We start from the raw sequence: 59,052 nt of genomic DNA, 5'->3' as shown, positions 1-59,052 counted from the left end.
TATACACGGTGTCCATTTTTCGAGTGCCACTATGGGGATCTCGCTTACCTTAAGAGATAGAAAGTTGGTTAAATGGGGGCAAAGTTGCGAATTTCCTTGCTGAATAACCATCTGAAAAGAAATTTAAAATATCATCAATAGTTCTGAAAATATCACAAAAAAACGAAACTTTCTGATTTTCGTTTTTAATTTTTTCATGATAAACTAGTCGTACTAGACATTTCTAATTAACACATTATTCGAACACTTCAATGGAGATTTCGAATCTGACATCTCGGTTTAAATAACTTTTAAGATGACAGAGAAACACGTGGCAACTTTAGTTTTTCTTATGGGCGCCATTTTTAATTTTGAGATTTTAAGATTACGTCTTTTTTTCTCTTTACGACGATATATCACACATGGTGGTTCAGTATCACATTTTTCCTAAAATACAATTTTTAATTTTTTGGGAAGAGTGCTTTGGAAAAACAAAACGTTCTTTTATTGTGAACAAAAGTTTGACAGTTTGATGCATATGTCCGGTTGCAGAGTTGGCATCAGGGAACTAGATGTGTTGAGAAAATTCGATTTTCATATGAACAGAATTGAACCTTCGTTTTGCAAGAAAATTATAATTCAAATTAGAACAAAATGCATAAGAATAAATAATATTTTAACAATAAAACTAGCACAAACGTAAATGACACTGCTTGAAATAAGTCAACATTTTGTTCACAACAAAAGAACGTTTTGTTTTTGCATAGCACTCTTCGCAGAAAATGAAAATTGTATTTTTAGAAAAAATGTGATACTGAACCACCATGTGTGATATATCGTTGTAAAGAGAAAAAAAGACCTAATCTCAAAATGTCAAAATCCAAAACGGCGCCCATAAAAAAAACTAAAGTTGCCACGTGTTTCTCTGTTAACCTGAAAGTTATTAAAAACGGGATGCCATATTCGAAATCTCCATTAAAAAGTGTCTGAATAATGTGTTAATTAGAAATGTCTAGTACAATTAGTTTACCATGAAAAAGTTAAAAATGAAAATCAGAAATTTTTGATTTTTTGCCATATTTTCAAAACTATTGAAGATATTATAAATTTATTTTTAGATTATTATTCAGCACGAAAATTCGCAACTTTGCCCTCATTTAACCAAGTTTCTATCTCTTAAGATAAGCAAGATCCCCATAGTGGCACTCGAAAAATGGACACCGTGTATAGACTACCCTATATATTTTTGAGTTTTTGAAAAGAGCGAAAATTTCCACAAGTATCACTTATATTTATATTAAATATTATTTGCAATACTGCATTTTATACATTAAAATGTTTTTAATGTGGGCATCTAGGTTTCCGTAGCGAACAAAAAATGGCGGGATGTTACCCAGTTACCCTTGAAAAATCGTTCCGTAATCTCGTCATCCTCCAGGACTTCTCGGCGCCTCAAGCTTTCACACGCATTCAAGCAGTCAGGGCCGCATTCAGGAAACACTTGCCCGTACATAATCGAAAAAATGTATACAAAATTCGTTGACGGGCTTCCGTTACAGGCATCCTATAAATTAGTGTACACTGAAGATGTTGAGACTTTTGGAAAAATATTTGCAAAATCGTAAAGAGCATTCCCAATCTCTTATCCAAAGAAGTATCACCCTTCGTGATAGTCTGGTGGTTCTCGAGAAAAAAATTAACAAAGTAATGTAGTGTTATAGACTTTTTCTTCTAAAAGAAACAGTATTGACTTTTGGTTTATTTTAAAAACATTTTTGGTTTGGTTCCCTATATCATGCGATTTTTTTTGTACAACTCAAATGTTACACCCTTGTATGTAGTACAAACTTGAAGGTTAGATTTCATTGGGTATTTTGTCAATGTATTGTTAAAGATTTCATTGACGTAATCAATGAAACCGTGCTGATGTTCCATGTGTAGGTACCAGGTTCGCCGGAATAGGCGATACAACTTATAAGATTTCAAGATTTTTCAAGATTGTTTTGAAGGTGCCCATGAAGATTTTTAGTGAAATTTTTTCGAAGAAGGTGTCAAAACATCTACACTTCTCAGAATACAAATCAGTTTTTAGGAAACTTTCGTAAAAAAAAATTCAAAGGATTAAGGACCTATTCGATTTCGAGAAAAATTTCTAAAAAGGTCTTCAAGATTATTTTATAATTATTGAAGATGTTTAACTTCGAAGTGCCTAATGAACATTACTTGGTAAATGGCATTGTACTGCTACCGATACCTACTTCTTTAAAAACAAAATTTTATTAGAGTTCACAGTTACAAGGTTTCGAAATATCTATTTTATATGATTAATAGGTGGGATAACATAAATTAGTCGCATTGCTGAAAATAATCAGCGGATATTATGTACGTATGGCAACAACGTTTCATTATTTTCAATTGCAAAATCTGCCGTGAAAAATTTGATTATGAGTCGAGTTATTATAGTAGGAAATAGGACGTGATGAATCGGAATGAAATGCAAGATCACTCGACTTTTATTTACCTAAACAAAAAAATCCGTCAGTCAGGTTGCAACAACATCGCGGTACTAACAGTCATCGCAGTCAATGGATAATTACACTTGTTCGTCATTACGGATTAATTTCCGGAAGTAATGATTGAAGAATCATTGACCCGTTATCTATTGGGTTAAATAGAAAAATAACTGCTTTATTACACAAAATTGGGACACGCTGTATACATATTTTTGCCTGTAGGTAGATGTGCACAAAAATTGAGTACAACGTGATGTAAATTATACTATTAAAGCTATAAATTACGCTATAATCCCTATCCCAGTGTACGTATATAGTAATTCGCTAATTAGTAACATTGATTACAATCAGTTTGAGACCTAGTTATCTATGTAAAGGCAAAATCGACGTCATAACAACGTCTCAAAAATGGCTCTAATGATTATTTATGACTTTCTCACGACTGCAACGGTCTATAATAAAGCAAACATTTTCATTCATCTCGGCCCGTTTTCGTTACCCAATGATCATTATCGTTAATAATCATTTTTTAGATAGGTACCCAGAACAAAAAGTTATTATACTAATTATGGGTTTACAACACGGTTACGCCTTTGTATTTAATTATAGGCATGTTAAATGAAACTGAAACACAAATTAATTTGTTAATGGGAAATAAATACCGCTAATAAATAAACACACACGCCACAGGCACCAAAATCTCATCACTATGGGGACCATAAATTTCCATTTTATTATTAGTAGGTAACCGTTGCCATATTTAAATAAAAAGAATGGGAATGCGCGTTAGAATTTTATTTAGAGAAAACGCCAAAACGAACGAATTAATAACAATCCAAACAAGTAAAGTATAGGGACCGTCGTTCTCTACCATTTTACAGGTAATAATTTATGCCTTCGGACATATAAAAAAAGACAAAGATGGGACCGGCCTGTAGTTAGAGGGCCATAGCTCATAGTGTACGCGGCCCATCTGTAAACATAATGGTTACTCTGTCAAGATGGCAATTAAACCACCTCGCATGATAGGTCAGAGGGCATCGAAGGTAATCTTGATATCTATACACAGTTCTTAAAGTTAAAGAAAGAAACCGAACGTTTTTTTTCTTTTTATTATTATACCTATTACACACACGCACGTTTCATTTTTATTTGCAGGCCACCATCGATAAACCTGCAAATATACCGGTCGTCCTCTCGTTTTCTACAATCCTTTATCAGACGAGAACGGGAGGTTTCCAATCAGAAATTCAGTTACCGTTAGGTATGGTTGTTAATGCAGTCTTTAAAAATCAAAATTGGCTTTATGTACAAACACCGCATACCGAAGAAGGATACGTTAATTACGCCGCCTGTTTGCCATTAGGTAGGTATGGTATTAAGATGTTACTTTAGATAACGCACAACGAAACGTTTCAGGCATTATCCCTCCGCCGACGGACTCTCCCGTGCCGTGTTGGGAGAACAGCACCGACGTCTTCCCTAAGCCATCGGGGAATATGACAGACACCGAAAAATTGAGTTCGCGCTCCGAATGCAGTTTGAGTAGGTGTCACAGCAGAAGGTCTCGAACGGCTTACAGTTCTTGTGGGGAAAAGAGTGTCGATAGATTGTATTTGCAAGCGGCGGCGTGTGCAAAAATCAAAGGAACTAAACAAACTCTTTTAGTAGTGTACTGTGATTACCAGGGGAAAGGAGAGAACGCGATCAGTGTCACCAAAGGAGATGTGGTCGTGCTTGTTAGTAGTCATCTTAAAGGATGGTTCTGGATACGAAATAAACATGGCCATGAAGGGTTTATACCATCAGCCGTTGCTGGACATGGATATTTGTGAAATAATGTATTATAGTAGTCATTACAATTATTTATTATTAATGTCTTTTATTGCAACCCAGATAAAATTTAGTTTGATGATACCTGCTCGTAACAGTTTATGCCGACGGCTAGCTCATGATTATTATCCTTGACTGCAATTACCTTCTAGGAACGTAGACTTTATTCTGTTGACCTGAGAACTTATCTACTTGTCGCGCTCCTTCCCTAACTATTTGATTTCAGATAAGAAAATCGAGATTTTAAATAATTACGTATATTAAATAAAAACCAAAAATCCGCTTTCATTTACATAATATAAATTTTACTTTAAATCCCGTACAAATCGTACGTTTCCTAGCTAAGTTGCCATTTTTCAATCCAACTTCACTCATCTTTAAAACAACGATAATACCTACTTAATTGCTGCTCAGTTGGTATACATAATTCGCAATCTTAAAAATATGGATACTCCAAGCCCATTAGTCATTAATTAATATTAATAATCAACTGCAAAGTTCTAATCCCTTCAAGATGGACTCGCACAGAAAATAGATAGCTACTGATACAGGGTCACTGATAAATCTGGAAACGGTCGATTATCGTGGGAAAATACACAAGATATCGAAATAAGCTTATAGGATGCATCATAAAGGCGTGGCACAGCAAAATTGCATCTTCTTGAATGGAATACCCTGTATATTATTTGATATTTCAATACTACTCTTCAGTTTGTAAGAAGCGTAATGTACCTAAATTCAATACTTCTCGAGTTTTAAAAATAAACGCCATTATTTTAAAATTTATTGGATGATGACCAATAATTAATAATTCGAAACACGCATAAAAACATCACAATCCGTTCTTTTCAGAACCACTGTTTTCAAAAGAAATTCGTGATGTCATTAATTAATGCTCTTCATTTAATTAATTTTAAAACAATAGCGTTCATTTTCAAGACCCAATGATTCGGAAATGATTGAATCTACGTGCATTATCATTATGCTTCTTACAAATTTTGCTTTGCGAATAATATACAGGGTGTTCCATTTGCCACGCAATTTTTTGCACCACGTCGACACGACCGAGATCGTGTCTTTGTGCATATTTCTTATTTCTTGTTACATTCATCGCAATGTTTGTAAAAACTACGCCGATTGAACATCCGGCTCTGTTCTACCAATAGAATTCATTTCCTTTTAGCCATGTGATTATATTTCCAGTGAAACAGTTTGCCATACACCTACAGGTTTTCACCTGTCAAGTCCGCCTGTCGCAGGTGACCTGCCAAGTCCACCTGTCAAAACACCTCTTAATCCACACCTACAGGTTCATCTCGGTGGAGCGGTTATGTCCTCACTTTTTCCGTCCCTCTGCCCGTCATTCCGCGTTATAACTCACTCTCTAGACCTCGTAACCGACTTCGGGTTTTCGCTATATGAAAGAGCTTATGCATTCCAGATGTGGAACTATCAAAAATTAACTTTGGCATCCATCACGTTGTTGCCTAAATCGGTCAATTTCGTTTGGAAAATGACTAAACTCTATTCCTTGATGCCAAAAAAGTGTTTCATAACAATTTTTGGTGTCCAAAACATGTCAAAATTGTTATTTATGCATCAATTTTTTTGGGAAAAAGATCAGAGTCGATTGCTCGATGCCCAAAAAGTAAACAATGTGTATTTTTTGCCACGAAAATATTTTGACCCGAAGGACGTCAAAATCGGGTGCCCACAAGTCGGAGGGTGGGGTGCCAGTAGGTGCACCTGCGACCTGTCGGCTTTCAGGGCGAACGCAATTCATCTTATGGCGCGACAATCTGGCGCTTCTAAGCTTTCACACGCAAATGCATAGTCAGGACCGTAATTATGTAACGTCCATGTGGGTTAGATGATGTATATGGAAAATGCCGTTAATTTGTACTTGAAGCCTGTATCATTTTTTATGTAGGTAATTGTTTAATTTGCGGTTATGTTTCCATGGTCATCACTCATCTGTTTATGTAGAAATTAACAAATTACTCGATCGTTTGTATGAACACGTCGAATCCCTGAGTTACAACTAACCATATAGAAAACCACATTACAACATCCAGCTGGGGTATGATCTCGCAACAACCTCTTGTATAGGCTGTGATGCTACGAACGAGAGGGCAGATAACCATCCTATGGGTCGGATTCTACTAAAAATAATTTTAGGTTTTCATTCTATGTGCGCTATGAGTAACCTTTGGCTGGTTTGGTATTAACTTGTTTAAATGAATATATTTTACAAGTAGATGTAATTTTTCATGTAGTTTTTCACAAAGGGTTTTATTAAACCAAAGATGAATCACCTATTTGTACACCTACTACTAACACTTTCACCGTGAATGAGGAGGTAGCGTGGAAATAACTGTAACCACATTGGTTACGACACCTAATACCGGTACTGTTCTCGAATCTCAACTATATGCTGGGAAATCCCGCACGAGGGCCCAAATTGCTACCTGTTGCACGGCTGGAACTCTGCTAACACAAAAACCATCTTCAATGTCAAAGCCCGTAAAGTGGATGTACAATGTTATGGTTTTCATAACAAATGGATCTCACTGGAGTGGTTTTTTCAAGTTCATTTTGCTTCTCTAAGCAGGTAACAGAGGTTCAATAATTGTTGTTTTGGTGTGTCCGAACAGCACAGTTCCCAGTAAGGATGGGAACTGGCCCTTAAAAACACCAAAAATTAAACTTAAACGCTTTCTTAAAAATAATCAGGTACACTTTAAAAAACAATAAATATTTACAAAGTACTGATACGGAAGTAAACGTTTTAGCTCTCAATACACAACCACTAATTTAATTAGACGGAGCATACGAAGTAGACAGAGAGTTGACATAACTTGTCGATGATGTCGACTTAAACACCTAAACACAATTACTATTAATTTCTACACATTACCAGTAACACATACCTGTACAGAACTGCCAATGTAATTCCTCTGAAAGTTGTAATTCTTATTCTTCGCAGGATCTGGATAAAGACCGGGCAATGGCATACTCCCCTACAAAAATTTACTACACTCTCAAAAAGGCAAAAAGCCCACTACCTTATTGATCTCCGGAAATATTGCGCTAAGATTGAAACTCGTTAGCGACGAACCAGCATTAGCGGTGACACCAGCCGGGACGTCGAAATTCTGCGTACTACTCCTAGTCACGGGAACGGGTGGTAACGGCAGTAACTCGGACGACTGCTTCCCATACAAGGGATTTTTGCATGGATAAAGTTGGCTGGGTGTTGGCGGCGGAAGGAAGTTGGAATGCGTGTGAAAATCGTCAGGCAAAATGGGAGAATTTATGGTATTTGGCATCGAGAGAAATCCGAAATCGACAATACCGGGCAAATTTGATTCATTCGGCTGTTTGCTTTTCGATTTTTTTATGAAATTATTCGTGGTACTTGCACAATCCGCGTTAACCTGACCGATTTCCGCGCGATTTGCGACCGATGCCTGTTTAACTGGATCATTTCTGTTACAATGCTTGCTATCGATTTTTTCATCGGAAATCATCGAGGGAAAGTTTTGGAATTCGGGCATCAAGCTTGACGGCTGTAAGTAACTGGATGTTATTGTTGGGCCGCTTGAGACGTACGAGTTATTTTGCACTGATGTGTTGAAGCTTTGATAGTTCGTATTGGATTGCATAAAGTTGTTATCTTGCGGTATTTCAACTGGTGGGAAGTATGGTACGATATTATCAGATAAAAATGTTGGAATAGGCAGTGCTTTATTTGTCGTTGGATAGGGTGCTTGTTGTCGGTACCTTTGCTTGGGTAGTGACGTATCGGTGTGATCTTGATGACCAATTAATGCCTCGGCGGAATAACTACTTTGAGGGTTCTTATGAGGGTGACGGTTTGGTTTTGTACAATCATTCATCCAGGAGTGTTCGATATTTGACATTCCATAATTAACAGTTCCTTGTTTTCGACGGGCTTTGCCGTTTTTTTTGCGAATTACTCTTTACATTTCTATTGCCGCTATTACGGCGGGTAGTGGTTCGAGACGAGCTAGCTTCAGTCTTATTCTCGACTAGTTGACTAACAGACAAAAAGTTACTTTGGTTATCATAGGTGACCGAATTAACTTTCGACCTTCTAGTGCTCTCCTTCGTCTTAGGTTGCTCACCCTTCTGCTCGTTGAACTGCGTCTGCGCAGTACCCAAGGCGAGATCGCCGACCAATGTAGGTAGCGTGGATGAAACAAACGTATGGGGCGTCTCCAAGAATTGAGGTAATTTAGTTGGCGACCATGGAAATTGGTTTTCCTCAAACTCGTTGCGCTGTGACGAATTTGTCGGTAGAATTGGAAGACTACTGTCAAAAGCTTTGCGATTGTCTCCAATGGAATTTTGAAACTCGGTGCTCGGATACATGGACGAGGTCGTATTAAAATAAGTTGTGTGCGTCGAGCTAGACGTATAGAAAGTGTTCGGATTATAATCAATGGGAGGCACTAAGTAATCACCGCTAGGTGGTTGTGATCGAAAATCGGGTGTTGTCATCCAATTGATGGGTGGTTTCGGATTAGTTTTGGTCGATTTTGTATTCGGCTTGGGCTGCGTCTTATTTTGATGATAGTAAGGCATGTGGCGCTTCCTGCTGTCACTGCTATTATAGCTTATCTCCGAATAATTTGTGGCATTATAAGCATTATTGGGCTTAGACGATTTGGGAGGGTAGTATACATTTTGATTAAAATTGGTCTCGTTGTGATGACCGTAACCGTAATTACTATTCGTATACAATGGATCTGAGTATGATTTTGAGAAACTTGGGTACGAGTTCGGTTTCGAAAAATCGGAAAACGGGTTGAAAGCATTGCACTGTGCTATACTAACCGGATTATACTGCATATCGGCAGGCTTACGTTGTGTACTCGTGCAATTATTTGTTGGTACACTATTCTGCAAGTAGCTGCTAGTGACTAACGGCGGCGGGAGAGACGGTTTTGAATATGAGACCGCAGGAGTTTGTTGTGTGAACGAATTTGAGACTACCGACATAGTCGGTTTCGAAACAATCGCCGGCTCAGTGGAATATACAGGTAGACTTGTAGACGTAGTACTCGCAACCTTAGCTGTACTCGAAACGTCGGTAACTTTCGCGCAAGCTGACGAGATTTTGGCACTATCGACAACGGATCCATTATCAAAGGAAGGATAAAAATTATTGGCGGAGAAAAACGAAAAGTTATCCAAGTTGAGAAGGTTAGGCGTTAAACTCTCCGCATTTACACTTTGAGTGGTCTTTGTAGTTTCCATGGTACCAATCTGCAACAAGGTCGGAGTGCCATGTCTACTATCTGAATTTTCCTCCTCAATTACTTCGGTGACCTTTACTCCCGTTAAAGAAGACACTAGAGGAAATGCCAAAAGAAACGCGGCGGTCGGTGAAGTTGACTCCGGGTTTTGACCACCTATGGGTACTTGTAATGTAGAAAATATGTCATTGGATAGCTCGGAATGATTCAAATTAACAGCCAGCTCGCTAGTGGTTGTTGGAGGGGGAGTATTTATTTTATCTTGTTCTTGTGATTTCGCTGGTGCCTCTACAGGCGGATCCTTCTCTTTGGGAATGGAGTCTTGAACTTCTTCAGTTGTTTTGTCTTCAATTACAGGAGCGACGATTTCACTTTGTTCAACTGTATCCATTTTTTCCTCATTTACACCTGGAACTTCCTCTGGCGCGTTTTCTTTATTTACAGGAGGTTCTTTTTCAACAATTTCACTTTCATTAGCACTCACCGCTGGGTTTTCAACTTTATTTTCCTTATTTTCATCTGCCTGCGGTTTGTTTACTGGCGCAGGTTTCGACTTTTTGTTTGGAAATTGATTGTTTGCAACTTTCCGTTTAGTTTTCTTATTGGTTTTATTTTCAACTTCTTTTTTCTTTGTAATTACTTTCTCGGTAATAGTCTCTTTAAACCTAGGTATGGCCGGTATAGGAACCTTATTTGATTGAGTTGTACAGGTGATAGGTTTAGGTCGAATTCTAGGATGTATTGTTACATTATTATTTATCGCCACTGATTTTGTTGCGCTAGTGGCAGAAGTAGCTGGTGGCATTACGATAAGAGTAGTGTTGGCGGGAGGCGGTTTAAGTATAATGGGGGTTGGATTTGTTAATATTGTAGGGGATGGTAGGACAGCTGATGGTGGTAGAATAGGTACAATGTTACCATTTGCCAAAATTAAAGTTCCTGGGCCTAACTTATTGAGTGTTTGTGATGAGACCTTCGGTAAAGTTGTTGTACTTAGTGGTGGTTTTATTACTGAAGCCACCTTTGGAGTTGTAAGTGAGTTGGAATTCGTTACAACTGCAATATAAATTAAACCTCAATAACGCTCAGAAATCCTCCCCCCTCACTTATGCTAAAATCCAACTACCTAATTCTAATATTTGTACCTAATCATAGCAGTTGACGCATACATTTTCCCATTTCAGGCTAAATAAAATCTTTGCAACCCACGACTTAATTGAAATAATTTTGCATAATTATAAACCAAGTGCAAAAGTTTCAAGTGATATTTTCAATCCTATTATACATCGGGAAACATCGCGCGTGTCAGATTTCTTAAAAACCCTAGGCACAAAGTTGAGTTTTTTGTTTTAATTGGGCGCGTTCAGCCGACGCAACAGTTGATTTAAACCAGAAATATGTTTTAGGTGTGGTGACATTCAACATAAAAACAGCGCCTGAACGGTGATTGCACTTCAGTTGTCGCTAAAAACAGTATTAATTTCTATAATAAAACATACCTCCTATAATACCTGCATTTTTTGCCACCAATTTATTATTAATTATAAAATAATCCTTCCTTTATATTGAGTCTACAGACCAACATAACCACTATAAAATTTCAAAGAATTATATTACAAACTATTAAATTTAAACATCTGACATAACCATGAGTACCAACCGAAAAATTTAGCATGAGAACTCTTATCTAGGTCGTACAGAATATCCGGTCGTAACTGCGGTTTTCAACCTACAGAACGCACAAACAAAGAACATCGTTTGCTATCCCGATGTGCCTGAAAGAAGCTCTTCAAGATAAAGAGAACTCTATACAAAAACTTATGAATTATTTGGTCTGCACAAAATTAATCTTACAAGTGTAATAATCAATATATTTGAAACAACATAATGTAATCATATCCAGTGAAGTGAATAGTAGTCTTAGTATATGTACATAATTATTGATGTATATATTTAAATTTTTCTAAAATATTGTATACAGATGCATATAGCCTTAGCAGCTGCGCATCTTTTTTTTTAAATAAAAAAAACAACATTAAATCTAACTGTTGTTGCTTCTGGAACTTCACTTCTTTACTTGAATTTAAATTTCGATTTAGACAGCACTGACTTTGTTTGAAATGCAGATGTAAAATTGGCTCATGGATAGTGGAAACACTCCCTTTAACTGGTACTAGGAAAAGCTTCACATAAGCGATATACGCTCGATAAAAACAACACTCCGCCAGTAAATGACCGTTTTGGCGTGTAATTTTTCGCGCCTCGACGGATTTGCTTGAAAATTTGGATTTAGGTTCATCTTACCCTCTCTTAACTCTAAAAGTAAGTATTGTATCGAAAAAAGTAATCTTATTAAAAATATAGCTTATAAAAAAACAAACAAAATGGTCTATATATGAAGTCTGTAGACTCAGTAGAAGCAAAGTTGTAGCTAATGGAAAGTAGGTTCCTATTCGTCAAATTTCAAACTGAAATAACCAAAAAATGAAGCACTTTTCGGTGAAAACTTATGAATGCTTTTTTAAAGTGTTTGAAAAATCTTTCTTTTTGTTTTTAAGAAAAGTTCCTACCATCAAAACTAAGTGAGTTCCGCTCAAAATAAAGTTGGTCCTTTTTTCGAAAAAAAAAAAAAATCAAGGAAATCACCCCCTAATTAGCACCCCAATTTTAATTAAGCGTTACCGCTTTACAGTTTACTTTATTTATGTATTGATTATATGATCTGTAAGTTTGACCGGTGCAAAGTGCGATTTACAAAAAGCGCATTTCCACTTGCATTCATTTCCCATTTGTAAGGTGCAACTTCTGTTAAAATCGTAAAAATCTGGCCACAAATATGAAAGATAGCGTTACAAATGTGCAATCTATTTTTGACGTGCTACTTCAATTTCAGTTTATAAGAAGAATTTCAATGCTTTTCTAAATAAAAAAGTTGGAACTGCGCATGCGCAAATCTAAATTTTGAAACTAACGTTAGATTTTCCTTAGTTCCAAGCGCCTATGTATCAAATTTCATTTAAATGCTTCCATAAATAAAAAAGTTGGCACTGCGCATGCGCAAAACCAAATTTTGAAACGCGTTCGTTTGATTTTCCTTTATTCCAAGTGCCTATGTATCAAAATTCGTTTAAATTCTTCCATAAATAAAAAAGTTGACACTGCACATGCGCAAAACCAAATTTTGAAACTGGCGTTTGATTTTCCTTTATTCCAAGTGCCCATGTATCAAATTTCGTTTAAATTCTTCCATAAATAAAAAAGTTGGCATTGCGCATGCGCAAAACTAAATTTTGAAACTCGCGTTTGATTTTCTTTTATTCCAAGTGCCTATGTATCAAATTTCGTTTAAATTCTTCCATAAATAAAAAAGTTGGCACTGCGCATGCGCAATACCAAATTTCGAAACTTGCGTTTGATTTTCCTTTATTCCAAGCGCCTATGTATCAGATTGCATTCAAATACTTTTATAAATAAAAAAATTTGCAATTCGGTTTATAAATGGTCGAGATGCGAAAAGGGCACTGTGAATTTTGAATCGATTCGACTCAACTTTTGGCATTGCGTATTATATGGCTAAAGCTATGCCCATATTGAATTTCATGCAATTCAGTTCATAACTAACGGAGGTGTCAAAGCGATCGGACATTTATAAACAAAGTTATCGTTCACACGGACAGATAGACAAAGGAACAGACGGACAGACCAACAGACAGCAATACAAAATTATAAACGATCTCTAGGATCGTTAATAAACGGCAATAGTGTAAAATTATGGAACATGTAAAAAACGGTTTGTTGGTTTTTTTAAAATAACTTTTTTAGCAATAAACGCAGAAAAAATTCCTTCCTTTATGCAAGCCTCGACGCCATAACGAACCAAATAGCGAAAAAAGTAGAACAATAGCTCTTAAGATAAAGAACTAGTGGCGTCTCAACGAACGGACGGACGGATAAAGTGGCCACAATAGCGCATTTTTTTAAATTCTTGTGGAAATGCGCTAAAAACTAAGCGATTATTGTAAATTGAATTGTCGTAGAAGACACAGCTAAATAATAGACATGTATTTTTGGTTTATTTAAATAGGTACCTCTCTAAGTAAAATTACCACATGCTTTGTTTTAAACTTTCCGAACCATCTCCTCCTGATCAAATTATTGTGTCATTGAAAGAACTCATATCCAAACAACAGTTTGTGACCATATCCGGACGTGCAGCCGCTAGGAGCAGTTCGATCGTTTGAAAGTGCGAGGGCGATCGATAGCGGGGCGTTACAGAAACTGTAATTGTTTTGTCGCTCGAACAATAGATGGCGGCGTTACAAATAATTTCAGTTGTAATTCGAATGTTTTGCCTTTTAATGGTTAGATGTCAGGATGGTTTTTTGTTTTATCGAAATATGTTTGGAATGATCTAAAAATAAATCCCTTACACAGCGTAGCGTAAATTTGTAATGTAATAAACACATTGAAAATTAAGTTTCAAGGTGTGTGGTTTCACATTTTGACGATTAGTCAGTTACAGTTACATTCTAACGTGTTCTTGTTGATTGTTGGAACTTTTATTTTTGGTTAAGTGATATTAATGGTGCATTATCATAAACAGTAGGATTTAGTGTTTAGTTGTTTTGTTGTCTTTATAACTTACAAATTCAAATTTCAATGGTGTGATGTTAGGTTTATGAATCAAGCTCAGACTTAAGTTGGTGTTTATAATAAATTATTCGCCAAAGTAAATTTTTGTGAAATTAGATTTGTGTAACTACCTAAATGATGTGATATTGGAACTTACACCATTTTGGATAAAGTATTTATTTTATATAACTGCAAGTTGCATATTTTCATGTACTTATTACAAATGATTAAATATAATATTTGATCTGGCAAGTTCAAGTCCAGATTTAAATAGTGCTTCGTCGTTACTTACATCTGAAAAAAAAATGCCTGGAACGGCTTGCTACTACTTCAATTGTAACAAGAAGAAAAGCGACTTTCCATTTTTGCGAATGTTTAGGATTCCTGTAAAGGATACCCAACAGACCAAGCAATGGATTATAAACTGTGGTACGTATACCACATACTCTGTAATGACTTAATGAGGCTTTACAATAATTTAATTGATATGATAGATTTTTCTACAGTTACAATTACTTTCATGATAATTTGTACACACTCTGTGATTTAGTTGAATTATCGTAAACTCTAATGAGGTAATGTATTTAATATACCAATGAACAAAATATCAAGTTAATCGATTCATTTTGAAAAAATTGCCATGTCAAAACCTTCGTTTTCTGGATTATAAGCTATAATACAAGAGCTGATCCATTCCCAGTGAGCTTTACTGAAATGAATACGCTATATTATTTACAGGAAGAATCAACTTATTCATTATGGAGCCAAAGCAAGTACACTCCAAGTACATATGTGAACATCATTTTGCAGTAGAATCATTTATGGATCCCCAACATCGACACAGACTAATGCCACATGCTATTCCACTTCATTACAGCGATTCAGTTTCATCGGCAAGAAAATCAGCCTCGGCCAGTATGTTATTCATGTCTAAGTATACCTTACCTAACACGTTTATTATTACGCAGAGCCCCTTTTGAAGGTTAGAACTCCTACGAAAGTGTATCAGAAGAAAGACTCATCCTTTTTATCTACACCACCACACTGTTCTTCACCTGAAGGTGGATCTTCAAACAACATCGAAGAAGATATGCAATCTGTGCGGACAAGTTGTAAAAGACCTCTTACATATGAAGACATCCCTAAAGAAAAAAAACTAAAGACCCGCCTTGGTACCCCAACAAATTAATGAAATATAGACAGCAAAAAGTGGTGAGGATGAAGACAAAAATTAAAAAACTGCAACATTCCTCTAAATTACAGATCGTATTAAACAATTTGAATTTTTCAAACAAAAATTATGGCCAAAATGCAGTTTAAAACGAAGTGTTTGCAAGAAAGAAATCTTTCATTAATGATTTTCGCCCGCCTGCTATACATTTGTGCGACAACAAGGGATCATTTTACCCGCGCCATCAACAATCCGCCATTGGATTAGTAGATCCAAGGTTTTGCACAAAGTATATATACCAAATTAAGTCAATATTCCAGGAGTATGATGCAAATCAACGAGTAGCAGTTTTATTGTTTTGACAAAATGTTCATTGTGGAGTGTTTGTAGTACTCCAAAGAAATGGACATTGTAGAGGGATATGAAGATTTGGGTCATTTAGGCAGAACAACTGCGTTAGATAACGTATTTATTTAGGTTACAGTTACCTGTATAGCAATTAAGGAAAGTAAATAATGACATTCATTCATTTTTCTTGATGGTAGAGCCATCTACGTTTTACAATTTAAATTATTGAAATCAATCACATTTCTTCTCATACAACCTGCGCTTCTGATAGTTAATAAATTCAATGATAACACGCTCTTATCTCCAAATTAATTAGCCGACGCAGCGATAACGTAACTTCTTATCGCAACGACCGGACACAACCTTACAAACACTATGCAAATATTTCCAGATGAATGAGCTAAACTTTTTAACACGTAAAATTAATTCTGGTACAAAATCAAATTAACGTCGAATTCAAATGATGTGATTGGATTCGCGTTTAATCTCGCATAATAACCACATTTACCGATACAGATAACTGAACTTCAACATACTGGGTGACTCATCAATATTATAGGTGCTCCAAACCAAACAAAAGTCCGCAGAAATACTTACTTTTTGAGTCATCCATGAAACACTGCCTGAAAATGGAGGTTTTTGGTTGAAAATTGACACTTTCACTTGCAAATAGGTCGAAAATATCGACTTCCAGTAAATTCTTTGGAAAAAAAATTTCTTAGAATTAGATAACTCCCAGACTTACTTTCAATGAAACATTTTTCACTACCGAAAAGGGACAGCATCCACCTCCCAGGGTAATAGGAACCCCCGGTACAAAGTAAACTTTGAAAAATACGAGGAAAATAAGAAAGTATAGCTAAATCCAAATTTTTAACAAAATGTGTGCTGCTTAGCGTAATTATACCGTGGACGTGCATCAACTGCTATATGATTAATACCTACCTCTACATACATAAAGGCACAGGGATTTTTAAACAAGTCGAACATTTTTTTTTTGCAAAGATTGGCTCCCTTACTATTATACAATAACCTATTTTACCTGTAGAAGCTTTGGCCTTTCCATTCTGCTGCAAGCCCAAAGGTAAGTTAAGCGTTGGCTTATTTGTAATAATAAAGCAAGGCCGATTGGATACCTTTGGAAGCGGTTGGGGGTTAGCTAACGGAATAATATTCGACAACTGTAACCTAATGACAGGAGGTTTTTTTGGTGCTAACTTCGCTTTTCGATTAACTTTTCTTTGATGTTTGTTTGCGACGGTTGTAGTCTTTTTTTTCTTCTTTACCGTTCTTTCTTTATTCTCCTCTGCAAAGTAATGTTAATTGATCATTTCCGTTTGCAAAACTCACTTTGTAATTCTTCCTTTTGAAACTCCTTGGCCTCTTCTTGCGTAATTCTGTTTGCCCATCGCCGTGGATCCTTAAAGTTCTTAACACCATACCCTGAAGGTATTGTAATGCTTGCATCTTTAAGTAGTTTACATAGCTGCTCATTGCGTAGTAGAAGCTTTTTTACACGACCATACAGCATTTTAACTTCGCAACCTAAAAAATTGTAAATTACTACGTGACAATTAAAGAAAGTAATTACGTTTAGTCTTATTTACTCCTTCTGTCGTTAGTACATTTTTAAGTTTTACTTGCAGCTCTTCAATATACTCAGTTGCTCTGTGTAGTATGTCGACTTTGCTCCATGTCAACGCAGGATCATGATTAGGAAGCAGCTTACTGAGAACGGAAAAGGCGTTGTTTAATTTATCACGTCTTATTTTTTCCCATTCGCGGCATTTTCTGCAAACGTTGATTTGATTATTTAACTAGTCACTAAAACCCTTTTACATACTTCGGTTCCCTTCTAGGTGTCATTTCTTAGGTTAGAATACTCCAGCATTTTTAAATTTTGTTTAAATTTGCTTGTTAATAATACCTCCATGCACCAAGTAATTGACTTATGTTATTGTAATGTAATTATGTAAAAATCAAGCTCATTATTTACAATCAAATCCATAATTATAAAAATTTTTAGCTAAAAGTAGAGGCTAGAGGGCACCAGCGGTCCCACCACAAAACAAATGAACTTCAATAATGTACAGGGTGTATCATAAAAAAGTCGGTGGTGAAGGGTATGGATTAACACACAACTTAATATACCTACTTGAACACTTCTAAGCGCTGACAAAGTACAAAAGGACACGGAAAGTCTGAAATTGGGAAGATTATAAAAGCTTATGAAATTATACCACGTAATATACAAAAAATAAACAGTGTTTGTGCACCGAGAATATGGGCGCTACACGAACATTTGTTTCAACACGCATTACGCACATTGCTCTTGATAGGAAAATCCCACCGACAGATGGCGCTAGTAAAAGCAAAGTGTCGGACAATCTAAATCAACAAATTACAGTGACCGTAAACCAAAAACAATTACCTAATAAGTAATTACAAACATAAACTGTTACAATAAATTCATGAGGAGTATAAATTTATTTATCGACTTCTTATCTCTTTTTGATTTTGATTTGCTTTTTAAGATATCCTCTCGATACAACGGTAATGATACAATATGCACTGAATATGAATGCAATGACAATTAAAATTATGACAGTGAGCACATCTAAGCAAAGTACTTGGAACCAGTTCAAATTCAAAGCACCCGTACGTAAATGCGGTGCGCCCTCGTGCCGTAAAACATACTCGATCCAAAACATCGCTCTGTCCAATGGCTTCATGGGTTGGTCGTGCATAATTCTCGATCTCCGAATTGCGTTCTCCTTGTACCTAGAAACGGAACTTTACCAAGTTCGTAGTCATATAAAACGTACTTGTCGTTGTTTAAAACCTCGGTGAGTGCCTTTCGAAAAGTTTCTTCGGTTAAAGCACTAAATCGCAAGAGTTTTCCGTACCCATCTGCTTCAACAACTGCCATATTCATCTCCTGGTCTCCAAAAATAGGAATGCCAACGATTGGTACGCCATGATAAATAGTTTCAATAATACTCAACAGACCGCCGTGTGTTACAAAAAGTTTAATGTTAGGGTGCCCTAAAATATCTTGTTGAGGCAACCATTTGCCAAGTTTAACATTATCAGGTTGCCCAGGTATCGTGTCATTTTCCCATTTCCACAACACTCTCTGTTTTAGTTGGGAAAATACCTTCACGATAGCGTTACGTTTGCTTTCATCCATATCGTTGCCACGCAAATTGGACCCCATGCTGAAGTAAATGACGCCATCCTCGGCTTCGTCTAAGTAATTCTGCAAGTCTCTGGGTAACTCCTGTGGTGAATTAAGATGGAAACCTCCAATCTCGATCATGTTTGGTACAAGGGGTACTGGTGAGCAGATGCTCGCGTGCGAATTTAGGAGCAATAATGATGTTTTGTAGTATAATTCGGTTATGGGCGGCGACCCTGGAAAGTTCTTTTGCAAAATTTCATTATGCTTCGGCAAAATCGACCAATAGAAGTTGATAACTCCGAAAACGACAGAGAAGGTGTTAACAAGCCGTTGGAAAAAGCTCATTTCGCTCGAATAACTTGAAAGTACTTCAGGTACGTAAGAAGGGTTAAGTGGATTGCCCATTTGTAGATTTGTAGATCTCGATAATCCAACGACACTCACCGCAACGCAATGCGCTTTGTAAAAGTTGCAGAAGCCTTTGAATGCATCATTTAGGAATTGCTCTAGGATAACCATATCAAATTCTTGATTCGACTTGAGCAAATTTTGGACACTACTTTGATTGAAAAACAGTTCTGTCAAACCTAGTCCACCCCCAGATGTGCTCCATATTTTATCTAAGAGTCCCTTTTCTGCACTTTTATACAAATTGATCGATTGGTCTACAGTGAATAATGAAATAAGAGATCGTTTATGGTTACTCACTTACTCTTCAAATAAGAATCGTAATCAATGATTATAGGTTGGTAATTTTTATTTGCCGTGTTTGGGGCAAATTTTCTTTGCACAATTGCGGTAACTTGGTGACCTCTCCTCGCCAGTTCAAGTAAAATCTTGTTTCCGAGCTGTTGATGACTACTGGAGAATCCATGAAAAATTCCAAGAATTTTTGCGCACTGTGCAAAAGTAATCAATGTTATTAGGATTAGTAAGTGAAGTGTGACTTTCATTGCTGAACTGAAATACTTAACGCGATTTATCAAATTGTGAAAGATTACTCAAACTATTTAGTAAGTTATCAGATAAGGGCATTCTATATTGTATTTCAAAACCGAGTGGTTAGATATAAATAGCAACAATTACAGTGATGCAAATAACTTATGATTGGAGTTGATAATATCTAATCATACAGACAGACTGTTACAGATGATGGAGGTGTATTTATAGATACGAGTACATTATTCAATTCGTTATTGTGGGCTAATACTAACACATGGACTTTGAATATTTTAAGATTTTTATATTCAACGCACATGGGCACAGATTAACTCACAGATATACGTATGTAAAGAACGTATATCTGCGCACATGGGTAACTCTCACACAACGTTTATTAAAACCAGATAAATAACAATGTTCATTCACAAAGTGATACGTGTAGGTGTAGGTAGGTATATGGTATATCATTTCAAATAAACTGTTAACAAACTTAACACCGATATGCTATTAGTTATAAATTCAATGCTATATGTATATACCGAGGTATATACGTTTAGAAGCTGACCTCGCAAGCTTTTGCAAGGTTTGACAACGTTGCATTTGAGATTTGTTTGGCTTTGGATTTTGAGGGTTATATTTATTTATGAGCCCTTTAGGGTTTAAAGAACATGTAAATTTATATATGCTAGTATGGACGGAAATAATGGCACACCACTCGTTAAAATCGAACCAAAACAGGAAGAAGAAATCCATTCCTCTTTTCAAGGAAACTGTTTGGTGAGCAACGAAGCGTTGGTTACAATAAAAGACGAAATTACAATTACTACACAGTGTTCTAAATCTCTTTATAATGAAGAAGTACAGCAACACTCTGACTTTCAACGTCACCTTTTAAGTAAAACAGTGTCTAAAAATTTTAAATGTGCTGATTGTGATTATGGGACAAATGATAAATGCAAAGTCAAACATCTGTTGAAACTTGAAGTTCTTAAGAATTTTAAATGTACCGATTGTGATTATAGGACAAATGTTAAAAGCAGATTTAAACGACATCTTTTAATACATAAAGTTTCTAAGCATTTTAAATGTGCCGATTGTGATTATCGGACAAATGTTGAACGCAACTTCAAAGAACATCTTTTAAAACATAAAGTTTCTAAGGATTTTAAATGTGCTAACTGCGATTATGCGACAAATTATAAACGCAACTTAAAACAACATCTTTTCAAACATAAAGTTGCCAAGGGTTTAAAATGTGGTCATTGTGATTATGAGACAAATGTTAAACGCAGCTTCAAACAACATCTTTTAAAACATAAAGTTTCTCAAGACTTTAAATGTGCTGATTGTGATTATGGGACAAATGTTAAAACCAGGTTCAAACAACATCTTTTAATACATAAAGCTTCTAAAGATTTTAAATGTGCTGATTGTGATTATGGGACAAACAATAAATATACCTTTAAGAAACACCTTTTAAACCATAAAGTATCGAAAAATTTTAAATGTGCTGATTGTGATTATGGGACAAATAATAAATGCAACCTCAAAGAACATCTTTTGAAACATAAAGTTTCAAAGCATTTTAAATGTGCTGATTGTGATTATGGGACAAATGTTAAAAGCAGGTTCAAACGACATCTTTTAATACATAAAGTTTCTAAGCATTTTAAATGTGCCGATTGTGATTATCGGACAAATGTTGAACGCAACTTCAAAGGACATCGTTTAAAACATAAAATTTCTAAGGATTTTAAATGTGCTGATTGTGATTTTGGCACAAATAATAAATACTACTTCAGAATTCACCTCTCGAAACATACATAATGATTATAAATGTACTAAGTACTTGCAATTATAAGAAATTAAAGTTTCAACCGATTAACAAAAATGTCTTAGGTATGCCACTTTAGTATGCGATCTACCAAACTCCAAATGGGGTTCGCTACTTTGTTGTAAAGACACGATCAAGCAAGCAGGTTCTACGATTCACTAAGATAAATGGCCAGTCTATGCAAATTTACGTGATCATGGTTTAATACATCGCAGTGTAAATCACCAACATAATTATATTGACCCATAACCGGTGCTAATACTCAAAGGATTGAGAGGTCATGGTTAAATGCCAAGATGAAAATCTTGAGAAATATGCGTGGGACAACAGTGGATCATCTACAATCGCACTTAAATTACCTACATAAATCCATTGCTTTCCTTAGGGATATCGCTACTGTATATATGTAAATAATTTTTGTAATATGAAATAAAATTGCATACTACATGTATATACAGTCCATTATATCCTTAGAGAACAATTATCAGGGGTAAATATAGACAAGTAGCTTGATTTTTAATAGGATAATTTTATTTTTACACTAAAGTTTTGTTGCAATGGAAAAAACTAGAGATCAAGTGTGATAAAGCTGGAGAGATTTTATCATATGCTTTTGATGGAGAGTTTTTTCCAAGAGCGGGTGTATTTTAGGGAGATTAATACAAGACAATAAATTTCATGCAATTTCTACAAGCATTTTTATCGCTGATAAAAAGCTACCTAGCTTAAAAAATCGTCTGATTGGTTAGAATTTGAAACAATCGCCGAGCTGATTGGTCGAATATTAATGTACGCTCTATAAAATGTAAACCGCGCATTTGGTAGATCGCATACTAGGTAAAGTATTGTTTTTGTATGAACAAACAATGCTATTGTGTATAAAGTGTAGATCCCATGTCATTTGTAGATCGCATACTAAAGTGGCACTTTTTTAACGACCATTTACTAAAGAAATCTTGTACAGATGTACAGTGTATGTATGTACATAAATATCCACAAGATTGCGCTGACCTTTTGTATGATTCATGGAGTATAATAAAGACATATGTACACCATGGTATGATTTGTTAAGATTATAATGTTGATATATGTAATAAAAATGGTGGTTGTGTAAAAGCCTTTCTTTCATATTAAGGTAAAAGCAGATTGTTGTGCCGAGGTCCAAATTCTTAGGAAAAACGTTAAGGAAGTCAGGTAAGGTTGTCCTAATGTCAGAAAATCCATTAAAATAAAAGTCCCGGATTTTTCGGTATTTGGAAGTGAATCTTTATAGGATTAAATTAGTCGATTTAGGAAATAAAGCATGTGGCCAAAACAGGTGCCACAGAATAGCAATTTCATTAGTTCTGGCCACTGCACTCGCCCGAAAGAGGTGTTACGCTTTTTACTTTTCGCTACGATGGCCACAAGTTGGTTTATGGCCATATCATTTTTGGCCATAGAGTGTTCACCTACAATAATTTTGTCGCAGTTCGAAAATGGCAAGAACAAAGAGAATCCGAGCGAAAAACAAACTATTAATGACACCAAGGAAAGGGCATTTTTGTAAAATATGAATCCATTCAATCGAAAAACCCTCTAAACGCTATCCGAAATTAAATGCCAACAGCAAAAACAAGTACCTACAACGTTTGTCGTTCCCAGATTAACAATGCGGAATAAGATATTCGGCAAGGCAACGCTAAACGTGAAGAACACGAACACGTCCCAGTTGTGTTCTTGGTGAAGTAGCACAAAGAGAATTGTGCGAGTGGAAAGACGGCCTTATATATTTTGTGAGACGAATAGTACGTAAGTACAAGAAGCTAAGGCAACTACTCCATTCAAAAATCAAACACCCGAAAGACAGTGGTTTCAAGCATTTATGAGAAGGCATCAAAACTTATCTTTGAGGCAGGCAGAGGATTTGGGGAAAGCGAACACTAACATCACACCCGCGATGATCCGAAATTGGTTCCAAAGACACCTTGAAATTACTGATGGGCGAAAATGCCTCTGTACACGAGCTCCCTGAACGAATTATCCACATGGATGAAACTACATTCTTTTTACATCTCAAGGGTGGGTGTTTGTGTTTCAAGTGTTTCTGTAACTAATTATAAGGAGAACACCACCATGACCAATACATAAATTTGAAAGACTTACTGTTCAATAGGTACCTAGGTATATCAAATCTGGATCGAAAAAATGGGGCCCATTTTAGCCGTGGTCAAAATCATGGCAAAAATCGGTGTTTGGTTGGCCGAAACTGGTGAAACACGACTTTTGCGATTACCATTTTTTGTGCCACATACGTGTTATCTCTCTCTATTCCACGTAAATTAACTCAACCTACGATATAAAGAATGAAATAGAAACCAATTCATTGGATACTAACCTCATTGGACGAATATTTAAACTGACTACGGGACATTTTGACACTATTCCGGCATAAAACAATGGTCATATCGCAGAGTGCCGCACATGTAGTTACACTACTTACCTACTTTACTGTTAATTTTACGGACTTTGTTATATAGACCATGGTATATATAGGAGGCCAATGGCATACCTACTGCATGCAATATACATATGATAAGTGTCATGATCAAAGTTAGTATGACGCATGATCAATTTAAACATTTAGATTTAAATGCATTATTAACGCGTTAGTCCAGTCAAATTACGGTTTGGGCTGGATGTTGTGACTTCACTCAACGAAACCAAGCGCATACTATGTAAAAAAATCCGCTGAATCCGAAAATCATAGTCCCCCTGGCCGGGAACGGCCGGAACATATTGTTATTAACAAAAAACGAAGAAAAAATGAGAAAATGTGTTCTTTCGCATTTGACTTAGAATAGCTCTCAGGGAAAGAATAAATAGAAATGAACTTGTTTAGAATAAAATTTTCTATAAGATAGGTACAGTTGGCCCGGAACGCTCATTTTCAACTGGTATTGTTTTTTATGGTAAAATGTAAAAAATTAATCTCTAAAATTAACAGTTTGTTATTACTAAGTAAAATTCATCCGATCTTTTTGAAAATCCGTATCTAGTAACTTCTTTTGATAACAAAACAATATGACAAACCCGATCACCGTAGGTTTCATAGTAATTGATTAATTAAATAAACAAGTAAAAAGGGATGGTTTGTCTTTCAAACTGAAGAGCGTTCCCAATTTTTTAATACATAGTTTAACCCTAAAACAATCTTTTCCAATAAATGTTCCGATAATTTTTGCAAACCAACGGATTGTGGAATTTTTTTAGTTGTCTAACAAACGGAATAGCTTCCGAGATATAACAAAAAAGTTAACTCTATAATCGGCCCTTGGCACTCGAATTAATAACAATCATTCATTTGGGTGAAATAGAAGCATAAAAAAGTTCACGCTGTAAAGAATCGATCGGTGCGGCCGGATTGGCAAAATCATTTTTGGTTGTTTCGAAAACTGGCTTCAAAGTCAAAAGCTGATTTCTCGTGAACTATTAATCGGATTTGGACGTAAAAAACACATTTTCTCGTGTTTTCTCCGTTTTTTGTTAATAACAATATGTTCCGGGCAATTCCGGCCAGGGGGACTATGATTTTCCGATTGAGCGGATTTTTTGACATATAGGATAGGTACGCTTGGTTTCATTGAGTGAAATTACAACATCCCAGTTTATACCACTTTTAAAGCTAATTTAACTGGACTACGTAATTTTTCTGAAAATGTAATGCAACCTATGTAACATAATTGGTTCAATACATTAATACATAATTATAATGGCGGTGTTTACATACTTGGACTCTTTTGTTTGGAACTACTTACGTGGCTGATACATCCGATATTCCATCGCACCACCCACACAAAAATAGGGTATCATCAGCGAATAGGTACGAAAAACACTGATTTATTCAATTATATATTAAAATTTATTATACAAAAACATGGTTACCTAATCCTGTTTGGTAACAATCCAGTTTTCCTGCCGAAACGATTGTCTGTGCGCAATTGCGGGAATATTTTGGGTCTGCCGGCTTTCGTAGATATCTTTCGTCGGTTTCGAATTCGACGATGTGTACTTAAAGCTCTTGTAATGCGTTTTCGGTTTACTGGAATGTTTTTTATTGCGCGGTTTCCGAACATTTCTCGAGAAACGATCCTCGTCATCATCCTCCTGGACGCGGTAATGCCCATCCTCTTCATCATCGTCGCTATCGCTATACTTACTCGACTTGTACGGTTTGAATTCTTCGTCGTCTTCTTCGTAGTTTTCGTGGTCTTCGTCTTCGTCACGGGTGTATTCTTCGGATTGTTTTGGTTTACCTTTGTTGTATGTTGTGGATATTAAAGGAGATGGTCTGAAGGGCTTTTGTGTGACAACCGGTGCCGGTTGCGTGGGGTGGATATGTGCCCGTTGCGGGTGGTATACAATTTTACTTGTGTAAATCGGTGGATTGACATGAGTATGAGCACCTGGAGCAGGTGCAAGTGGAGGTGAAGCGGGATACGGATGCACAAATCTAGAATAGCTCTGTCCGTGATGTACCACCGCGCTATGTTGAACAGGAGCGGCAATTGCGGAATGAGGATGATGGACAGGGCTTACAATGGGGGCCTGTACCTGCTGATGATTGTGATATTGAGTTGGTGCATGCAGGTGATCCGAGGTGTCGTGAGGGTAGTCGTAGAGCACCTGCTGTACTGCCACTTGCTTTGGATATTCACCAGTTTGATGTGGATTAGCATAAGGGTGTATGTTGGAAGGGGCTACCGGAAAATATCTAACTGATGCAGGATCTGTATAGTAACTGATTTGATCTTGTAAACCCCTCTTTGTTACGTTTTGCTGTGTAGATTGTAGCTGCACTTGCACTGTCAAGTACATTATATGCCCAAGAATAAGCTAAAAAATAACTCAGAGTAGGAAAAATAGGGGTTAGAAAGATCTTACCCAAGCCTTCATTGTTTGCAGTTCTTGTGGAACGTAATCTGATACTAAACGCTCTCGCCATCGCATTTCTTTTTATACGTTTTGAACCGTTTTTGCGGTAGGTGAAATGAAATTTCTTCCAATCGGAAGAAATAAATTAAATTAAATACAAAAGACGTGTTGCGGTTATAGAGATCGATTGAAAACTTTCATTCAGAGCACCCTTTTTCTATTTGTATTCAATTGGTGCTCGAGAAAAAATTCAAATTGGGACTATGGCAACCCTAAATTACTCAAACACGAAAATCTCCCCTTGTCACGCATATCCTTCGTGTGAACGGCCGGTCTAAGGGAATTTCAACCTAAAAAACTGGACGTTCTTGACCATGCGCTTCCACCAATTGGCCTGGTCCGAGCGAAAGTCCAACTACTGTCCACTACAGTAACCCACTGATAATTAGACACAGGTCAAACGTCAAACAACGCTCTTGGTAATAAATACTGTGGAAAATTGCACCACGACCACGTCTTCAACGGACTTTGAAGGCGCTTCTAAGGGTACGGGCAACATAAACGAAAAGAAGTGAACGATCGAGTTCGCCCCGCGCCGTACAGAGAAACCTATTTTATTTAATAATTTAAAATTATGTACATTTTATAACCGGCAAAATGTGGATCGTGTTAGGCGTGATTAACATTGTAGTTACTTAAGCTCCTTGCATTTCTGCAACCTTGTGAGTTAAGCCCTCTCAGTTATGAATTATGAGGAAATTCTAATAGCATTCCTATATCGAAACGCATTCCGCACATTCTAATCGAATGTTCATACGTTTATGATTGATAAATAAACGAGTTCCAAATATCGGTTTTGAACGGATTCATAATTTCGAGCGGCTTAAATGTAAATGAGAAATCGAGTCGAATAAAATTCAGGGATAACATAATTAGGGTAAAATGGCGATTAAATTAAGAAAGGCGCAGCAAAAGCACCTGTCTGTTTTGTGTGCATCAAGTTATCAAATTGAAGCCGTAAGTAACGGGAGAGTAGGAACGAGAAAAGGTCGCACACTGATAATAGAAGCGATATTTACGAGCAGTGCTGGGAAACGTTGCTTTTTTACGCGTTTAATTTTCTGTGCTCCTAATACTAAGACCGCCAATTTCGCTCCCAAGAAGTCGTCTCACAGGGTTATATTGAGCCTGCGCAAGTTTAAAAATCGGCAGCGCATGTATGTTGGGCTGCCTGTAGTGTAGGCATTCCGATCGATAATATAGCAAAGAAAACGCGCATAATTCACAAATGACAGCTAATAAATGCATTAATTTTCTCACTCCGTCTTTAATTTGGTACTGCTAATATGTGCCGATTTTTGTATCCCTTGAATATAAACATTACAATTGAAGAACACCAGAATGTTCTTCCAAAAACATAGCATTTGAGTGTCTTTAGACAATTTGAATTAAAATTGTTGATTATGGGGTACCTATTTCCTATCCCTCGGGAACTGTACTGAAACCTAGCAATAACACCCATTCTTTCTTCAAATTTCCACTTGTATGCCGATGATACGCAGATTTACTTATCCTTGCCCCCCACCGAACTTAAACAAGCCGTAATGATGATTTATTTAATCTTGAACGTTATTCTACGTTTCACTGTTTACAAGTAAATCCAAACAAGTCAGCAGCTGTACTCTTTGGTAGAAGCTCAGATAGAGTTGCATATAGGAACGACATAAAACTCTCAGTCGCTCGGTGGTGTCAGTATACCGTTGTCTAATACGGTTAAAAGTTTAGGGCTCTATATTGATAGCAATCTAAGATTTACTGAACATGTTTCTGTTGTGTTGAGGAAAGCATACTACGCTTTAAAAATTCTGTATCCTCATCGAAATATTTTTAGCTCCAAGGTAAAGTCGATGCTGTGCAAATACCCTAGTTCTACGACTTCTACCAATTGTGGATTACGGTGATGTGGTTTATGCTCCATGTCTCACCGTAACGGACTCAAACAGATTGCAGAAGCTGCAAAACTCGTGCATACGATTTGTGACAGTGTTAAGGAAGTATGACCATCTTAAGGAAAAATTTGCCGAGATAAAATGGTTAATTATGTCTGATAGGCGCAAATTTCACATGGCCAGCCTATACCATAAAATAATTATCACCCATAAGCCGCCGTATTTGTATAGCCGGTTAAGGTATCGAACACACGTTCATAGCTTAAATGTGCGATTTAAGGGCAGACTTACACCACCTTCGCATCGCACGTCTCTATATGAAAGGTCCTTTTCGCACAATATCGTCAAATGGCATAATACGATACCGCCGGAAGCTATGTGCTACTCGATTGAAAAATTTAAGGGGTTTGTAAAGCGTTCCCTCTTAAATTAACGTGTAACACTTACCGAAGATGAGAGTCAAATTATCGACTTATCCAAATTATCCTAATTGATTGTTAGGTTAATAATATTCAAGCGAATAAAATAACATAACACTTATTGTCAGACCAACGATCGATTTTCAGGGTTAGGTGGAAGAGCAGGATGCAGGACGCGATATCTATCGTCGACTGAACCTCGCCCAGCTCTGTTATTTATAAGTGGTTTTATAGTTATTAGTATGTATTAGCCAAGAGCAATAAAGACAATCTATTATTATTATTATTGTCGGTGTTTCTTGCGAGAACTCAGGTCTAGCCTGGTTAACCAATCGCACGGATTAAAATCAAGTAACGACTAGTGTCTGCGTCTGTGTCTGGTGAAGTTATGTAGGGTTCAAAAGAAAAATAAAAAATAAAATAAATATTCGCACACTCACATTGGAAATCTAGGGATAGTATGTAATTCACACTTACCAACATAGCTATTAATGGCCACAATAGTCAACGCTATCAGGAAAGAAGAAAACAAAACAGTAATATCATTATAATAATTCCTGTACTTTTATTAAATAGAGTTTATTGTGTAAGTGTTTCTTTGGCTTTGCGTTTGGGTTGTACACGAGTGGGTTGTGATAACGTGGTGTGTTTATGTGAAGAAGGAGTTTTGTGTTTTTTAATTGTATTTATGGTGTTTCTTTGTTCTTGAGGTTGTATTTGTGTGGTTGCTTGGGTTTTTGGTGGAGATATTGCAGTATTTTGTGAGCCTGTGGTGCTGTTAAGGTTTTTGCGCTTCGGTTGTATACGAGTGGGTTGTTTCTGAGAAGAAGGAGTATTGCGTTACTTGTATTTATGGTGTTTCTTTGTTCTAGAGGTTGTATTTGTGTTGTTGCTTGGATTATTGTTGGAGACATTACGGTATTTTGTGAGCCTCTAGTGCTGTTAAGGTTACTGCGTTTGGGTTGAGTACGAGTGGGTTGTGATAACGTGGTGTGTTTCTGAGAAGAAAGAGTATTGTGTTTTTTAGCTGTGCTAGGCCGTGTAACTTTATTGGGTGAGGGCGTCTTTGTAGTGCATGTTGCGTTACTTGTATTTATTGCGTTTGTTTGTTCAGGAAGTTGTGTTTGTGTGGTTGGTTGAGTTAAGGGTGGAGATATTACAGTATGTTGTGTGTCATGTTGTGAGTCTAAAGTGCTGTTTAGGCTTTTGCGTTTGGGTTGAATACTAATGGGTATTATTATTATTATGGTCGGTGTTTCTTGTGAGAACTCAGGTCTAGCCTGGTTAACTAATCGCACGGATTAAAATCAAGTAACGATTAGTGTCTGTGTCTGTGTGGAAGTTATGTAGGGTTCTAAAAAAAAATAAAAAATAAAAATAAAATAAATATTCACACACTCACATTGGAAATCTGGGGATAGTATGTAATTCATACTTACCAACATAGCTATTAATGGCCACAATAGTCAACGCTATCAGGAAAGAAGAAAACAAAACAAAAGTATCATTTATAATAATTCCTGTAATTTTATTAAATAGAGTTTATTGTGTAAGTGTTTCTTTGGCTTTGCGTTTGGGTTGTATACGAGTGGGTTGTGATAACGTGGTGTGTTTCTGTGAAGAAGGAGTTTTGTGTTTTTTAACTGTGCTAGGACGTGTAACTTTATTCAGTTATTATTATTATTATTATTATATAGAAATCGCCAAATAAAACTGAACAAAAAATGAACATGAAAATTCCTCATGGTGAAAAGCACCTTTTTACATAGTGTATTTTCAAACCTATTGCACATTTCACCTAGGGAAGAGGTGGGAATAAGCCGCAAAATATGAAATGTAGTAAACGATGCCAAGGCGCTTCGATAATTAATAAATACGGAAGTCGTTATCGGGAAGATATTAATCACTAAATTAAAGTTTGCCAGTTTTCAGCAGTCAAATTGGCGAAGATGCCCGAACGTCCAGTAACGCAGTTTATTAGAATTACTGTAAACCGTTAAAACGTGGCTGCGGTGGCTATAGCTCTAATCAGTAGAAGAATAGCTAGAAAGGAATTACAGTGATCCCCTTTTTAGATACAAAAAGATTCATTTAACGCACGCGAATGAAAGGTTTTGAAATTCTCATGTTTGTTTAAACATACTAACTTAGTACCATTAAATAAGGAATCTGAATATGGAAAGATACTGATCGCATTCGTTACCAACCGCCCGAGAGAAACAATTCGTTTAATCCTTACGAAAAATGGGTTCCAAATCAATACAATAGTACAAAGGAATAGTATTCACATTCACTAGCGACCGCCCGAGAGGTTGTAATTTAACACTAGAAAATTTTAATGCTTCTTAGGACGTTACGTGACACTCCGAAGGAAGACAAACCGCTCTTAACGAATAACGACGGACGAAAGCAGCGACCGTCGGCGGCAGCCTGGAACGGACGGACGGACTCGAGCGCCACCAACGGTACGGCCTTGCCCCTGGTCAATGTCGGCGGTACCAGCGGTTTGGCGGATCGGTCTCGGGCAAACTCAAACGGAGCAAAGGGCAGCTCCAGCAATTCGAAAGGGCAAGCGGGCACCGGATACCTGTGAATTCTAAAACAAATTAGAGCGCAAAGCAATTTCCCTAAGCGAGAACAGTAAATAGTCGGATTCGGTGCGTTATCTACGGGAAAGCAAATGCAGGAAAGCGAAACAATATCCCCTCCCTTTATAATTATGAAACGGAAAGTTACAAAAAGCTTACTTTGCAATTAAACGAAGCGATAGAAATTACTGTGCAGGAAAAGGCAACAGCTATAAATACGGTGCGGTAAACTTAATGTAAAATCAAACATTAAACGGTATGAATGCAAAATAAATTTACGAAAAACATCAACCTACGGCAACAGCAGCCTAAAAATCTGTAATTGGTCCTAAAATTCAAATTACTTACTTAGCGTTTCTTTCGATAGCCCATACGATAATGAGGAATGACGTTTACTGCAACTCATTTTTTAGCTACTGTTAATTTCACTTACTTAATTGGCCGGATTGAAATTTCTAAAATCGGTAGTCCAATTCACACCTATGGTTAATTGGAATTTATCACCTCAGCTCAAATATTAATTTGCTCTCTTCTGAATGACAAGAGCTTTCGGACGCATCAAAAATAATTGACGGGAATAGTTGTACACGGCAAGTTAATCCGTCAGAAAAAATTGGCATTCATTTGCGACCGTGCTAGGGGTGAAATCAACTTCTAACTTACAAAACAATTAATTCAAAGATAAAAAAGGTCTCAAATTCCCAAGTTTGTTGAAACCTATTGAATTCAGCTATAGCCTTGACTCAGTCGAGTTAGAACGTGGCACGAACCTAGGTATTTATTTCAACCACAACTCATTATGTGCGTATGTGCTGTTAGTCAGTAGTCTTTCTTACGTGTAAGCTTTGAATATATGTAGTGGATCATGCGTGTACGTATGTTGGTATGTAGTATCCTGTGTTATGCTTAGTACTTTTCTGACTATATGGCATGTGCTAAAAATGTGAAAAAATTCGTTTACAGTCGAGCGAGGACATGTCGTTTAGATCGTTTTACATAGAGCCTTTTTGGGCACGAATATTTGATTTACTTGTTCAGCGCCCTCAGAGGTCAGACAAGCTTTTGGTTTTTGCGGCTGTTCTTGGCTACCACCAGGCGTCTGAACCGTCGGCAGGTCTGAGCCAGGTAGAGGACTCTCTTTATCATATGAGGGACAGCCAATTGAACCCTAGGGTACATGAAACCGTGTCATTTCTAATGGATGATTTCTGTTACAGGGTTCTCGTAGCTCACACTTGAACTGAAAGATGGCAGGAAGCTGAACACGGACATGAACTCGAGGGGCGACCACCTTCTGGGGTACTTGCAAACAACTGATTTGAACGTTTTAATCATGGAGCAACCCCTACCGTCGTCACAGCGCGGAAGTGTGTATCAGTCTGTCGTTGGGCTCACATGAGCACGGATTGGACACCTCAGACCTTGAAAAGGTTCGTAAGGAGGTTTGCAGGATCCATGCGAACTAAGCTGCCTGGGGACTGGAAGGATCCCAAAATCGCTCAACGCAGATATAAGGGTCATATTCGAAAGTCGAAAGTGAGACTGCGGAGTGCTGAAGGTTTTGCCATTGATGGGTCAATTGTAAGATGGATCCGCCCCATAGTGGGCTCTGGTCCCTGGTGCTAGACCGGCTCCTCCGCCTTCTGAACAAAACGACGGAGCGTATACACAGAGATATAGGGTGATTTCGCGATCATCATCACTAGAAAGTTTCCAAACACCGCGAAACAGCTCATGCGGGGGGCTCTTGAACAGATGGATAGGTGGTGCAGTAGTCATGACCTCTTCGTTAACCTAGAAAAAACCGATGCTGTTCCATTTACAAATAGAAGGAGACCGGACCTTGATTGGCTGGGCTCACTCTTCGAGGACGTCAACTAGGTCTAACCGGGCCAGTGAAACATTTGGGAGTCATCATAGACTCCCGCCTGACCTGGAAAGGACACATTGAGCGAAAAAGAAAAAAGACCCGAACCTCCCCTACTCCCTTCGTTGTCAGGGCCGGGATTAAAGACTGGGTGACCAGTCAATTCCAGGCCCAGTGGCGATAAGCAACCAGGTGCAGTCAGTCCAAGGCCTTATTAACAGGGCCCCTTGCCATGTGGCGAGGCACCACCGAGCATGCGGTCTGTCACTGTTACGCCTTGATCAGGGACAGACATCAGCTCCTTGGTGAAATCAGTTATCTGGAACCGAGGAGGGTGAATGATGGTCTTCTAAAACTGAGTAGAAGCTAGATTAGGGAGATAATCAGTGTCCTTACTGGACTGGATAGTCACCTGCACACCATTGAGATTGTAGGACAGCTCACGTGCAGATTCTGTGGCGAGGAACCACCGAGCATGCGGTCTGTCACTGTTACGCCTTGATCAGGGACAGACATCAGCTCCTTGGTGAAATCAGTTATCTGGAACCGAGGAGGGTGAATGATATCATGTCTTTTATAAAGAGGAACGGGCTCTGAACCCAGTTGCGAAAGAAAGGAGCAGGCACAGTGGCCCTCTGGTGTGCCTAAGTGCAGCCTAGTCGGGCTTCCCTTATCAATAGAGAATAGATGTCATTCTGGTTGCGAAATAGAAATTTTATTATCTGGGTCGTTTTTTGGGCTCGATTACTCACTAAACAAATACATTGTTCGACATAAAACGATCAAATCAGCGGAAAGAAAAACAGGCACCCAATGCCACCATACCACATTCTACGTAACAAGCGCTCGATAGAACACTTAATTAAGGAATCTTAATTACCTTAGTGTCAATAATCCAAAATCTCCCGTCGTAACTGCGATTTATAATAAATGACGCCTAAGCACAAAACACAAGGTGATACTGCTTCGAAACTTCACGTCTCGACTTCAATTATAGCATTGTAATCTCGATTTGGGCGACACTGATTTCGTTGTAATTACAATTATAGTATTGTCCATTTGATGCTGGACAAAACTCCCCTGAAGACCTTGAAAAAGGCGACAAACGCTCGATACTAATCCTCACCGTAAACGCGAAGACACGCTTCCAAATAAAGGCCACCAAACAAAAACCATGATTCACGTATTTCTCTTTTATTTAAAACTATTTCTCTTTTTCACTTCTGTTCCTCCTCCCTTAACAAACTACGTCTTCGAAAGAATTACCATCTGCTTACTTCGGCCATAACAATAATATGATTGGGTTTCCGTTTAATCTAAAAATTAACGACCGCATTTGCGCTTTAAGCCATAATTATAATACACATACAGGGTGTCCCATCGTTATTACAGGTGCCGAAGCCAAATAAGGCGTCCGCATGGTGTAGTTTACGCAACAATATGTACCATTTCTTTGGATTTTTTTTTCAAATTCTTCAGGTTCTTCAGATTCCTCGCACTTTTCGGATTATTTGTATACTTTAATTTCTTTATATTCTATTATTAAAAAAAATAAGAATATTAAGGTCATTTGTTTTTCGAAAAGCTTTAATTTAGATCCCCAGTAAAGTAGGCAACATAATCCATAAGGACATTGTAGAAAATGCTGCTTTCTTACAAAAAAGCGTTGTGTTCAAAATCCGAAAATGATGGAGAAGGTGGGATCTGATTTGGAGGAAACAGGTGATCAGATATCTTTAAACATGAAAATAAATACCTACCTCACGGCCGGTTGCAGGAAAGCGAATTATAATCAAAATCCTACATTATTTGCCAAATCTTAGTTTAAACAAGAATTTTGACATTTGATTTGCTGCCTACTGCAATATAAAGCCAATCAAATGTCTTAATACCGGATTAAACAATAATCCTGGATTTTTTTTTTTGTGCAACTGGCCGTCAGACAATTTTTAACTAAAATTTAGGTGAGGGGAACATTTACAAATCCGCTGCTGAAGGCTGAAGGTCAATTTTTACACGCGAAAACCACCCCATGGGGGATCTAAGTGAAATGCTATTGCAATGAGGCACTTAATGTCAACGTGTGGGTGTTTTATTACCTATACCTACCAATTGGCACAAGCAAAAAAACTCCTATTTTACATTCGCCCACATAACACTTTTTACAAGAATTTGCCGAAAAAACCAAAGACATCCTTTTTTAAATTTTCGTCTCGCTAACTTTTTCTATCAGGATAATAATTTCTGTAATATTATGTTTCGCTGGAAATTACAATTCGTCGAATGTTAGCCAATAACCACAAATTGCAACAAAATCCAATTTCTAGTAATCGATTAATGCCAGAAAAAGGCGGCGAATTACTAATAAAGATGATTTTAACATTCGGACCTTCGACGTTGAGTTACCAACTTGGATAGTAGTATAAGGTAATTTAATTACAAGTGTTGAAAGTCAATTTGTATTCAAAGGAAGATTTTTTGCGTAGGTATAATTAAACAATAGCATACTTAGTGGTAAGAATTTCAGTAGCCATTGCATAATTTTATAACGCCAATTAAAGCATGAATTGCTAAAAATAACAAATGATCTAAAATTTTGTAAACAGCAGTTTGTGAATCAACGTTAGATCCGCTTCTTTAATTAAAACTTAAACAACAGGTTCATCTTTGACACAATCTGTATTTTTGTTTATTGAATCGGCATTGTATATATAATTATGTTTTTTCTCGTGCCAATTATAAAGATTAAAAAAACAACACGTTGCCGATGATCATAAAAATATAACATCTTCGAGTTCAGTGTGCTTGAAGGTCCTTCAAGGACGATTTCGACCAAAACCCACATCGTAGTGTCGTCATCGTTACAAAAAATAGCACTTCAAATACCTGAATGCAGTTAACGTTACCATTCTTAGATACATGCGAACGTGATGACGCTACCGCTGTAAGTAACATCACGGAAAATTCTTCAGAAACCACCATTATTATAAATCCTTGCACGTCATCTTGCAAGTGCATCACGAAATTGATTCAGCACTCTCGCCGGTTCTAATTACTTCATTTCGCTAAATATTCATCTAACCAGTTGCAAAGTTGCGTAAGAAGTGCAAATATATTACGAAGGTTACGTTATATTATCGATAGATTTGTAATTGCTGCATCAAAGAAATCATTTTATAATTACCGCATCGTTTAAGCTTTTTCTTGCACTATTTTCCGTTGTCACTTTGAAGCTCGATATGGCACTGGATCCAACACCTATTGTGGGTTTTTATGGGAAAATCGTAACTCTCAAGGGGATTACCATTAAACCGTTTGATTTAAAAGTGATATGTGGTTTTTAAAATGGCGAGAATGGCGAGGCCATAGGTACCTACTTGACTGTGGAGAGAGCAACATTTAATAAAATTACTCCACAAATCATTATGTACTTACGTAAGTCGTAATCTTTTTGGCATGTCGTGCATGCCCTCTGTGAAAATAGCAGCAAAATACAGCCTCTAAAAATTTTCAAGATACTTGAATCGCAGTATGCCTTAGTTTCCTAATTGCACAACTAAAGGTATTTCAAACACAGGAGGAATTCATTCATAAAAGACTGCAGATAGTGCTTCGAAGGAGCTCAAACATACTTTACTAAATAATTCGCATGCACATCTTGATAATCTACTGTTGTTATCTATTACAGATAAGGCAGAAAAGCGCTCTTCTGAGCTCAAAAGGCCGTTACAACAAGAGTTTAAAGGTAATTTTTTTAACTATAAAATAACGGCAATAAATTAAATAAAATAAAGAATTTTCGTCGACTCTTTAATATAAGGTTTGATTACATACTGGTTTACTTTGTTTGAATAGTCATTTAACCATTATAGGTCTCATATTTTCTGCCGAAGCCTATTTGATTTTAATAATTTCCCTGACTACGATTTGATCCCCTTTTTACTAAGAATTCAGTTCAATTTAAACGTTGACCAGATCTAGGTTCTTATTTGTAATATTTGGAAATCATTTATTAAATTACCCTCGACTGTGACCACAATTATTGTTCATATTTTATCCCTATTTTATTTCTCTAGCTTATCAAACCCAGTCTGTCTACCTTGTTATTCCGTCTTTCGGTAAGTATTCTCTCTCCTATTTTTACATTTACTGAAAACTAAGTGGCGCCCATTCGGTTTACTATTACTATATTTCCTTTTTGCAGTATAAATCTGTTTCATGCAATTAATTTCCACAGATAGTTTCCTTTGAAGATGTTATGATTACGTTAAATTTAATTAACATCTGCTGCAAATTCTTAAACATAACCGACCAATACTTTATACAATTCAAAAAAAGTTAAAGTAACTTACAGTGATGTCGTTGGAATCGGCGTTTTTCTTTAGGTTACAAATGGTACGGCCCTCCACTGAAAAGACTCCCTCTGAGAAAAATTGAAAACTGGATCGATTTTGGGGTGACACAGTTGAACCTTTGAGACCCACTATGGTACAAAATTGCCTCTCATTGTATGGGAATTTCGGGTTAATGACATTTTACTTATCTGGACCGCATTCAAAACATGTGGTGATACCTTGAGAAGTTATTGTCGACATGTATAAACTTTTGACCGCAACTGTACGTCCAACTATTATTCAAAGTTTCATCGCAGTCCGATAAACGGATTAGGCAGGCATAAGAGAATCTTGCACAATAATTCCCTTTATGATGACAGTCGCTTAATTCCCTTGTGCATACTAAATTTAACTTGTAGACCTTGTATTATACCCGAAAAACACCATTTCGCCCTTGATTGATTGATTTATTTATTTATTTTGCTTCTCTTGTTCTGGGCCCTCAACAGGCTTGTGCCCAATTACAGAGTGACCCGCATAATGCTTTTTAGAGGTGCTTCTGCAGAAGGTCTTAAGTTGTTCTATACTACTCCGGTATTTACCTTACGAATTAGGAAAACTGCAGGGAAACCTAATTCGGAGTAGCCGGCAGAATGCTTGAAACTGGTCTAAGGTAATTCCCATTTCTGCCACAGATGAAAAATTCACCTCAACCCAGTTTCGAACACCTGACCTCCGGATTTATAGTCCAACGCTTTACCACTGAACCATAAAGCCGGTTGATGAACTTCGAACGATTTTATTTAGCGACGTAACTATGTGGTTTTTCCTTGGTACCTATATCTTCTTTGCTACTAGAAACTTAACGCCACAAAAACTATTAATCTCAACTGTATACTCATATACTGTTTACGTACATAGTTCAGAACAATCTATCTCAAGAATCTGTTTCTACTAACTCCCTCTTAATTAATTTCCGCCCCTTTCAACACGACTACTGGTAAAATAGTCAACCATGTTTTTTTGAACGCACCAATTGGAATTGATATCGTCACGAAAGCATAGGAGAACAGGGTGTCCCTCCGCAATGAAATTCCGTCGACTCGTTTTCTCACGATCCAAAGGGAATAATCTCATGCCGAGTTTGCAATTGTAACCAAATAACCCTAATTAAAATAACTGAATATGGCCCGACATCTCGTCGCCGATGTTTCCGAAAGCTATTAAAAAAATGTTCTATAGAAATAAAATGACGCAGAAAAGACGAGCTTCCAATCCACCGCGGCTTGGGAATCTTTAGTTGAAAAAGAAATCGACCCTCTAGATCTCGACACCCTGTAAATTGTCAATATAATATTTAATGCCTAAACTACTCAAACCTTCCCAAGTTCAAAGATCATACTACACTAGATAGCCAGCATATATGCAAGAGTTGTTTCGCGTTTAAGTAGTTCCATAAAAATATTTATAGGGGGCTTTCAAAGTTAAGAACGTAACTGATTCATCCGAAGCCGTCTTCGTACGAGTTCGAATCATATCATAAATACAAAGAGTGATTATTGTCTAAACACGAGACACATAAACATGACCTACTGAACATCATTGGGATAAAATTACATTTGTAAGTGGGCTCATTCAATACGAGGTAGATTCTATTACAGTCAGGACTACAATGAAAGAAATAATTTGAAAGTTGTACACAATATTCCCTTTGCTTTTTTTTAACCAGCGCTAACCAATACATTTTCCAGATTTTCGGATTAAATTAATAATTGCAAAAGCGCCTTTTTTCTTAGCATAATTTCTGAACTAACTTTTAAACAATGGTTTCACGTATCTACGATACTTGAGCAAATCTTCAAATATAATATCACAGATTTAAATATACTATAAATCTGTGATAATATGCACCTATGTGATTTATATAGAACTCCATGTTAGGCTTTGTCGTGTTAATTAATAAAATCAAGTATAATAAAAACCTATAATGTTATAATTAATAAAATCAAGTATAATAAAAACCTATAATGTTATATATAACATTATAGGTTTTTATTATACTTGATTTTATTAATATGCACCTACTTATCCAGGCATATTTACATTGTAACCACACATTTATCTAATTTAGATTTGTTGTAATTAAGCATTTTATGATTGGGATAAACGAGATATCCCGCTTAGCCTCCTACGTAATAAAATTATGTCCAGCTAAAGTGAGTCGGAACTAGAAGCGTCTGTGGTTAAAATTTCAAAGAAATATCTCCATAAATATGAAAGTTGGCATTGCGCAGTTTGCGCAAAATATGGAAAATACGAAACTGATCGAAATGGGCAAATATAGACCATAACGGCTATCAATTAGCGAAAACCCGAAGTCTCTAGGTGGCCCAGGGGCCGAGATCTCGATGGGACGGACGGATGGACAGACGGAAACACGAGCACATAAGCTTTACCTCAACTTCGTTGTGTTACGATAAAAAATTTAATTTAAAACATGTGAATATTCGGAATTTTAATTTACAGTAAGGTAACCAGATAAAAACATCTATAACAACACCCACACAAGGTTGCGCTTAGGAATGACACCGATATCCCATACAATAGCCCTTTATTCTAAAAATAACTGTGCTTTGCCATTTCGCGCGTCTTCTTACCCCGCCAGGTAGTTTGTACTATTCTCATAAAAACATAGCCGCTGGAGGACGCAGTCGACTTATTTGGCGGGACGAATGATGAGAGTCTAAAATTTATACAGCGCTGTCTATCTAGTGTAGTATGATCTTTGCCAAGTTACAAAAAATTCCAACTTTACTCCCTAAACTTCGAAAAAAATTTAAGGCAATTTAAAAGCTTCCGTTACACACTTGACGAGCTCTTTCGCATTAGATATTTATCGGAAACTTTAAAACTAAAAAATTAACCTAAAAAATGGTCTACCCCTGGTGATTTAAACTACCCCACTATATCAGACAAGCAAGAGGATGCTCTGCACTTGAAAATTATGTGTTTGTTGTGTCTTTTTGAGCAAAAGCTTCTTTTAGAAATGGATTTTGACAAAAGGCTACTCTGGCTAAGAAAATGATAGGTTTGCACCTCCATAAATTGGTAACAAATCAGAGTCGCGGTCAATTGACATTGCCACCAGTAAATAATATCTACATCTACATTTAGAAGTTAGATACGGCCAACATGAAAGCTGGCACCAGCAACGTTTTTGGAAACAAAATTGCGATTTTGGTCGTTGATCTCCTTCAAAGTTCAAGTGTGGGTAAAAGTCTAAAATTATGGCAACTACAAAAAGTAAAAGTAAGCATTTGTATCTGTCAAAGCCCACACGTCTGATCAAATAAGAAGCGAACCTTATCTGGGAATTTGTGGGAGTTTTTGAACTTTAAAAGATAGAAGGTCAGAGTTTTGGTCTGCAATAATTTTCAATCGGCGCGGCGGCAGTGGTGATTAAAGAATGGGAAAATGTCCTTTTTTGCGCGAGTGGGATTTGACGCCAGTATCCGCTATCCGCATTCGCTAATCACATTCTGGTAAATTAATTTCGAATTTAAGTCACTTTAATAAGTGCGCAAATGTGACAATAAAATTTCTCGTTATTACTGTTAATAAAAACGATCACGCAAAGTGTCGTTTATATTGTTTTTTCGTTCTCACTGTTCTAACACGAATTGGTGTGCATAGAAAAGTTCATCGGCACTTTAAAGTTATGGGGTATTGTCATCTACAAAAAGCGAAAGGTTCATCGACAATAATTGTATATTTGGCTTCCGAAAGTGGTATCGGCACACAAAGTCACGTTATTTGAGTATTGTTACCACGAAGGTTGCCACCTACAATTACAACCCACTTGAGAATGACATATATAGAGTAAAATATTCGTCATATGCCACAATTTGCATACAATGTTTTCTTTTCTTTTGTGACGCAAGCTGTTTATATATTTACTTTCGTGTGCTACCTGATGTATTTGTATCCAATTCTGCACGAGTCCTAAATATGACATATCCAGAAGCATTAAGAAACTATTCATTACTCCTTGCCCTATTTTACCTATCTTGCCTTTTCAGGTATATCATATCATAGATAGGAGAAATGTATTTGAAAGAACAATTTCTAAAAAAGAAATGTAGATTAAAGCAGATAATGAGAGAGTTATTGATTTTATTTTTTACCGCATTATGTTATGGGGGAGTTTTTTTGTTTCTAACTACCAATAAAAAAATTAGTTAAGAGGACAAACAAAATTTTATTTTTTTTCTTCTATTTTGACCCACTTATACTAACGTTTTTATAATAATACCATTTCGAAATACCCATACATATAAGGACACATAGTTTCCTCAAAGTCCTGAATCGAACTGTCATGGGGTTGTGCGAATTTTTTTAATTGAGTTAGTGCAAATGTAGAGAGTTAGTGTCAGTAAAAGGCGGGGTTCCTCAATATTGTTTGTTGTATTTTAGGCTAATGATCCTGGATTACGGTCCTGGCCGGGTATTTGCGTATGAAGACTTGAAGCGTAAGATTGTCGCGACCCAAGGTGAAATTAGCTAGAATTACAAGCATATTAGGTATGTTTATTTTTTAGTCGTCACGGTAACTGCCGGCAATGTAGGTTCGATCTGGTTTTTTAGGTTTGTTGGTTAGAAGAAATCAATTAAAGCGGAAGGTAGGTCGTTTAAAGCTTCGAAAAGAGCCGTGGGCAATTACGCACGACAACACGAGAGAACATGCAGTAAGTGTGTGCGTCGACAATCACAAAAAGTAAGTAAATGATCGGTGAGTTTTTCGCGGAGTGGGTGAATAGAACAGTGGAAGATAACTAAGCCATGGTACATATTAAAAGAGGATTTTTTTGCAAGATGTAGACTATACCTGGTGTATCACGTTTTAAAAATTTTTTGCCCCGGTTCTGTCGTTCAAGGTACTCAGGAATTGTTTACTACCAACTACCGCATTTCTTCCCGGTCCCCTACCGAGATCTGCGTGCGTGCGTATAATCGAAGACCAGAGCGATCACGAAAACAATTGCCGTAAGTTATGCTGGAAAACTCTAGACGAGCCGTATCAAACGGAGTTTAAAATTATTTTGTTATTATACCTCAATCACAATCTTCGTTTTGAACACTCAAATGCGTGCGAAATCTGGCCTTTAAAGGTTGCTAAGTAAAAAATATATTGTATAAAACTTTCATCCGGGGCTGAAATAAAAAATCTATGTAGGTCGCTTTCTGTAAATGCAAAGGATTTCTGGATTGTACATATGCTTTTCTTGAAGCTTTCACAAATGCTGCCAAATCTGTTACATTTCTTGATCGCAGCATTGTTTGAAGTTTTGAATGAATGCATCAAAAGGTAGAAGATTTAAATACCTTCGACGTTTCCTTCATAGATACACTAGCATCATCGATGCATTTAAGACTGTTCGTAAGATGCTTCCTATTCACCTACGAAAACAACTTTTCATATTTTTTTCTGCTTTTGCCACAAGCCACTGAATGGAAGGTGTATTACCTTTTTCAACTGAAATCATTTTATTTACAAAGACAGTGATTTTTATAAGCAAACGTCAAGTGATATTTCCATGGGAATCATGGAATTACCAATAAACAGCCCACTGAGACATGTATAACTTCAGTGTGATTTTATTTTATTTCCTCTATTTTTAATTATATTGCAGGTACAATAAAAAAAAATATTATAAGAAACGCGAGTATCATTGGGGCTTAAAGCACTTGCAACGTCTGTTACGCGTCGTGTCATTAAACATAAGCGTTGACAACGTATAGATGAAAATGGAGCATAACAGATGCGGAGAGACGACCAACAAACGGTTGCAAAAGAAATTTTGAAAATTTTAAAGCGCCGATGACATAATATCTAACCCATACGAGGTACAGTTCCAGCCTTGTGATTAGGTACATTATACTCGTTACAACAATCTGCAAAATAACGTTACTATTTCTACGATTCAGTGCTTACTTTTATAATGTAGAAAATTTTATTTATGATGGACAGCTTCCGTTAAAGTGGCAGACTACTCTCGTAACCGAGATATACCTTAATTTCGTAGCAAAATAATTGGTCAATGTAAGAGAATTGCAAATTAAATCCTCATTTAAACCACGGAAGATTGATGATTAGAAAACTCATTTAATAATTGCAAGCTTTACAATTAATAACTATAATGTACGTAATAATTTTTATGGGTAATATGTTTAAAACCATAAATATAATTAAAGTTTTATTACATGTTTTACAGTATAGTATAATAATTTACATCATTTTTGAAAATGTTTTCCGCAGGTGGCGGTATAATAATAATAATTACCTAAATGTAATATTTTACACAGCAAAGTGAGAGTTTTAAGTACGAATATCCTACATATGGCATTGTTCAGTGGTTTACATGGCCAAAGTAGGTTAAGAGACAGAAACTTGCGATTTTCGCAACCCTGGGTCACACTTTTGTGAAACTTTTAATCCTACAAATAGATTCAATCTAGCTATCTTTGTTTCTAAGATACAGGGTGAAAACGAAAAGTTTTGACTTTTTGGGAGGTTATCATATCAAGAAAGGTAAAAACTGCCTATTTTAGATATATTTCTACGCAGAATCCAGTGGCGTAGTCAAAAAACTGTTTGGACCACCCATTCTGAGATTTGGCCTAAAGTTGGTATTTTTTAAATGCAACACCCAGATCCTAACGTCAATTTTTTGCATTGTTTTTCCTGATTACATTTATCACTATCTATATTTTTTTAATTTTAGCCAAAAATCAAAAATAAAAACCTTATTTTTTAAGGTTTCTAAATAGTAGGCCTTGGATTCATTGAGATTGTTTTGTTTATTGCATCCATAGTAGCTAAGACCAATCAATAAAAATCGCTGACCGTAGAAGCAAGTCGTTTCAAAATATTGAAAAATATCATATAATATACCGGTGGTGACTTGAACAACGCACCACAGGAATGTCAATCGTAATTTTTTCATTTCTGATTATTAGCTTCCCTAATGGCAAATGTAGGCTCTTTTGTTTGATTTCATAATTCCATGGCATTACCGACTTTACAAATGCGACAGTTTTTGATTTTTAAATTTTTACTGTTTCTGAATTTAAAAAATAGGAAACAATAGTATGCACGGATTCGTAATTTTTTTCTTTACGAAAAACCTAAATAGACTTTATTTCTAAAATAATTAGGGAAGCCAATAATCGGAAATTAAAAAATTACTATTGAAATTTCTCTGGTGCATTCGTCAAGTCGTCACCCCGTATAACCATGTATAGTAATAATAATAATAATTATTATTATTATTATATCTCTTTATTTTAAACTCAATAGAAAAGTATAGGCTGTGATACATCAATGTAATCAGAAAAATATACATATCCAAAGCTTGAACAAAGTTTTATTAATATGAGAATTTCAGCAACCTTAACCGCATCCAAAACTCGCAATCTTGAATCTCGATTTAGACAACCCTGGATTCGTTGTAATTGCTGTTGTAAAATTTGGCCCTTTGATGATGGAAAAACTTGATTATCAGGACTTTCTTCTATAACAATTTAACTGGCAAGATGAACTGTCTTGCAATACTACCTTCAAATATGGCAAAACTGCAAACACCAAGACAATAAGCGGCTATCAAAAACCAACGATTAACGTCCACCACCAAACAAGTCTAATCAAAAAAGTCTTGTTTCCCGTCTTCCTCTCCTATTTAAAACCTCCTTCCCTTTCCGTACCACCTCTACGTTGTTCAAACTAATGAAGGTTTATGCGGCGAGAAATAACTCATCCCAACGACCAGAACTAACATGAGATAAATTTTACAAAACCTTTCACGCAATTAATTCCAGATGTTTAAATTTAGTCTTTTAACACGTAATAAATAAAATACAAGGTGATTATTTAAACAAAATTATCAAGGAACTAATAATTCCGATACAAAACAAAATTGACCACTAATATGATCGGGGCTTATATCCAGTCTCAAATTACATTGAACTTTTAACGTTAAAGATAATTGAAATTCACATACAGGATGACCCATCATTACTGCAGGTTCCGATGTCCAACAAAACGCCCGCATGGCGTAATTTACACAACAATCTTATATTTCCAATGCTCCCAAAACAAATCACCAAGAAGATGGTATAAACGAGAGAAGATTTTCAAAATGCTCACGAATTGAAACGCACTCAAATAGGATTTGGAATTATGATTTAAGGGACGGCACACAGATCACAATTTACTATTGTAATTGTAAGTAAATTTAATTAGTAGATTTAATTAATTGATGCTTAATTTTAATGAATTTATAAGAATCTTGTTGTGACAAACTTTCGCTAGAAGTTCGCGCACCAACGGTAGCTCCGGTTCTGTTTTACACAAAAAAAATGAACAGTATAATAAATTACAAAAATTTAATAAAGGTAGGAGAAAAAAAATCCAGCGGTAATTTACAAATACAAGTCTGCAGACGGTGACGGAAGATGGCGAAACGGAGACAGGAAACGGCATCAGACGGATATATTTCGGGCGCCACCAGAAGTTTTCGGTTTCTCTTGCTTTTGGACAAGATGCGTCGGCGATGGTAAGCTCCAGGTACCACGAATGGAGAAAGGCGGATCCAGAAAATTTAAAGGGCAAGCGGTGGGCGGCTACTATAGTGAATGCTAAAACAGACTTAAAGCGCACCGCAATTTCCCCAAGCGGGATTCGGTAACTGTTTCTATGGGAAAGAAAATGCAGGAAAGCGAGACAATATTCCCCCTATAATCAATGAAATGGAAAGCAGCAACATAAGCTCACGCTGCAATTAACGGAGTGGTAGGATTTACTGTGCAACAAAAAGCAAAAGCTATAGATGGGGTGCGGTAAACCCAATGCAAATGAAAAAATTAGACTGTCTAAACTTACGGGAAATAATTAAATTTAATACGATACTTACAAAAAGTAACTGGCGAAAGTGCAACAGGCAGAAAGATTTAAATACGGTTAAAACACAAAAGGCAAAAGATTTTACGTGCAGTTTCCCGAATGTGAAACATCCCCTCTAAATTAAGCGTTACCAAGATCGGTCATGCCGTCTGTTACGGTTAATTATACTTATCCAAATAGCCCAAAACTTAATAAGGTTGATTGCCTCTCTTCTTCCTTGACAAGAGAGGTTTCGGCGACTATAAAAACAATTTAAATATTTTTATGGGAACGGTTGCAAGCGGTAAATTACATACTACCGAGTACCGGCCTCTTATTTTTCTTAACGGGTGATTCAACCAAGGGTTCTACAAATTAATCCACCTTCTACACATAAATAAATATTTTCAGAACGACGATCTTCGTAACGAAGCGCCTAACTTAAAACCCTTCTATATACCGGGTGTTCATCTACAACACAAATTAATCCACCTTCTACACATAAATAAATATTTTCAGAACGACGATCTTCGTAACGAAGCGCCTAACTTAAAACCCTTCTATATACCGGGTGTTCATCTACAACGTGATCACTAAAAATGGTAATTTCAAGGCGGAGAACGGGTGCTTCGTTACATTGTACACCAAAGTATAACATGTAAATTTGCCACACACGAGGATGAACATCACTTCTTCCGCGTCAAAGTTGGAACTGCCATTAAACACACTTCAATTTGCTTACATAACAAACGGAAAGTTTCTAGCAAAATCCGAGGAAAAATCACGAAGTATTCTTGAACATTCCCAAACATTCCCGAATAAGCATATCACGGTTCTAGGAAAGAACGTGTCACATCCACCTTCATTCTTTATCGCCGGTGACTAATCTCGATAGAACTTATTTGATGGCGCCTGGTGGCGACCCGATGTCTCTCTGGATTACTAGAATATTCACTACACTTCCCTCGCGAATTTTTTGAAAACGATCATTCTACAGCCTTGTTTTAATTGCCATTTGATTTTAGAATGCCGCTTATGCTGCACGCACTTCTAAGCTCGAGAAACGGAAAATGAAGCAAATTTGTTTATGTACGAAGGATATTACATTTTTCAGATATAACAAACAACAATCCTCGGTAAATAAAACTTATCTTACGTTAAAGCAGTCACTGATCGCCTTTCAACCCTTTTAAACCATATAAACCCCGTCAGGAACTATTACGTAATCCAAAGGGCAAAATTTCGAATGGTGTATATATCACGTAACGAATGTTTACGTGCATATTGACCAAACTAACCGCAAGTTGCGAAAGCTCAAGAACATAAATTATGCACAAAACGCTCTAACCTTGTATCTTCACTGGCAGTTCATTATCTATTTATAATGGGGCGCAAAATTGACACAAATTACGAGTCAAGTTACAAAACCACCCAACATGCAATCCAAGTTCCAAAAATCAAACCATTTCCCATTGCTCACAATTATAGCAAGTTCTGTTCTATCGTATATTCGAAAATTTAGATATCGTATTTCGTCCTAATCCCAGTTTTAACTTTTAACCATTTTCTACATCCTGCAATATAGTGAAGCAAAAGCAAAACAAGAAGTATTATCATTGCTACAGCCAAACGTGGTTTACATATTTATTAAACCAACTTGTCATAAATTAACATTGTGCTTAGATATCTCGTAAATGAAGGAGTTAGAGCTAGGGAAAAGGAAGAGATACGAGTATAGTATTACAAGTCTTTTTGTGGCCATTAATCAATCTGTCCAGAGTGTGTAAATTACCGGTAGTCATGTGGGTATTAGTGGTACGAATCCTCTCTCTTCTACCTTCGTCAGTATAATAAATACCTACACACAACTAAAAGTACCGGCGGTAACAAATTCGAACAAAGAACATTAAGTTGCTCTCCACCGTACCCACACTTCTTGACCTTTTCCTGGCAAATGCAAATCTGCATTTACCATCATCGATAACCTTACCGCCTAAGCGTGGTGGACGTTACTTTAAATCAACAAAATAAACTTCACCAACGAACGAATACAATAAAATCTCGTTACGTAAACTTAATTTCAATATGTTCCAGCAAAATGACCCCTAACAAGTATTTCTCTGCTCATAAAGTAGCCCTCTGGATCTGATATTGTACTTCTACATGTTATTGTTACGATCACGAAACGTGACCATTGAATATTTATTCACTCGAGCTTTTCCTTCTCACACCCTTCCTGTGAATCGTGTTGAAAGGAAAATTTAATCCCGCATTTTCAATTAAACCATAAATCGGAAGACGATTTTATAAAATCTGACAGATATGTTATATGCAAGGACATATTTGCATATGCATTAGTGTTCGAAGAGGGATATGTCTAAATTGTATATATACGAGCATATGTAAGCTTGCAGATCTTTATTAATAAGGTTCTTGTACTTAGCGTTGATACATAGCTTGTATTCCGTGTTCTCTAATTTTAATCGTACGACTTTTGTTGAATTTCATTAAACCTGTACGGATTTATGAGCACGCACGTATGGGATGAAAGATGATAATTGCGAAAACCCAACAAATTACAATTTTCAATAATTAATAACCGAGGAATTGAAGCTGGACCTAGTGAAATTTCTATTTCAATAGCATTATTCACTTTCGCGTGGATCATTAGCATCTTTTTTTGGACTGGGGACCACATTAGGTTTAATTTAATGAGAGGAAAAAGCAAAAGCGTGCCACTGAAGTACAACGAAAGTACACCTCTGCATATTATATAATCAAAACAGCAAAAACACAACGCCTCAATACGTAATATCCGAAATCATTGGTACAATTCACACTAAATCAATAGGTAGTTAGGTAAATAGGTAATATGGGAACCGTAAGGGTTTTTCCATACGTTGCCTTCTTTATAATTAATTTTTTATTATACCTGAATCACAATCTCCGTTTTAAACACTCAAATGCGTGCGAAAAAGGGCCTTTAAAACACACGTGCTTTAAAGTTGTTAAGTAACGATACTTCAAGTATGACTTTTGAAACTGTCATCTGGGGCTGAAATAAAAAATCCTCTTAGGTCGGTTTCTGTAAATGCAGAACATTTCTTTGGCTGTTGTACCTATCCTTTGGTTGAAGCTTTCACAAACGCGCGTAATTTAGGGTATGCTTCCAAATCTGTTCCACTTTTTAATCGCAGCATTGCTTTAAAGTTTTGAATGAATGCACCAAAATATAGATTTAAATACCTTTGACATTTCCTTCATATATGACAGCATTATGGATGCATTAAGACTGTATTCGTAAGTAACTTCCTATTCATCCATGGAAACAACTTTTCATATTCTTTATAATAGGCTTTACTGGAGTTGGATTTTACACCAACCAATGTTTGTTTAGATTTTACAACAATCGATTTAATGGGCGGTGTATTATCTTTTTCAATTCAACGGAAATCGTTTAATTCACAAAGACGATGATTTTTATAAGCAAACGTCAAGTGACATTTCCATGGCAATCGTGAAATTACGAACACCCAACCCACTTAATTAGGCATGTATTCGAGTATAACGTCAATATGACTTCATTGTATTTCCTATTTTTAAATTATACTGCAGGTATAATAAAAAATACCATAAGATACACGTGTATAATTGGTCTTTAAAGCACTTGCAACGTTAAAGGCACTCCGCTTTGCGTCGTGCCCTTAAACTCGTTGCGCGTGCTTTAAAGACTTGATTATACACTTGTATCTTAATATACTATTTAGAGCATATTTCAAGTAATTAAAAAATGTGAAATTTATGTTTCATCCGTTCGTCCACTCAAATCCACTAAAATTTTGAGGTTTAGTAAAAGAGTAACCATTTACCCAGTTTTAATTAGTTATGGTATCAAACCATAGCCTGTTTAATGTTACGTTAAGTTATAAAACTTGGACGTGTCGTCCTAGTTTGGTATTCTCTTTGATTTCTCGAAACTAATACATCACAAATTAGTTTCCAATCCAGCAGGGCTGATCCCCAGAAGCTCAAAATTCAATTAGAATTTTTTTTCTATAAGGAGGTTCTACTTTATCGTCTCCACTCTTCTCTATCCATTGCCTTTGATTTCATATCGCGTATCCTCTCCCCCCTTTCAGATCGTCTACTATCTTTACTCGTCTCCTTCCTCTTTTCCACGACTCCTTCGATCACGTCCATCAGTAAACTATTCCCTCATAGCACATAGCCAAGTCACATTCTTTTCGTTCTCAAAACATCTTCCTTCTCATATTCTTTCTATACTGCGTTCACACCTCCAGATGCAGTATGGGGTCTTATCGACTAAATGCATCTCATTTGTCGCTAACGCTATCCTTGTTCCTCATCTCAATGATGCCAAACTGACATATGAGTGAATCAATGTATTAAAAGTAAAACACAACATAATCTCATTGTGCTGTTATTGTCACGTTTGGCAAGCATGTAGGTACTGTATGTCCATAAGCACCATACTGCATCTGGAGGTGAGAACGCGCTATAGTACTTGTTCGTTCCTAATCCTGTCAGACCTTTATATAATTATATTCGAGCTTCCAAGTATTCTTTTCCACAACCACATTTCCATAGCTTCAATTTTTTCTTATCAGTGAAAACAGGCTATACCAATGTCAAAGCATGTTTTTTGGAAACGCCGAAATATATACTTAGAAGTCGGTTTTCGTAGCTGCAGTGCTAGCTTTTTGCTTCGCTTCAAATCCTTCAGTTGTGTTCATTCCTTCAGATTCCTAGATAATGGATAATCGTTTTTCGGATTCTTACAATCCTTCGGATGTTTCTTGAGATTATTTAGATTCTGTCATTTTTTCCACGTTTTCCACCTTGTTTTCCATCTTACAACCCTCAGATTCTACACTCTTGTGGTTCTTCAGATGCATCGACTACTTCATATTAACTGATTGGGGAGTTCCCAAGTAAAATATTTTGGATCTCCAGTTTATTTAGAAAAAGAATGTTGGTTTGATCCTCTCTACGACCAAATTTCTATCGTGTCGACGATATTTCGGTCTAAATACCCAAAATAATGACGGGACAGTCTGTATATGAAAATATTTCAATTTATTAACTAAATCAGGAGAATTATTTACGAATAAGCACAGAGTTGGTTTGTTTTATTTGAATTTGTATTTCAGTATTTGTTTTTTTTAGAAATGCCATAATAGCGAAATTCTTGTTAAAATTTGATTGGCATTGTAAATCATTCAATTTAGATAAGGTGTTAGAAGTAAGACACATCTGGTCGTATGCGATAAGGATTTTTATCAGGCGAAATTTAATTAACGCACATGTTTTGGTGCTGATAAGATGCAGATTTTACGAAGAATTTGCGTTTCATATTGGAGAGGTGGGGACGTTTGGCAGTTCTGTCGTTGATTGGCGAGTTATTCGAAAATTCTTAAAGAAGGAGTTTATTTGATGGTGGAAGTGGCGTTTCCTTAAATACTGGAGATAACGAGAAAACGAGGCTGCAACGGTGAAAAAGAGTGTACATTTGTTTACATTGAATTACGGGCAGTCATCTCGATTTGTTTTGTTGAAGATGCAGTTCGTAATTTTTTTATAATAAATCTGTACTGCAGCTGTTCAATTGCGGTTTTGTATATTGTATATACAAGCAGTTGTAGTAGAATGAGGCCTCTTTTTATTAAAAGTTAGGTTTCTACCGTCCGAACAACCACCGAAAATTTGTCCATCTTACTCATCAAACCAGTTTTGTTTGTCATCTAATTCTGGATTATAAAGCAAAGTTCAGAAGCTGTCAGCGTTTGTATGAGTTTACTGCGCCTTATATCGCAAATCTAGTACGACTGGATTATTGCATTATTATTAAGAAAAAAAATAGTAGTTTTAAGATTTCTTATTTTATTTGTCCGACCGCCTGCGTGCGGAGTAATACGTTGGAACAAGCTTTGTTTCGGAATAAATTTTGTCATTGTCAAATGTCAATCAATTAATCGTGTGTTTATTCGAAGCAATTGTGCGACCGGCGACCCTGATAGTTTTTTCATGTCAGATTTTTCTTTTCGTGCCTGAGATTTATTTTCAAGTGTTAATCAAAAGTTGTGTTCTTTGAAATTTTCGGAAGTTAATTAAGGCCACTGAGTCTCTCAATTTGAGAAAATTTAAGTCAAAAAAATTAGGATTTCTCTTATGGCGGATGCCGAAGAGATATTATAAAAATTCTAAGTTTAAATTTTGATTTGTGCTGAGCTAGTTGGACAGGTGTTTTGTGGGTGGTTTAATGACCGTATACCATTGCACACAGCAATATATTTAATTCTTACACCCTGTGCATACTTTGTCTATTTGTTTTTTGGGTAATTAATTAGGAATCTATTGATGAATTTTGTTTAACTGTACCATACTGGATGTGCTAGTTAAATGTACAGGGTACTTCAATAGGTCAAATTGTTCCTCATATTAGAGAAATTAGAACGTACAAAAGTGTATTGTCACCTCCGCCTGCTCTTCACCACCTTCAATTTAAAGTTTTAAATTGTAATCTACCATTTTCAACATGTTTTTTTGACACCGCCGCTTTGATTGACACGTAAATTTTATATGTGATTAGTAATTCCAATTAATCTTTGAATGAAATGTTTCCCTTATGGGAGGTGCGACTTTTATAGAAAATATTCGTAATTAAAATCATTCGCATTCCAAATTTGTACCTACGGAAATAAAATGATTTTAAGGGCAGTTGGTAGGTAAGTTAAAGATGGAGAATTGTCTTGAAAGGAAAACTTGCCACATTTGAACATCTGTAATTTCAGAACTTTTTCTTTGTACTTCGCCTATTAGCCTTGTCTAATACAATCTGACTGACCATCACAACACATTAGTCAAAATCAAACTTCTATTGTTTGCCGGTCGAGGGTCGTGATTATCGTTCCGACAAACACGGGCGTTTGGTCATTTTCCCAGTCAAAACCCTGTGAACAAACGTTACTTTCCACGCGTGATGAGTCCTCGGTAGAATGGATTTGTCCAATTAATCGTGAAACGAAATTCAATTGTCTAAATAAAATAAAAGTGAATCACTTATTGCTTCATTTTTTGCAATCACCATTCTTGAGATTCCTTCATCTTGTTATATGCCTTACATTACCTTTGTTGCATGACGCAGATAGTTCCATAAGCACTTTTGCAGGTTGGCTGATGACATTTTTTTTCCATAGAAGCAGTTACGCCTCGATAAAGTTTAACAAGAATGTGATGCCTCAAGTCCGGTAAGGTATTTAACCTTCAGCTGTTAGACCTTATTGGTATTAATTAAAGCTTTACAAGATAATCTGCACATTTGCTAAAACTGTCCAAACCGAATCTTCGGAGAAATTGGGAGTTACGGCGTTGCGCAAGCACTAAACTATAATTTGAAGTGGCATTGAAGAAATTATCGGTTTGAGAATTTAATGACTATATTTAAAGTATCGATTGGGTATTCACTAAACGTCAGTATCAATTTACAATTGACCTCTTGGCGTTTTAATTAAAAGCGTTTTGAGATTTATCTTTTTGGTAATTAAGATTGCACCTTGCAGTATAAACAATTAACAAAAAAAGTTACCTAATTTGTTACCTTAAGAACCTCATTAGATGATGTACGCGAGCCAACCTTGAACGTTTCCCTTTTATTATAATGAGATTTCGTCTTTGTCCATGGCACGACAAGATTTATTTTACTCTGAACATTATTTGGTCCTACAACCTGACAGCAAAGGAAGGTGTCATTAATTTCTAAACAAAAAGGCTTTCTGATGGTAGAGGTGATCGTTTAAAATTGAAAAACTCTCGTGGGTGGATGGGGAATTAATTTTTATTTTGTCGCTGAGATGAGGCAGGGTTTATGACGGTGCTAATCATATTATTCAAATTAAGTGTTCGGCAAATATGGTCAAATTTTCTATTTTCGTTGGCTGTTATTGGAAATTCTCTTCAGCGCAATCGTTTTTGCACCTTCATTCCTTCCCGCCCAAAATCTTGCAAAGGTGAATCTATTTTTGAGAAAATTGCGCGGGTTACCATATCAGGAAGGCGGTTTATACGTGCGGCCATGATTGATTTTGAAATAGCATACGATGTATATGATTTTTAAGAACAGTAGGTACCTACAGTGCTTTACATTTTTTAAAATGGTATCGAAATTACCCAAGCTACTATATATTCACGTAGTGTAAACTCATAATCTGAGTGATTGTAACTGATAGCAATGTCAAAGTCAATCAGCATCACAGGTACATCCAGATTGCGTGTACGATATGAACAACAACGCACGCACGCAAAAGGATTTCATTGCTTGAGGAGACATCTTCGTTGACCTTGACAACCGCAAAAAATTCAATAAACGCTTAGCTGATCAGATGGACTAGAAGGTCTCTTTTCTGTAGTTTACGTGGTGCTATTTTTCTTTCGGGGTTTCATAGTGAAAATTTAACATGTATATTATGCCGCGCGTCAGCACCCCTTATCATCACTAATCCCTTTTACCACGTCCCAGGCAACTGAAAATTGCACCATACATTACGAATATTTTTAGTTTCTGTTTAGAATACACCGGTTTTCCAATAACCTGGAAAGTAGCCGACGTTATTATATTGTCAGCTCTCTTCCTGGTACCCAATCTCGTTTTCGCCACATAGTTGCAACACGAAATTGTAGTTGGAAAGAATAATCCTTAACTACTATGTTGGACTATGGCGTAGCTTAGACCATACTACAGCAAATAGGGTATTGCCAATCAGCAGTATACCTAATTTTTTGTGTAGCAGGTTTGAAATACAGTTTGTGAAATTGAGTGTTAAAATTTAGTGACATCTGGTCGTTTGCGATAAGAAGTTTTGTTATCGGACGGATGCTGTTAGAAGAGGTAACGGAGTTTCAGGTGTTTTCCGATGTGCGCGATATTTTAGGCTTAAGAGGAGACGCGTTCCTAGGGTTATCAAGTCTAATTGTGATTGGCGGTTGATTTGAAAGATCTTAAGGAAGGTGATTATTTTATAGTGGAAGTGGTGTTCCTTTCAATACTAAAAATATCCTAAAAACGAGGCTGCTGCCGCTGCTGATAGCTGTTAGTTGCGACGGTAAAAGCGCATGTAAATTTTTTGCGCCAAATCTCGGGCTGTCAGCCCTAGTTACATTACTTACATTCCGTGCTCTATACATTTTAGAAGCTGTTTGTTAAGCAAAAAAACAACTTTTCATTATTCGAGCAGCACTCAGATTATCATACTTATGATACGCGGAACAAGGATAACCTTCAAATCCGTTTTTGCAGACTTTCACTCTCTCAAAAGGGAGCCATCTATCAGGCGCAAGCACTATTCAACTGCCTTCCAATGGATGTCAAAGCCTTACCGCCTTCTAAATTTAAATCTACAGTGAAGCATTTCCTTCTGCAGAACGCGTTCTACTCATGCAACGAATTTATTGAAACCATAAAGGCATCCAATTTTAGACCTGTGTGTTAATACATGTGTCGTCTTGTGATATTGTTTATATACGCTTTTTGTGAATTTATGTTTCTATGTTTCTGACGACTGTAAGTGCTTTGCACATTAGCAAGATTTATGTATTATTATTATTATTATAGTTTTTTTGTTGAAGATTCAGCTCGTGGGTTCTGAAATTAAGTGTGCAGAGGAAGTAAAGCAATCTTTAAAAAAGATTTAAGTTGTCGTCAAGTGAAGTAGTAAACGTTTGTGAAAACGGTCTGTCCGTATTCCGAGTGGGAGTATACAAAGCAGGTGTCTGCTTAGTGAAATTAAAAGTTTCTATCTTCCGAACCGCCACCGAAAATGTCTTATTTATCAAGTCAGTTCGAGTCATTGAGTTCACTTTATTAAATAAGAAATGAAGTTTCCTTAAGCTGTCAGTGAGCGTTTTTGCGTCTTTGTTAAGTATGCTTGAATATCGCAAACCTTTCACGACCAAATAATTTGAATTATTGAAAAAAAACTATAAATAATTTAAGATTGTTTTATTTTTTTACATATTTCACACAGCGATATATATACCTATTTTTAAATTTTCAGAGGTGTTACGTCACTGTCAGTGTCAAATTTTTGCTGACAGTAATTAATTGTCTTATGGCCGTTTGCACCCACAAATTTAAGCGGTCCTTAGCTTAAGCGTAACTTAAAATCCATGACAACCATTGTCTCAATAATCGTTGCCATGGATTTTAAGCTAAGCTCCACTTAAATTTGTCGGTGCAAACGACCATTTTACGTTTGACAGTAGAGATATAGCTAAAGTCGATACATTCGTAAACGAAGACATTAGAACTTTAGTCCAAGTCAGAAAATCTTTCTAAACCTATTTTAATGCTTTTTGCCAGAAAACGGAAACGGAAAAGTGATCTCCGACATTTAGATATGCGCAATAGCACGTAATTTGGGAAATTGACCCAGATCTTTGATTTAAAAAGCATAACAGTCAATCAGTGATATACTGTGAAAGGGTGTCTAATGAAGGGTGTAGTACATGGGAAACTAATGCGAATAGATTTCTGAAAAGTTTTCAGTTGTGTACGAATTTCGGTTATATCGGAAGTTAACTCACTATTAATTCTTTAAAAATTTTTAAATGTGCATGTTCATCCGTCCCCGCGCAATACAACTGTAGATAGTCTATCCACTACGAGTATTTGCCATAGAGTAGGTAGGTTATGCACTCTAGTTGAGCATAGTCAAATGGCTTTTCACTGAGGCTGAATTCAATTTTCGCGCTTTAGTACTTTAGTACTTTAGTACTCCCTCTCGGCTTAATCCCTACTGTTTCCAATTTTACAAATACGCCTTTAAAATGGTTGTTAATCCGTTTGAGCGGCCATTAAACTTCAACTTCTTTACACAAGCAACCGTGACGAGACCACCCTGTACCTACATCCTATACTCCTTAAATCGCTCCTACACCCATGTGTCCTAAGTACTCTATAAAAAAAATAATAAAAGGCGCTAGCTGACTCACGTTATAACAGTTGCGAAAACATGTTCCTGTTACCTTCGCTCCCCTGGGGGAAAATACGTAAAAAGTAAAAACGCGAGAATAAATGTGGACTATTTTAAATCAATCTAACAAACATGTATAACAAGTGTAAATTGTGCACAACTCTTGTGCAGATAAAGCGCACTTTTTTAACCGATATAGCTTTTGTTTTGACATCACCAATGGATATATTTCCTGCAGACGTCTCAATCGCCCTTTGTGAGTACCCTCTTCCTACTACAGACCTGAGACCTTTCATTAGAATACCATGAAGAACATGTGTTTCCCCCCCCCCCCATTTTCTAAAGTTTAACTTGGCACCGCTAAAGGCATGCGTATGCAAAATCTGAGACTAACTGGTTGTCCTATGTAAAAGTTATGCACGTTTTACTTTCGAAAACAGCATCTCAGGAAATAATTCCTGAGGGGGTCCCCCTTTTAGACAGCGAAATTTGATGGCCGTCTGGCACACCTGCTACCTACTGCAAAAAATTCCAGGACTCTAGGACCATTCCCCTAGAAGTAGTTCAAAACGGCAGAAGTAGGTGCGGACGGACGGACGGACAAAACGCAAACAATAGCACATTTTTTAATTCTTAAAAAATATATGCATTGCAATATTGCAAATATTGCTCTTCGTGTAATCAGATCTAGAATCAGATTCGACATGAGTAGAGTCTTTTAAGTAAATGTGATGAGTGGTTGAGGGCACCGTTCGACATTAACATAAACATTGCAGGTTTTCTTGTAAATTTCAAATGGAACGATATAATGTTTGTATGATTTTATCAAATAACATGAAAAAGTGAAAATATCAGTGGAAACCGCATGTTGATATCTGTTTCCTAAGCAGAGATATGACGAAAACCCACACACTCTTAAATTTAAATTGCAATATTCATCCAAGTTGGCTTTGAAACAAAACGCCACGCCAAAAACTACTCTGTAGAGACTCTATTTATCTAAAATAATGGCAGACATTTGGAACATTAGTCATAATTATTGTTTCTTATATTAAATAATTTATATTTCTCGGATTTAAAATTTGAATAAATGATTTGTTGCTCATAATTTAAAAACTTATAGTGTAAATTACCATTTTAATTATCGCTTATTTTGTGTTCTTTTGCTTCAAAGCCAACTTGGAGGAATATGCATATTGCAATTTAAATTTGTGAATGTGCGTATTGTGCCATATCTCTGCTTAGGAAACAGATATAATAATGCGGTCATAGATATTTTCACTTTTTCATATTTGATAATATGATATAATAATTATATCGTTCCATTTGAACTTTTCAAG

General features: G+C 36.5%; 6 protein-coding genes across 7 annotated transcripts; 2 read left to right on the top strand and 4 right to left on the bottom strand.

Annotated features, from left to right (window-relative positions):
• Positions 1–1,280: 1,280 nt before the first annotated feature.
• Positions 1,281–4,368, top strand: LOC116177438. The gene is made up of 2 exons (XM_031496414.1): positions 1,281–3,858; positions 3,912–4,368. The coding sequence occupies exons 1-2, from the start codon at positions 3,759–3,761 to the stop codon at positions 4,325–4,327; spliced, it is 516 nt and encodes a 171-aa protein (XP_031352274.1). The 5' UTR covers positions 1,281–3,758; the 3' UTR covers positions 4,328–4,368.
• Positions 4,369–7,026: 2,658 nt separating this feature from the next.
• LOC116175666 lies at positions 7,027–8,255 on the bottom strand. The gene is made up of 3 exons (XM_031493898.1): positions 7,391–8,255; positions 7,256–7,345; positions 7,027–7,208 (listed from the first exon to the last, which is right to left on the bottom strand). The coding sequence occupies exons 1-3, from the start codon at positions 8,246–8,248 to the stop codon at positions 7,140–7,142; spliced, it is 1,017 nt and encodes a 338-aa protein (XP_031349758.1). The 5' UTR covers positions 8,249–8,255; the 3' UTR covers positions 7,027–7,139.
• Positions 8,256–18,076, bottom strand: LOC116176136 (nuclear pore complex protein DDB_G0274915-like). Its single transcript, XM_031494610.1, has 5 exons — positions 17,602–18,076; positions 17,350–17,549; positions 17,109–17,303; positions 16,801–17,064; positions 8,256–10,663 (listed from the first exon to the last, which is right to left on the bottom strand). Exons 1-5 carry the CDS (start codon positions 17,622–17,624, stop codon positions 8,256–8,258), a joined length of 3,090 nt encoding a protein of 1,029 aa, XP_031350470.1. The 5' UTR covers positions 17,625–18,076.
• On the top strand, positions 13,544–15,579 carry LOC116175668. 2 transcript variants are annotated; one of them, XR_004146338.1, is made up of 4 exons: positions 13,544–14,668; positions 14,978–15,154; positions 15,208–15,451; positions 15,503–15,579. XR_004146338.1 is itself a non-coding variant. In XM_031493901.1 (3 exons), the coding sequence occupies exons 1-3, from the start codon at positions 14,545–14,547 to the stop codon at positions 15,426–15,428; spliced, it is 522 nt and encodes a 173-aa protein (XP_031349761.1). In that variant the 5' UTR covers positions 13,544–14,544; the 3' UTR covers positions 15,429–15,579. The 2 variants fall into 2 exon arrangements, 1 of the variants encoding a protein (XP_031349761.1); XM_031493901.1 differs by having other exon boundaries at positions 15,208–15,579.
• Positions 18,077–18,226: 150 nt separating the features above from the next.
• On the bottom strand, positions 18,227–20,492 carry LOC116175665 (UDP-glucuronosyltransferase 2A3-like). Its single transcript, XM_031493897.1, has 3 exons — positions 19,652–20,492; positions 18,584–19,604; positions 18,227–18,539 (listed from the first exon to the last, which is right to left on the bottom strand). The coding sequence occupies exons 1-3, from the start codon at positions 19,890–19,892 to the stop codon at positions 18,260–18,262; spliced, it is 1,542 nt and encodes a 513-aa protein (XP_031349757.1). The 5' UTR covers positions 19,893–20,492; the 3' UTR covers positions 18,227–18,259.
• LOC116175667 (LIM domain-containing protein A-like) lies at positions 19,764–26,799 on the bottom strand. The gene is made up of 3 exons (XM_031493899.1): positions 26,639–26,799; positions 25,640–26,590; positions 19,764–19,838 (listed from the first exon to the last, which is right to left on the bottom strand). Exons 1-2 carry the CDS (start codon positions 26,702–26,704, stop codon positions 25,640–25,642), a joined length of 1,017 nt encoding a protein of 338 aa, XP_031349759.1. The 5' UTR covers positions 26,705–26,799; the 3' UTR covers positions 19,764–19,838.
• Positions 26,800–59,052: the final 32,253 nt, after the last annotated feature.

This window comes from Photinus pyralis, unplaced genomic scaffold (assembly GCF_008802855.1).
Source record: "Photinus pyralis isolate 1611_PpyrPB1 unplaced genomic scaffold, Ppyr1.3 Ppyr1.4_LG7, whole genome shotgun sequence".
NCBI lineage: Eukaryota > Metazoa > Arthropoda > Insecta > Coleoptera > Lampyridae > Photinus > Photinus pyralis.
Note: the sequence above shows the minus strand (reverse complement) of the source record. Positions and strands in the feature narration are given on the sequence as shown.

What these genes read in the sequence shown, in the direction of transcription:
- LOC116175665 (XM_031493897.1), bottom strand. Translation starts at nt 19,892, where the DNA reads ATGAAAGTCACACTTCACTTACTAATCCTAATAACATTGATTACTTTT. An exon ending in TTACGATTCTTATTTGAAGA is followed by an intron (nt 19,605 to 19,651) that starts GTAAGTGAGTAA and finishes TATTCACTGTAG; the next exon opens with ACCAATCGATCAATTTGTAT. An exon ending in GAGGTTTTAAACAACGACAA is followed by an intron (nt 18,540 to 18,583) that starts GTACGTTTTATA and finishes TTCCGTTTCTAG; the next exon opens with GTACAAGGAGAACGCAATTC.
- LOC116176136 (XM_031494610.1), bottom strand. Translation starts at nt 17,624, where the DNA reads ATGACACCTAGAAGGGAACCGAA. An exon ending in ACACCTAGAAGGGAACCGAA is followed by an intron (nt 17,550 to 17,601) that starts GTATGTAAAAGG and finishes CAACGTTTGCAG; the next exon opens with AAAATGCCGCGAATGGGAAA. An exon ending in TCAAAAGGAAGAATTACAAA is followed by an intron (nt 17,065 to 17,108) that starts GTGAGTTTTGCA and finishes ATTACTTTGCAG; the next exon opens with AGGAGAATAAAGAAAGAACG.
- LOC116175666 (XM_031493898.1), bottom strand. Translation starts at nt 8,248, where the DNA reads ATGTCAAATATCGAACACTCCTGGATGAATGATTGTACAAAACCAAAC. An exon ending in TATTTCCGGAGATCAATAAG is followed by an intron (nt 7,346 to 7,390) that starts GTAGTGGGCTTT and finishes AAATTTTTGTAG; the next exon opens with GGGAGTATGCCATTGCCCGG. An exon ending in ACATTGGCAGTTCTGTACAG is followed by an intron (nt 7,209 to 7,255) that starts GTATGTGTTACT and finishes AATTGTGTTTAG; the next exon opens with GTGTTTAAGTCGACATCATC.
- LOC116175667 (XM_031493899.1), bottom strand. Translation starts at nt 26,704, where the DNA reads ATGCGATGGCGAGAGCGTTTAGTATCAGATTACGTTCCACAAGAACTG. An exon ending in TGCAAACAATGAAGGCTTGG is followed by an intron (nt 26,591 to 26,638) that starts GTAAGATCTTTC and finishes GTTATTTTTTAG; the next exon opens with CTTATTCTTGGGCATATAAT.
- LOC116175668 (XM_031493901.1), top strand. Translation starts at nt 14,545, where the DNA reads ATGCCTGGAACGGCTTGCTACTACTTCAATTGTAACAAGAAGAAAAGC. An exon ending in GCAATGGATTATAAACTGTG is followed by an intron (nt 14,669 to 14,977) that starts GTACGTATACCA and finishes TATTATTTACAG; the next exon opens with GAAGAATCAACTTATTCATT. An exon ending in AAGAAAATCAGCCTCGGCCA is followed by an intron (nt 15,155 to 15,207) that starts GTATGTTATTCA and finishes ATTATTACGCAG; the next exon opens with AGCCCCTTTTGAAGGTTAGA.
- LOC116177438 (XM_031496414.1), top strand. Translation starts at nt 3,759, where the DNA reads ATGGTTGTTAATGCAGTCTTTAAAAATCAAAATTGGCTTTATGTACAA. An exon ending in CGCCGCCTGTTTGCCATTAG is followed by an intron (nt 3,859 to 3,911) that starts GTAGGTATGGTA and finishes GAAACGTTTCAG; the next exon opens with GCATTATCCCTCCGCCGACG.